At 38.6% G+C, this 72,089-nt stretch overlaps 3 protein-coding genes across 3 annotated transcripts in view; 1 reads left to right on the top strand and 2 right to left on the bottom strand.

The window, feature by feature from the left end:
• Positions 1-8,739: 8,739 nt before the first annotated feature.
• On the bottom strand, positions 8,740-9,847 carry LOC104595681 (glycine-rich RNA-binding protein 7-like). Its single transcript, XM_010256524.3, has 2 exons — positions 9,588-9,847; positions 8,740-9,279 (listed from the first exon to the last, which is right to left on the bottom strand). The coding sequence occupies exons 1-2, from the start codon at positions 9,699-9,701 to the stop codon at positions 8,953-8,955; spliced, it is 441 nt and encodes a 146-aa protein (XP_010254826.1). The 5' UTR covers positions 9,702-9,847; the 3' UTR covers positions 8,740-8,952.
• Positions 9,848-18,557: 8,710 nt separating this feature from the next.
• LOC104595682 (glycine-rich RNA-binding protein GRP1A-like) lies at positions 18,558-19,625 on the bottom strand. The gene is made up of 2 exons (XM_010256525.3): positions 19,421-19,625; positions 18,558-19,113 (listed from the first exon to the last, which is right to left on the bottom strand). The coding sequence occupies exons 1-2, from the start codon at positions 19,532-19,534 to the stop codon at positions 18,766-18,768; spliced, it is 462 nt and encodes a 153-aa protein (XP_010254827.1). The 5' UTR covers positions 19,535-19,625; the 3' UTR covers positions 18,558-18,765.
• A 43,474-nt stretch (positions 19,626-63,099) lies between these two features.
• The window catches only part of LOC104595683 (putative LRR receptor-like serine/threonine-protein kinase At2g16250), a 9,367-nt gene continuing 377 nt past the window's right edge, over positions 63,100-72,089 (top strand). Inside the window, exons 1-5 of the mRNA XM_010256528.3 lie at positions 63,100-63,887; positions 64,002-66,045; positions 68,852-68,980; positions 70,525-70,547; positions 71,385-72,089. The exon at positions 71,385-72,089 is cut by the window's right edge and continues 377 nt beyond it. Of these exons, the coding sequence (XP_010254830.1) occupies positions 64,109-66,045; positions 68,852-68,980; positions 70,525-70,547; positions 71,385-71,995 (2,700 nt within the window). The 5' untranslated portion in view covers positions 63,100-63,887; positions 64,002-64,108 and the 3' untranslated portion in view covers positions 71,996-72,089. The remainder of the gene's footprint in view (positions 63,888-64,001; positions 66,046-68,851; positions 68,981-70,524; positions 70,548-71,384) is intronic.

Below are 72,089 nucleotides of genomic sequence, written 5' to 3' on the forward strand. Positions count from 1 at the left end.
GGGTTTGAGCAAAGTCCCCTCTGGCCATTCCACCTCGATGAGGTCAACCACCGACATGGCTTTGACTACACTCTATCTAGCGGGCACAGAAGTTATGACCTAAGGAGCTTCTTGGGGAGTCACAATTCTCTTCTTCCTCCTCATAGCCTAGAATAGCGCGGAAGTTGGCATGCCTGACATGTTTCTTTCACGAGAAGTCCAAAAATAAGTCAAGACCAAAGAGAAAAAGAAATATACCCAAACTTGAAATGACAACCTACCTGGAAGACTTAGCCCGGCTTGGATCAGTTTCTCACTGGCCAAGAATTCACTCAACTCCAACCTCCTATCCACTAAGAGATGCACCCTAATCTTCATCCGTTCACTCAACGTATCCTACCCGAAGTCCCTAATCCCCACTCTCCAGGATATTGAGAACAGCCATCCACCACTTCAGTCAAGAAACAAGTACCTCCTCTTCCAGTTCGATACCTTGGAAGGGAAGTCATGTAGCAATTTACACCTAGACCGATAAGACAAGTAGTAGCTATACATCCTGGGAGTACTGGAGGGATTTCGCTTTATGTGGCATATGTCGGCGAAGATCTTGAGATATAGGGGGAAGCTGACGTAGTGACTGAAAGAGATGGTGTTGACTAGAGTCCTAATAGAATTAGGGTGAAGCTGATCTAGGCTAACAATGTAGTAGTTCAGCACCTCTAGAATAAGGGGGTGAAGGTGAACCAAAGACCCGCTTTCATGGCCTCCTCGAAGATAGCGACCTTGTCATCATTATGCTCTCACAGGAACTGCCCAAGGGGAAGGAAACATATGAGCTGGTATGATATCCTATACCAGTCTATGAGCTCGTAAACTCAGTTTTATTTTTGGGTTAACAATGGGAGGATGAGGCTTTCTTATGGGAAGCTCGTCGTTCTTGAGCCGAGGACCCCTCCTCAGCCCGGAAAGACGAACACCTTTCTTCCTCGGACTCGACACCAGACATGATAAATACATAGAACGGATCAAGGGGAGACAACTCACCTAAAATGAATAGATCGACCTCATCGATTACACCAATGACTTCGACAACACCGAACTCTGCGACCTCACTATGCACCAAAACTCCAAGGTTAGGGACGAGTGAAATAAGACCCTGAGGGTCCTATTTATAGATAGTTAAACCAAACTATGGGCGATTGAGATCAGTTGGATACAACAGTTTGCAAGGACATGGCGGTTTCTATTTTGAGACGAAATTAGTTAAGTGAGTTTTTGACGTCCGCACGACCTAATGATTGTGTATCATCTGCACGTCCCCAAAATGCTACTTCGTGCCTAGGCTGGACAAATTGAACCAACACGATCCCAAGGCATTGGTCGAATCACGATTGAGGACTGAACTTGGACCAAATCACCTCATGTTAATACTACTCCCTCATCGGACATCTCACGCTGGACTTGGGTGTGGGGGCAATTTATGAGGAGTAATTTGGTACACCAATGATATCACGACATGTGGCATTACAGAACAATAGAGTGACATCTCAGTGCCATATAAGCAAACCCCAGGAGCACTTCGGATAGCTCACAACCACCTCGACGACCTCGGCACCACTCCAGTAGGCCAAACAACGAACCTAGCAAGACCACATGTTGGCGTAAGAGGCGACCTCCCCCTTAAGCGGGCAATCACCTCTGAATTCCACGGGATCATGATACCACATTGGAAGAGTCGGTTATCACCTCGCCCGCTTTGGGTGGGATTGTTTAAACGTTACCTGCTTACGTGGACTCTGCCTCCATGCGTGAAACCACCTCTGAACCAGATGGGCCGGAGATCCTAGATGTATTTTGTGAGGCTCACGGAAGCTCGCTTATATAAAGGCCTCATCTCTAACCTCACATGGTACACACAATTCAACTCTCACAATTTCTAACTCTCTTGCTTTCTTGCAAACAATCACCAATTCACTAACTTAAGCATCGTAGTGCCCATCCCGAATCATGTTATCCGGACATTCTGATAATCACTTTCTTGCAGCTTGGCTTGGCGATCTACTTAGTCCAACACCTGAACTATCTACCAAGAGGGAGCACCAGATCGTGCATCATCAATAATATCACTATTCTGAACAAAAATAGAACTATGATTGATCGATACACGACTACTTGCATTGCATTGTTATGGAGCTTGCTTATATTTTTGGTTACCTTGATTATCACTCAAAGATTTCTTTCCTTGTTCCTTTGCCACATTTTATGAACTTGATAATTTCCTTCCAACAATCATTGGGGTGCAATTTGCTAAAAGAAACAAATGAAATCTTATCCATCTCTATGAACAAATAGATTAAAAAGACTACTCAATCTCATCTATGAGTAAATATAGGGAAAACATTTTAATCCTATTCGAATCTTGAAGAAGATGCATGTGCAATCCATGTTGGAACTGTTCCGCCAGTTAACAGTTTTCGTCCAATTGTAATGTTCCGTGTAGAGAATGAGACAAACAGTTTTGAGTTTTCACTTCTAGTGCAGTACTCCAGTATTGGAATTTTATGGATTGAACTTCTAATGCCAAGTGACAGGTAAATGATAATGGAAGAAAACCTCAGAGTGGCAACCTCATTTAATACCAACTGCACGTGTCCAGATCTAGTTACAGGGATCACAAATGGGTGGGTTGGGAGTCGGTTGAGTAACAACTAGGGGTGGCAACAAGTCGAGCTTTTCACGAGCTCTTTGAGTTCAGTTCATGAAAAGTTCGATTCGGCTTGGTTTCAATTGAGTTCGAGCTCGAGCCCAATTCACTGGCTCGATTATGAAACAAGACGAGTTCGAGCCTACTAGAGTTCGGCTCGTAAGGCTCGCGAGTTGACTCGAATATATATATAATAAAATAAATTATTATAATTCTTAAATTTTTAAATATCAAATAAAAATATTTTTATATATAATTTTTTATTTTTATAAAATATTTTTTCTCAAAATCGAGCTCAAGCGAAGCCGAGCTCAAGCTTATTAATTTTTTACTCGAGCCGAGCTCGAGCTCAAGGTTATAGCTCGAACCAAGCTCAAGCCTTGTTAGAACAATCTCGAGCCTAGGTCGAGCCTTGTACTATTAAGCTCGGCTCGGCTCGAATCCACCCCTAGTACCAACCCACCCATATTGACCCACTAACCCATTTGCCACCCATGTCACCCTAACCCGCCCTAATCCACCCATACGACCCACTAACCCAATGCAAATATAAAAAGCACAAAAATTGTAGAAAATATAAAATACAGAAAAGGCAAAAAAAAAATAATAATAACACAAAATTTGACATAGATTTGCAAAAAAAATACATTGATAAGAATTGTAGAAAAAACAAGGAAATGATTGTAGAAGAGAGGGCTGCTGACATGGTGTGTGTGTGTGTATAACAAAATGCACAAAACAACAAAAATTATAAAAATACTGGAATTATAGAAAAATGCAGAAAGTGCAAATATATAACAAAAATATAAAAAATGTATAGATTATAGAAAATAAAAATTGCAAAAAAACAAAAAATTATAAAAAGTACTAGAAATTATAGAAAATAAGCAAAACACTAAAATTGAAAAAATATACAAGAAAATCCAAAAATACAAAAGACTCATAAAAATATAAAAATTGGATAAAATACAAAACATTGCAAAAATACATAAAATATAAAAAAATTCTGAAAAAATATACATTATAGAAAAAAGTAAAAATGCAGGAAAACATGAAAATGATAAAATTTTCAAAAAAAAAATATGTCTGACAAAATCATAAACTGCAAAAAAATACGTAAAATGATAAAAATTTGAAACGACTAAAAATCAGAAATTTCTGAAAAATAAATTATAAAATTTTCAAAAATAATATATTCTATAAATATAAAAATTGGAGACAAACTAATAAAATGACAATTATTCAAAAACAAAATCAAACAATAATCATACATTGCATCCAACGAAGATAGCAGCAAATTTTCAAAATAAAATTCAAACAACAATCAAACTATGCATCCAACGAAGATTGCAGCAAATTTTCAAAAAAAAAAATCTAACATATTCAGATAAAAAGAAATAATATTATTTTTGTGTATATTGTAGAGCCCTTGATGGGGATATAAAATTTACATTTTAAATTCAAATTGCAAAAATTTACAATACATTGCAAATATTTAAAAACACTAAAAATTGCTGAAATTTCTAATCATAGCCTTCGTTCATTAAAATTTTCAAACAAGAGTGGTGGTGCGGTTGTCATATTCAAATTGGATATCTGAGTGAAAGGGGGAGTGGTGGTGCAGCGGGGAACTTCAAAGTTCAAACTATGGATCTGAATAAGAGAATGTGATAGTGTGACGGACTCAAATTAGAGGTCTGAGTGAAAGAAGAAGAGCATTGATGCAACGGACTAATTTGAGAGAGAGAGAGCTTCAAATGGAGATTTGAGCAATAGGGGCGTAGAGAGAAATTTACATCTGTGCCCCACAATGTCCTGCAGCACATCCCAACCTTGTATTGGGAACATTTTAACATTATCTCTGTACTTGTCATCGAGAGATGTTCTCAATACAAAATGGGGCACCCCTTGTGAGGCACAGATCTGAACTCGATAGACAGGGGTAATCAGGGTCATGAGAGAGAATTTTGAATTTTGAAGAATAAATCCCCGATGGATAACCCTGACCCTGACCTTATTGATCATTAGACCCATATTGACACGTAGTTATTAGTTAATGTGCTCAACATAGTGGCCTACCTAATCCAGACTGCTTCATGCGCGCGTCACTCCACACTGAATCTAGTTCTTCCTCGGAATTTTATTTGTATCAATACTTCTTTAATTCATAATGGGTCTGCTACATCGTAAAATGATTGAATTACTATTAGAACTATTTTCATAAAAATGAGTTAAATTACGATTATTGAAGCATGTCTAATATCTGCCATGACAGATTTCTTGTTTTACGACGTCTACGATCTGAGTTATCGAATGTTTCAGATAATTCGACGAGCATTGTTGACACATACAATGAATCATTCGATCATTGTCATTGAGGGGGTGTTCTTTTTTCGGATTCTAAGAGGGGGAAAAGTTGGTTAATGGGATTTTGATTCTCATTGATCAAGAATCCCATATTCTTTTTTCAGATTTATGTAAGGATCAAAGAAAGTTTATTTTCCTAAGTATCACTTATTTGGGTAAGTGATACATATCTCCTAGGTGAGTAAATAATTTTTCCACCTTGGGAGAAAGTGGTTAACACTTTAATGGGATAAAAATGCCTTTTTATAATAATAGATTTTCATAGCTAAAATGGTCATTGCCTTATTTACATGAAAAATAAATGAACATGAGTAAATGCACTTACCCGAGTAAGTGTTTCTCAAGAAAAACTTACTTAGGTAACTGAATTTACCCAGGTAAATAACTTACCAAAAAACAAACGGGGCCTGAAGATATCGATTTATTTCCCACCAACATGGGTGTGTGTGTCTAGAACCAATAAACTAAATAATTTTAACAAGTTCCAATAAAATCATTTAGAAAGACTAATTATTGGGATTTTTGCACTGTACTCCACTTCAGAACTCTGATTTGAACTGCATTCCTACAACAATTCAAATTTATAAATAATTTCATCTATAACACTCATACCTACCCGTGAATTGGCATCAATTCCGAGCTGGCACCTACCCTTAACTTTACGGTGGAGCTAGTATTTCAAAGGTGGATTGAACGGTAAAAACCCCAAAAGATAATGTCCCCACAATTGTTGCTTTTATATTTTGAGACAATTTTCGACAAATACCTTGGACAACTTGGTGCCACTTTGGTCCTCAAATTTTAAAATGCGACAATTTAGCATCCAAACTTTCAAAATGTGTTAATTTAGTATCTGTTGTTAATCAATCTATTAACCAACTATTGAGTGGCATTTGAAAAAATACAAATACCCTTTTGAGTGTCATCTAATTCTCTTTATCAACCATTCAAACGTTGAAAAAAAATGAACAATCTCAAATCTTTGCCTCTTCTATTCAAGAAAGTAGGTGTCACATCTAAGTGGGAAATAACATTAATAATGATGCAACCATGGGTTTGAAAAATCTCAATGGTTTTGAGATTTTGAAAGCAAAAGTAGACTCAAAAGTTAAATATTTTGTATGGAAATATTGTTTAAATGATATTGCAACGAAAGAAAACCTATATAAAAGAAAGTTTGCCACAGATGATATTTGTCATCGGGTGATTGAGGGTTATGCAATTATACAACTTTACGAGAAAAATGGTTGTCTGTTTCCTCTTATCTCTTATCTCTTAAAGTGCAATCATACAATTTTTTTGTTTTCAAATGATACCCCTAAAAAGATAAACAAAAACTCTCATATATGAGATCAAAATGAATATTTGATAATTTTCAAAATTCAGAATAACATTCTCTGCATTCGGAATTTAGAGGAAAGAAAAGTTCACCAATACCAATATACATCTTTAATGTAATTATTGCACTTTCAGATGTCAGACTTCAAAGCAAACGAGCAGGCCCTGAGTTTCTAATGTTGTGTTATTTTAGTCTGGTTGTCATCTCACTACTAAGTAGAGGAACCCACGTTTCTTCTTTCAAGCAGTGGATTTCAACATGACCAGACTTCAGTGTGCAAGAGAAAGATAGAAAGGTTCACTTGATCATTTTTTGTTTCTAATTCAATGGCATCTTTTGGTTAAACTATAGGAGCATTTAGCACATCTTTCCATGTGGTCTTTTAGCTGTTTACAAGCCGAGAAGACCGAAAATCAGTATATTTCTATTTGACACACCAAAGATCTAGCCACCAAAAGACGGGATGCCGAAAAGACGCAAAAAGCCCATTTTAGACTGATTTCGAAAAACTCCAAATGAAACTCCCGTCTTTCATCTTTCAATCTCGAAAAGACTCAAAAGCTCAACGAGTCTTTTAACTATCAAAGCTACAATAAGATACTCTCAAAAACACTTGCCAACGAGTCTTTCCATGTGGTCTTTTAGCTATTTACAAGCCGAGAAGACCGAAAATCAGTATATTTCTATTTGACACACCAAAGATCTAGCCACCAAAAGACGGGATGCCGAAAAGACGCAAAAAGCCCATTTTAGACTGATTTCGAAAAACTCCAAATAAAACTCCCATCTTTCATCTTTCAATCTCGAAAAGACTCAAAAGCTCAACGAGTCTTTTAACTATCAAAGCTACAATAAGATACTCTCAAAAACACTTGCCAAACGGGCCCGTCAGCTTCCTCTCCCATCCAATAAGCTATGGCTTTGACTGGTTGGATGCCCGTAAGCTTCCTCTCCCATCCAATAAGCTATGGCTTTGACTTGGATGCTCTGTATAAGTCCGCGTTCTGGCACCGTGGGTTCACTAGATGCGTGAACCCACCAACCACAATCGACCACGCATCCAAGATCAAGATTCATAACGTTAAAGAGCTTTGCACCATTAACATGGGATAACCGGTTCAACCGGCCACAAAAACACAAAAATATTCGATTGTCTGAAAACCGCTCCACCGAACCATACCCACACATCGGCAACCATACAGTAGCGGACGGTGACCCAAACCAGAAACCATCAACGGCAAGAATTCCGGCGGAAAGTTTTTTTACCTCCTCTCTTCTTCTTACAATGACTTCATATTTTCTCTCTTCAACAGATTGAAGCCTTACACCGGGTTTCTTCAGGCGAACTAAGGTGGTCAACACCGGCCACCGGTGGGCTTCCTGTTGTGGCCAATTGCAGCGGCCGATCAGAATAAGGCACGGCCACCGGCGGTGAGAACTCCGGCAGTACATTTTTTGGCCGCCTTTACTTCTTACAAGGGCTTCCTGTTTTCTCTTTACAAACAGATCGAAGCCTTACACCTACGGGTTTCTTCAGAGGAACAAAGGTGGGTCAACAACGGCGGGCGGGCTTCTTCAGGCTAACGAAGGATGGTCGACACCGGTGGGCTTCCTATTGTGGCCGATTAAAGCAGCCGATCTGAATTCAACGCAACCCATTCCATCTCTCCCCCCCTTTCTTCTACCGGAGTTTATTTGGAGTTGGTTGTAAATTCCTCGCTGGTGAGAGCGATCAAGGCGGCCATCAGAGTTCTCGTCACCCGTTCAAGGCGGGGACGGCGAATTTTTTCCCGCTGCCTGTGGCTTATGCGTTAATAACGCCTACTTGCAGTAAATCGCCGGTGAATGCTTGAATTCGGTACAGGAGTAAAAAATGATAGAATAAAAAATGGCCGGTTGGGGAGAAAATTTCCATTAATTCGTAATTAACACGAATGAAATGACGTGTTCGCCTCTCATTCGAGGGTGCACAGAACGCGGCCTCCTCTGTTTCGGAGCAAGTTGTCCATGTACAGACTACTTTTTGTTTTATGTAAACAGACGTTGCCCACCTGTTGGCTAGACGGAGTAAAACAGTCTGGGTTGTTTGTACCGACTGGTCAAATAAGACAAAATAAGTTGATCTGTATCGTTCGATCTAATCACCCTTGCTGTTTCAACTAAAAGAAAAGCCGGCAGGCGTATCAAGCCCGACTTAGGAGAGACCGGGCAAACACGTCGGACTAAGTGACTAACAGGCTCCAAGCCATACTTTTCTTATGTATACAACGAAAGTTCAATACCATTTCCAACGTCTGAAACCAAATAACAAGAAACGCACTAATAACTGAAGTGTTTAAGCGGAAAGAAATTTTGGAACGAAACGATACAACTTTCTATTCTACTTTTTTTTTCTAAGATTTATCAGAACAACCATAACAACGAGTAACATAACGACAAGAACCAGCGGTCAAAAACGGGAGCTCCCGTTGAAGAACCTAGAACATTAAGAGCTCCAAAAACATCTACGGAAACCAAAGTACCACACAACAACCCAAGCCCAGACCTAAACATATTCGGCACATCAATTCCTCCAGTTTCCGTCAGAAGACCCATCACCCCTCGAGTAGCGAGATCCACGCTCTCCGTACCCGCGATCACGGCCGCCTAAACTGCGGTTGTAACCACCACCATCACGGCGACCATAACCGCCATAGCCACCTCCACCTCCACCGCTGCGGAATCCACCGCCGCCACCGCTAGACCTTGACTGCGCTTGGTTGACCGTTATGTTCCTACCGTCGAGGTTCTGCCCGTTCATCCCTTCGATAGCGTCCCTCATGGACTGCTCATCACGGAAGGTGACGAAACCAAACCCTCTCGATCTACCAGTCTCGCGGTCGCTGATGATCTGCACATAATCAAACAAGGGGTCACGTCAGAACAAGATCAAGCCTAACCAAAACAAAAACATGAAATCAACAAAAGAGAAACATAAGATCTGAACCCAAACCGATCGATCTACGCCTCTGGAAAGACGGAGACACATACCGTTTCCGGTGATCAATTAGAGTAACAGAGATAACAGGAACAGAATACAGATGAACATAGCCACCGATATCAGAGAGCACAAAACAGATCAACAAAGCCGAATCGATTCATCGGGATCTGATCCGATCTCTGCATCGGGCAAAGTTCTGAAGCCTCGCTAAAACGGACCTTTGATTCCTGGATCTCGCCGTAAGCACTGAAAGCCCTCTCGAGGGATTGGTCGTCGGTGGACCATGCAAGCCCACCGACAAAGCAACGATACTCAAATTCAGCAGAAGCCATGGCAGAAACCCTGCGAAATTGAACCAAGAAAAGGGAAAATAGCAAGAGATGACGGAACAGGGATCGAAAGAGGGGGATAGAGAACCCGCCTCCAAGAGCACGAGTAAACCCTGAACCCCCCACACCCTACCTTTATAGTTAAGTTTCCCCTCTATCTTTCGGTCTAACCAGGGTTAGTTAGGGTTTACCGGTATGCCGCACCCAAAGCACGTGTTTACGTGCGGTCTACTTCACAGCCGTGCATTGCGTTTGCAAAGTTGGAACCGCTCTGCTTGGGGGGTGTTTGGACACTGCTCTATCTCTGACCAGTATTAGTAATCCGTCCGGTTTGCCTTATTGCCTACGTGTCTAGACTCTAGGATGTAGCGTAAGCGTAGACTCGTAATAATTCAAAAACTAGCGCCAAGTTGTGTAGGAGTAAGTTTACATTGAGAACCAAACACTTTCTTAAGAGTCAGAAAAGGAAAAGACAGATATTGCATGACGAACGTCTTCAGACTTCAGCTTTGATTCCGCATGGTCCCACGCTGACGTGTTGGATAAGCTACGAAGAAAGATAAAAAGAATATATTTATAGATAGGTAGTTGAAATTCAAAAATATCTTCGTGGCGTAATGACTATAACAGCCATATGTCGTCGACAAAATAAAAAAATATCTTTGGGAACATGGATCACTATCACCAACCCGACCCAGAAATTCCGAATTGGGCATAGTTTTTTGTGTTCTCACTTCTCACCCAACCCGGGAGACCGGAGTCCTTCAAAGCTAAAATAGTGGCATCTGGGGTGCAAATGGATTCGATCCGATTTGAGATCCGATCTTATTTCGATCGCATCTGTGGATTGGATTCAGATGACCTTCTATCCAAAGCGATAAGATTCTATATGTGATATATGTATTTATACAAATATATATTACATATATACATGTTATTTATTTATTTATATTGTATTTTTGTAATTATTATATTATTTATTTTGTTATAATATATATATGAAAATAATTAAAAAATATTTGGATTTTTTTGTTTTTTTTATTTAAATTGGTATATTTTAATTTTCTTTTAATACTTTATTAATTATTAAATAAAATAAATCGGATTGGATTCCTAAGATTCAACTTCTCGATCGGATTCAAATTCAAATCCTAGTCTATCAAATCCAATTAGATCTACCATGACCAGTGTCAGATTGGATTCAGATATACCCTAATTCATCTAGCTGCACATCCCAACACAAGCCTAAATCAATTTATGCATATTTTGAAATATATATATACATATGTAATTTAATGTTACATTTTATATTATATATAATATAAAAATTAAAATAAATACTATATATACAATTTTATATTATATAGCATATAAAATAAATATTGTATACATATTATATGATATATGCATTGTTTTCAACCCATCGTTGACCTAGTCAATTCAACCACTCGAGCTGTCATTCAACAAGGATTCTAGGTCAAGTCCAGTAAAAAACCATTGACTTGGTCAAGAACCATCCGGTCTGACCGATTCAACAATTGACCCGTTCAACGTGATCATCGGGTCGCAGGTTGCACACTTAATGCATGCGAACTTTTGGAGATCATAACTTTGCACTCCAATGTCTAACTGGGGTGATATTTTTTCTTTTGGGCAACTTTTCGAGATCTATGCATCCCAATGAACCATAGGCGCCTTGCCTAGCTATTTTCGTGAAAAATCCCTTTTTTGGCCTCAAATTGCTATTTTTAATATTTTTATAAATAAAAAATTAAATTGAATTAAAAAACATAAACTAAATATAACATATCTAAAACATAATTATACACTATTTATTGATAAATATATATTTATACATACATATATACCTTAAATACATATGGGATGATCTGACTTATTCGACTCAAACAATTGAACCAGTGACCTACGACCCAAAAGCAACAATAGTTTGGCCTCTGGTCAGTTTTTAAAACATTAGATATATGATATATAATATAAATTACATTTAATATTTCACATATAAAAATCATATATCTAAACGACCACATATAATGTTATGCATATGTTCAAATAAGTATTAATGATACATGAAATATGGTATTTGGATTTAATTTTGTATGAGATACAAAATCCAAAGCAAGTATTCACTTTATATAGTATAAGTTTTATTGTTTTACATATTTTAATACCATGATACTTGGTTCTTAATTGAGTGAGCTGAATCTAAATCCGATGCAAGTGGGGTTTAATCAAACCAAATTTCAAATCCGCTTCAAGATAAGCAAGTATGGTTGACAAATCTAAAGCTCTATTCTCCAATATGTTGCATCTATGGATTGTGATTTTAGGAGTGTAGACCATTAACACTTTGAGATGCTACAATACTCACAACATTCCAGATGTGTCGTGTAGATCCATTTAGTGGGACCATTTTGCTTCCTTTTACTCATTGCCTTTGCCCCTCTTTGACTCTAGGCGTGGAAAGTTAAAAGAGATTCAAACAAAAAAAGAAACTCTTAGATTTTCATTCATTTCCTTAACCAATTTCTTTACACTACGTCTATAGCATTAGCATCAAGTTTTGGGTCCTGCCAAGGGTGTTCAAATTCAGATGATAAATTGAAAATCGAATTGAACCAAACAAAATAAGCTAGTATGGTTCGGTTGATTCAGATGTCGATTCGTTTCAGTTTTTGTTTATTTAAAAAACCAGTTTTTAGTTTCGATTCGATTTGGTTGAGATTTTCAACCAAACTGAACCAAAAACCAAACTAGTGGTTGTATCTAATTAAGTCTATTAAATATATAATATTTTATTTAATAATTTATACTTATTAATTAATAATTATCATCTTTTCCAATGGTCAATTCTCAATTCCCCATTGTGTATTAGGCCTGTTCTAACTTTTAATTAATAATAGTTAATTAAATTGTTCATGGACTATAAACAACTAAAGTATATATTAATACCAATACTAATTATTTATTCATTAATTATTTGTGGAAAATGGGTGTAGTTGTTTTAATAATTAATCATTAAATTATTCAATAAATGAGTATAGTTGTATCAATTGTTCATTAAAGCCTACATTAATTATTAAAACCTAGATTAAAGAGTAACAATTAATTGTTCATTAATTATTAAAACCGAACCGACTTAAATTCAATTAGGGTCAATTTGATTCTAAACTGTAGTTCAGTTCTGTTTGATTGAGAGAAATAGTTAAACCAAATAATCAGTTAGGTCATCGATTCTAACCGAAACATCTCTCAATGATAATCCTAGAAATTATGACATTGGAAGATGTTTTCAATACACAGGGAGGATGTGATGTGGGATGCTATGGGGGGGCCAATCTTGTGGGGACTTGATTTGAACTCTTAGAATTCCTAATGCGATCGTACAATTCAAGTCAGGGGGAAATTCTTAATTCATGGGGGTGATGATGTATATAGGAGGGGTGGGTGTAAATACATTCGACTAATAAGTGATTTTCATGCGGCCAATCAAATATGTCAATCGTATACTTTCTCTGGTACTCTATCAATTACAAGATAAATAAAATTTTTCATTAATTCAACAAACTTTTATCGCTGCATTTGGAATTTGAAGAGTTGATGAAAGAGCGGTATTGATAAATAAGATTTGAGCTAGGAATTGTGTTTACTCTTGTTCCCAAAATCCCAACTCGGTATTTGGGATCAATGTGTTTCACATCTCACCTATTTACAAGTTACTATTTAGGGAGAGATGTTCCCAATGTATACCATAATGTCTTGTGGGTAGGATTCTATAGGCAGGAGATCTCAATTGATTTGTTTCACCAAGTGATTTTTTGTTTTCCTCTAAAATTGGAGTAAAGTAACCATTTCGTATCCTTGACTGGAATTTGTTAAAAAGACCCTTTTTTCATATGACTTTATTTGAATAAATATTACTGCATGCATAGGAAGGACTAGGTGAAGATAAATCCGTAAAACAAGTTATCCATGTACTAAACCCATATTAGATGCACTAATAGAGGTGCAACAAAGATTACCACATGACTCCACCTTCAGACCGACAGAGATTATGACTTGGAATCAAATCCTGCTGCCACCAAAAGGTTGGGACTTGGGAGGTTAAGGAAATGGGCCAAATGGGCTTTTTACTGTCAGAGTATTTACATCCAGGCTCAGTTTCAATTAGCAAAACTTGACATAGTTGACAAGTGATTGGGGTCCATGGTGGAGAGTTACGGCAGCCCAGACCCAAAAGGCCAAAATATTCTTGTGTATCACAAATAGATATGCAAATGAACTGGCTAAATTGCCACGGATATTTTGTCGCAACCTCGAAAAGTCATTAAGGCATATCTTCCCCCAGGCCACAACGAAGGTTGCTGAGTTCTATGAAAAAGCAGGTTAATAATTCTACACCATGGGCAGTGGGGTCGTGTGAAGCACTGACCACTGGCTTTTGTCCACCCCAGTAATAACCAACTACAATATGTTTCCCTTTACTAAAATCAATGGACTGAATATGGTGGGCTCCGAGCCTTGCTTTTCAAAGTATTTTACTTTCGCCACTTTTTTGGTTCCAGGTTTATGATTTTGGACCCATTGCTTCCAAGGATCACTCATAGTACCTTCGTCGTTTCTGAACTCTTGTTGATCAAGACGGTGGGACCGTTTGGCCTAGAAACCGTTTAGTCAACTAGTTCTATTTCATCCTTTAATCGGAATCTTATGAAAAACTGTTGATTTGGTCCGCATCTTATTGATTCAGCCATAGTTTTTAAAACCGGATCGGACCGGACTGTTGGATCGGAAAAATTGGGAATTAGTCAGGTGATTGGTTCCGTTTTACCTTAAAACTGTTTATTTGGTCAGACAATTGCTGACCTGGGCGGTTAAACCGTTCGAACAGTTCAACGGTTTGGCCAATTTTTTTATTTTTCTTTAATTAGAACGGGCCATCCAATCAATACGAAAGGTTGGACCGATCGACCGCCTGAGAACCGGACCCCTAACCAGTTCGCTGTTCGATTCAGTTTTAAAAACCTTGACTCGGGCAATTAAATTATTACCCATGTTTTGGCCATTTTTTATTTTAATTAATTTTTAATTTTTTAAAATTACAATGGATCATCCATTTGAACCGGATGATCAAACCATTTATCCAAAAACCAGTGGTCAAAACAGTTCCAGTTCTCGACTGGTTTTTAAAACACTGGTACCGGTACCATAAATAAGGATGGAGAAAAACAAAACATGGTTTCCAAATCATAGCCCAGACTTCTGTAAATACGTTTCATTTCAAATTTCTATTTGGAGTGATGGAGCACAGGGTGTAAGCTTTCCTTGGAATGGGAAAGCTTTCGCTGTTTAGAAAAATAGTTCAGGCTGTTTTGAACCTTCATGTGCATTATACCTTGCCCATTTAGGGACATACTACAACATGAATGTTTTTGTTTTCATTTATTTTTGGAATCGTCACATAAAAAAAAAAACAAAAACAAAAACATCTTATTGAACTCTGTTTTTGTTTGCAAAGAGAAAAATAAGTTGGTTTTGTATAAAAAAAACAACACATGTTTTTAAAACCAACATAATACTGGTTTTTAAAACAAAAACAATTTTGTAATATAGAAATTATATGAAGAATAATATGAAAACATGTTTTTGTGTTTTTGTTTAAGAAACAATTTTCTAAAAAACAATCTAGGTAAATGCAGTTACCTGTGTAAGTTTTTCCTGGGAAACATGTTCTTTTATTTTTCATGTAAATAAGGTAATGATCATTTTATCCATAAAAATCTATTATTAAAAGGGGCATTTTTGTCGAATTCAAGTGTTGGCAACTTTCCTCTAGGTGGGAAAATTATTTACCCACCTAGGAGATGGGTACCACTTATCCGGGTAAGTGGTACTCAGGAAAATAAACTTTTTCTTTTCCCCACATAAATCTGAAAAAAGAACATGTGATTCTTGATCAATGGGAACCAAAATCTCATTGACCAACTTTCCCCCTCTCAAAATCTGAAAAAAGAACACTCCCATATTGCCAATTTGGGAGAGCTATTACAAGTGGCCTCTACTTTGTGAAATGGATATTATATAGATGGCCTTATAAGCTTTGTTAGGTGAAAAAACTGGAAAGCCCAAATATACTTCAGGAAAAAAAGGCTCAATCAAAGTTTCAGCCATCACAAAAGAGTTCATAATAAATATAAAGCAAGATGTCCACTAGTGTGATTATTTCTGGAAATTAGATGACCGAGAATCTTTTATGTGGCAATGTTTTATGATCAATGGGGATGTAAAATATAAATTCCAGATTCAAGTTGCAAAAATTTATAGTACGTAAATTGCAAATATTTCAAAACAATAGAAATTGCTAAAATTTCTGATTGTAGTATTTGTTCATTAAAATCTTCAAACTGGAGTGGTGGTGCGGTGGTCATATTCAGAATGGAGATCTGAGTGAGAGGGGGAGTGGTGGTGAGAGAGTATGGCATCTAGTTTCAAATGGAGATCGGCGACATGAGAGAGAGCTTTGGAGAATAAATCCCTAATGGGTAATCGGCGACTGAATCTAGTTAAATAATTTTAACTAGCTCCAGTAAAATTAATTAGGAAGACAAAAATAGTACCCCACAATGTTTCTATATTTCTGTTATTGAGAGTGGGGAGGGGCTTCTGAGTGTGCCTCACACCGATCTCACAGTCACATCCCACCGTATGTGGGTGTCCTTTGGTTCCATTTACAGACAGCTGCAGTGTTGGTGCTAGACCAAATAATACCACTTCTCTTTGGCTCTTCAGGGTCTTTTTTTTTTTGGAGGGGGGGTGGGATTTTCAGGGAGAAATAGTTAATGGGATTTGATTCTCATTGATAAAGATATTAATGTTTTTTTTTTTCAAAATTATTTGAGTTCACGGAAAAATTATTTTCCATGGGTATCATTTATCTTACTAAGTGATGCCTTTCTCACAGATGGATAATTTTTCTTTTTGATGAAAAAATTGTCAACACTTGAATGAGATAAAACATTCCCTTTTTATAGCTAAAATAGTTATTTTATTATTTATCTGGATAATAAAAGAACATAGATAAGAAAATAGAGCCTAAGAGTCTTGTGTGGAATAGCAACCAGAATTATTAACATGTTCGAGTTCAAGATTAGAAAACATCCTGTGCATGGCAGAAATTCAAGATTAGAAAACAATAAGAACGAGGCAAAAGAAGACAAGAAACATCCATGACCATGCCATTAGCAAATTAGTCTACCGTGAGGTGAATTTCGTGAAAGTTAAAACACGTGTGAACATTTAACTTAAGATCCAACAACAGCTTCAAACGCAAGCACTCAATGTAAATTTCATTCTCCATGTAGATGAAGGACCTGTTTTTCCTCTAAGTTTTATAAACCTATCTTTGAAATTGAGCATAAGGTTGTGGGCCTTTTAGGAAAGGCAGCCCAACCTTCAGCCACGTTGATGGACCCGACCGATCCCAAGATTGAAAGCTTACCGAACCAACGTGGTTAAGACTTAAGAGCAATGCAAGCCATTAATTAGTTTTAATGGATTCATGTGATGCATCTGGGTTTCCAACTCAAACCCATCAAAGATAACATAGTATAGTCCAAGTCAGTGGAAGCATTGAGCTCTAGGAAAAAGTTTAGGACCCCCGTTCAACTTAATTGGGAGGGAGGAAATCATTTCCATTTTTTCCAAAGAAACAAAGAACACTTTCACATTTTTTCTTTAAGAAGGAATCTCCTTTCAAATTGTCAATTCTCATCCACCAGTCAGAGAGCTATTATTAGTCATTGGGACATTCCGAGGCAAATTGTAAAGCCTCCCTAGATTTTCTAACAATCTTATAGACCTCCCTTGTATTGACTCGGTTTAATTTTTAAAATACCATATTTACCCTTAACAAATTACACGACCGAATGCAGTCATTGCCCCCTACCCACAACCTCTCACTCATCCCCCTCCCTGTTTACATGATCACTCATTCCTTCACACAAACATGCGCACTTTATTCTGAGTTCGGCTTCGGTCAGTCCAACAGAGTTTACAGCCTTTCTGTTCGCACTTCCAACAGTATACTCGTGCATTTATAAAATTTTTATAATTATTATCGATTATAATAATAACTAGGGATATGAATACCCTAAGATCGTTCATATACATTTATAAAATATTTATCTTTATTTAATAATAAAATTTTTATAGGAAAAATCTTGATGCGGCCTACACGTAAGGGTATCCTTGGTTTGGTTAAACTGAACCGATTTCTTTGGTAATACCAAAACCAATTCGCTTCTTTGATTTTTTATATTTTGAATATATTACATAAATATATATATAATACTATATAACGAGGACTCTACATCAGTACATTGTTTCAAGAAAGTGCAAACATTTTGCAATAAGAAAAATAAAAAAACAAAAAAGAAAATTTTGAAGGGGATTGAACAATAAAAAATTTAGACCCACTTGAGAACACCGCCAAGCGCAAAACCTCCCATGTGAATCGAAGGCAGCCTTCGACAGAAGGCAGATCAGAGGGGTCACATGGCGACGCTCCAATCCAGAGTGTTGTCGCATTAAGCAACTTATCCACTCATGTAACCGACCCCTTTCTCCCAGACTCAAAGCCTTGCTTTTCTTCTCGTATACGATTAAAGTTCAACAATACCACTTCCTTCTTACGAGACGTAATAATATTTTTTGTGATGGAAAGAAAAAATCGCACCAATTAATAGAAAAAATTAGATCCACTTGTGCGTTTCATATTTTTGAAACCAAATAATATGAATCGCACCAATGCACCACTAACAAAAGATATTAAACAAAAGGAAATTTGCGCCGAAACCATAACTTTCTATTCTACTTTTTTTCTAAGATTTATCAGAACAACCATAACAACGAGTAACACAAGGACAAGAACCAGCGGTCAAAAACGGGAGCTCTCGTTGAAGAACCTAGAACATTAAGAGCTCCAAAAACATCTACGGAAACCCAAGGAACACACAACAACCCAAACCCAGACGTAAACATATTCGGCACATCAGTTCCTCCAGTTTCCGTCAGAAGACCCATCGCCCCTCGAGTAGCGAGATCCACGATCTCCGTACCCGCGATCACGGCCGCCTAAACTGCGGTTGTAACCACCACCACCACCATCACGGCGACCATAACCGCCATAGCCACCTCCACCTCCACCTCCACCGCTGCGGAATCCTCCGCCACCGCCACCGCCACCACTACCCCTTGACTGCGCCTGGTTGACCGTAATGTTTCTCCCGTCGAGGTTCTGCCCATTCATCCCTTCGATAGCGTCCCTCATGGACTGCTCATCACGGAAGGTGACGAAACCAAACCCTCTCGATCTACCAGTCTCGCGGTCATTGATGATCTGTACATAAACAAACAAAAGACGCGTCAGAACAAGATCAAAGCAATCAAAACACAAAAACATGAAACCAACAAAAGAGAAACATAAGATCTGAACCCAAATCGATCGATCTACGCCTCTGAAAAGACGGAGACACATACCGTTTCCGGTGATCAATTAGAGTAACAGAGATAACAGGAACAGAATACAGATGAACAAAGTCACAGATATCAGAGAACACAAAACAGATCAACAAAGCCGAATCGATTCATCGGGATAGATCCGATCTCTGCATCGGGCAAAGTTCTGACGCCTCGTTAAAACGGACCTTTGATTCCAGGATCTCGCCGTAAGGACTGAAAGCCCTCTCGAGGGATTGGTCGTCGGTGGCCCATGCGAGCCCACCGACGAAGCATCGATACTCAACATCAGCAGAAGCCATTACGGAAACCCTGCGAAAATGAACAGAGAAAGGGGGAAACAGCAAAGAAAGAGGGGGATAGATAACCCACCTCCAGAGAACGATAAAACCCTCAATCCCCCGCACCCTATCTTTATAGTTAAGTCTCTCCTCGATCTTTCAGTCTAACCAGGGTTAGTTAGGGTTTACCAGTATGCCGCACCAAAAGCACGTGTTTACGTGCGGTCTACTTTACAGCCGTGCATTGCGTTTGCAAAATTGTCGGATAAATTATTTGGATTCCAATCCAAAGGTTGGACGTTCATTCCTCAGGGACGCACTTTCTTTTCCTGCATTGGAACCGCTCTGCTAGGGAGGGTGTTTGGACACTGCTCTAACTCTGGCCAATATTAGTAATCCATCCGGTTTGCTTACGTGTCTACACTGTCTAGATTCTAGCATGTACGGTAGACTCGTAGTAATTCAAAATCCAGCGCTAAGTGGTGTAGGGGTATGTTTACATTCATAACCAAACAGCTTTCTTGAGAGTCAGAAAAAGGGAAAAGACAGATATTGCATGACGCACGTCTTCGCCTTTGATTCCGCATGGGTCCACACTCACGTGTCGGATAAGCCAGGAAGAAAAAAGGAAAAGGAATATTTTTATACATAGGTAGTTGAAATTTAAAAAAAAAATATCTTCGGGCGAAGGGCTGCAACGGGTGATTATGGGCCGGGCCGCGCCGCGCTGGGCTTTGCAGTTATGATAAGAGTGATAGTTTAGGCGCCGAACTCCGGGCTTGAAACATAAGTCCTAGCTTAAGTATATACGAGCCCAGGTCGGGTCGGGTCGGGTCTGATTCTGTGCTAATATCACTTATATATAAAAACATTATATATTTATATATTAAATAACATAACATGTATATAAACTTATTTTATATATTATATAATATAAAATATTATATATAATATAAATTATATGTTATAATATTTATATATAAAATATATAATATAATGTAAAATAACATATATATGTATATATTATATACCAAAATGTGTAAATTTAAATATATGCGAGTCGGGTCGGGCTAGAAATATTAAGCCCAAACCTGGCCCTAAAATTTACGGGCCTGATGTGGGCTTAGGCCCAGGCCGGCCCTGAACACAAAACCTAGGCCCAAGCCCGAAATTTCTGGGCTAGGATGAAATGATCACCCTAGGTGCAAGTTGGGATGGAACTAATTTGTTTGTTCAAGTCAAGATGGAATTAGTTTTCTCCTTTTTTTGAATTTTTTATTTTTTCAATTTTATGTCATTTTTGAAACAACTAATGAGATGTACTTTCTCAATAACTTAAATAATATCTTCTCCTAAACTATTTCCCCCACTATCCCTCACTTTCTCTAAAATTATCTATAATTCCTACTTATCTTCAAAATTATCTCTAATTCTATTTATCTCCAAAATTATCTCTAATTCCTATTTATCCTCGGTCAATAAATTTTCTCCTTCTTTTTAATTTTTTATATTTTTATTCCATGTCATTTTTTAAACAACCATTGAGATGTGCTTTCCCAGTAACCTAAATAATCTCTTCTCTAAAAATTTCTCCTAAACTACCTCCCCCACTTTCTCCAAAATTATCTCTAATTCCTATTTATCTTTTAAATTATCTCTAATTCCTATTTATCCTCTCCCCAACTTTTTATCTATATCTATCTAAAGAAAGTTAGGATTAAAAAATTTAAGAATAATAAAATTAAAATATTTATTAAAAACACAAAAAAATAATTTTATATTTTTACAAAATATATCACAAAATTATGTACTAACAATTTAAATTCTGTTTTTCCGGATTATCAATTTAAATTTTATTATTTCAATAAATAAATATCAGAAATAACAAATATTATAAATATATAATTAACTATATAACAAAATATTTAGTAATATGTAATAGCATTAAATAAATAAAATTCAAATAACAAAAAAATTAAATATTTTACATATTATAAAAATATTTAACATAACTAGATTTTAAATAGTTAAAATAAAGAAAATACGTAATAAATTTAAAAAATTTCATAAAAGTAGAAAAATAATAATAACATAATATTGAAATTAATAATAATTTAATGTCTTACAAAATTAACAATGAAATTATGTATTAATAGTATAAATTACAATTTACTGGATTATTAAATTCAGTAAATAACAAAAAAATTTAAATATTTTACATATTATTTAAATATTTAACATAACTAGATTTTAAATAGTTAAAATAACAAAATTAAGTAATAAATATAAAAAACTTCTTAAAAGTAGAAAAATAATTAAAGCATAATATTGAAATTAATAATAATTCAATATCTTACAAAATTAATAATAAAATTATGTAATAATAGTATAAATTATAATTTTATGGAATATTAAATCCAATAAAAATTAATATTTTAAAATTAAATTTTTACAAATTATTTTAGTTGTTAAGTAACTAAATATTTTAAATAACAAAATATTTAACATAACTAGATTTAAAATTTGTTAAAATAAAGAAGTTATGAAATAAATTTAAAAAAATATGAAAAGTAGAAAAATAATTATAACATAATATTGAAAATAATAATATCTTAATATTTTACAAAATTAATAATTAAATTACTTTAATAATAATTTTACATAATATTGTAAGTAACTAATTTCACTTATATCAATTAATAATTCGAAAAAATAACTTTCATAAAAATTAATATTTATTAATAATAATTTTAAACTCTTAATATATATTTATTATATAATTATATATTCTAATATTAATATTTATTGTATTCTAGTAATTATTTATAGTTTTTTGTGATAAATGCATTTTCAATATAATTATGTATAAATTTATTTTTGTTATGTTATTTATCAAAAAACTTTCAATAATTATTGGACATTAAAATACTATTATTGAAATTTTTAAATTTTGTTTATTTTACTTATTGTATTTATTGTATTTTTATATGACTTATTCATTAATATTTGCTATAGATTATACTATTTGTTGACTAATTTAATATATTTTTAGTACCTATGTATTTTTGCAATTATTGTATCTTTTTCATTATCAATATATTTTTCAATAATTGTGTATTTTCACTATAAATTTTCAACAATTATTGGAGATTAAAATATTGTTATTTATTAAAGATGAGACTATTAATTTATCTAAAATTAGTGCTCATGAGTTGGTTCAGTTCAGTTGTAGGTTGTTTTGCCAACCAGATTGACTTGGTCAGTTGAAACCGACTGACCATTTGTGAAACCGACCCACTCAAGTTGTATCAGTTTGGGTCAATTTTTTGGTTTGGTCAATTGGTTCAAAAGATTTAAATTTCAAAATTAAATTTAAATTTTAAAAATTATAGTGCAATTGTTAAAAATGAAATTTATTATATAAAACATTTTAGACTAAGAAATATGGGAAATTTCCCACTTTTTCATATTAAAAATTATGTTTAAAATATAAAATATTAATATATATCAATGGTCAAGTCATCCGATTTTGGTTGATTTACAAATGGCCAAAGCAAAATTGATCCAATATGGTCATGTCAAGTTGATCGGGTTGGTCAATTTCATCAATTTAATGAATAAACCTAAGTGAAAATTGTAATTGTTATTTTTGTATTATAAAAAATTTTATTAAAAGTGGTATATAAAATATGAATATTTATTAATTATTTATAAATTTGAAATATAAAATAGTTGTATACTCTTATGTAGGGTTGTCAATTGGACTAGATTTGGTCCAATCCAATGTGAGTCCATTACAAATGGACCTGGTCCAATCTAGTCCAATGAGTATTTTAGACCATTTTGGACCAATCCAAAGACTGTCCAATCTGTTAAAATTCCTGTTCATTTAGATTGATTTCAACTCAAACATGGTCCATTGATACATATGTTCTTATTTTCTATTAATGGACCAGATATTGGCTCAATCCAATAAAAATTCATTATGGACGGACCAAGTCCAATCCAATATGTCATATTAGTTCGTCCAGTCTGTCCAAATTCAATATGTCTTGTTGGTCCATCCAACCCATCCAAATGGATTTTGATTTGGACGGAGTCCAGCCCAAAACCGGTCCATTGACACCCATACCCTTATGTGTTTCTATTAGGGTCATTTAGTAGAACACACCTTAGAGTTTTACATATTTATTTAAACCTACATTATAGTTTTCATTTTAATAAAATATCTCATATATTTTACAACTTATTCACTTAATCAACATTTCATTAAGGAGTGTTTGTTTTGTCATTTGGGCCATGGTTTTTTATTCCAAAATACCCTTACCACTTTTTTTGTACCGAAAAACAAAATTTACCAAATATAGTCAATAGAGTGGTTTGCCTGTGTCTTATTAGGGGAAAAAATGGTATTTTCGTTTTTATTTTCTTTTGATAAAATTTATTTAAATGAACATTAGGGTCGACATTGTCATTTTCCACTATCATCTAATGGAAGATTGATTAAATCCATAGTAAATTATAAGTGGTGTTTTAGTAAAATACAAACTACAGGATAAATTTTAGTAAATCCATGAAACTATAAGGGGTGTTTTAGTAAATGACCTTTTCTATTATTTAGCTTTCGCTTAACAAATCCCGTGCATCGCACGGGTCCCCGCTTGTTCATTATTTAAAATATATAGTTATTTAACTAAATATTTAAAATCTTAACCTTTTTATCATAATTGAAAGTTATCCAGTAATTATTTAAAATATAATATTAATTGATTTAAAATATTAATTTGAATATTTTGTTATTTAAGACATTTAGTTATTGAAATACTTAAATAATATTTCATTTTTAATGTTAGATTTTTATTATTTGAATAACATTTAGATTGGATAATCCAAAAAATCATAATTTATATTGTTTGTACATAATTTTGTAAAAATATATAACTATTAATAAAATTAATAATATGAATACTATTAAATCAATTATAATTAATTTTTGTCTATTCAATAAATATCTTAAAGTTATTATATACTTTTGTTAGAATACTTAAATAATTCTTAATTTTTTTAATTCAAACTTTCTTTAGATAGATGTAGATAAAATGTGGGAAAGAAGATAAATAAGAATTAGAGATAATTTAGGAGAGAAACTCTCTACTATAATTTTATTGAATTTAATAATCCATAAAATTATAATTTATACAATTATTACATAATTTTGTTATTAATTTTGTAATATATTGAGTTATTATTAATTTCAATATTATGATATAATTTTTTTATACTTTTAAGAAGTTTTTAAAATTTATTACATAATTTTATTATTTTAACTATTTAAAATCTAGTTATGTTAAATATTTAAATAATATGTAAAATATTTAAAATTTGTTGTTATTTACTGAATTTAATAATCCACTAAATTATAATTTATACTATTAGTACATAATTTCATTGTTAATTTTGTAAGATACTAAATTATTATTAATTTCAATATTATGTTATTATTATTTTTCTACTTTTATGAATTTTTTTAAGTTTATTACATATTTTCTTTATTTTAACAATTTAAAATCTAGTTATATTAAATATTTTTTTAAATATTTATATAATATGTAAATATTTATTTTTTTGTTATTTGAATTTTATTTATTTAGCGCTATTACATATTACTAAATATTTTGTTATATAGTTATTTATATATTTATTATTTACGACATTTATTTATTGAAATAATAAAATTTAAATTGATAATCCGTAAAAACAGAATTTAAATTGTTAGTACATAATTTCGTGATATATTTTGTAAGAATATAAAATTATATTTTTGTGTTTTTAATAACTATTTTAAAGTTATTATATATTTTTATTAGAATATGTAAATAATTCTTAAATTTTTTAATTCATACTTTCTTTAGATAGATATAGATAAAAAGTTGGGGAGAGGATAAATAGGAATTAGAAACAATTTTGGAGAAAGTGGGGGAGGTAGTTTAGGAGAAATTTTAGGAGAATAGATTATTTAGGTTACTGGGAAAGCGCATCTCATTGGTTGTTTAAACAATGACATGGAATAAAAGAATAATAAATTCAAAAAAAGGAGAGATATTATTTAACATAAGTATATTTTAAATAATTAAAATAACAAAATTAAGTATTAAGAGTATTATGATTTTATGGATTATTAAATTCAATAAGTAATTAATATTTTAAAATTTAAACAATGATATTATTTCAATGAATAAATAATATTGTAAATAAATATTTTCATCTATACCAATTAATAATTCTAAAAAACAACTTAAAAATATTGTTTATTAATAATAATTTTAAAAACTTAATCTTTATTTATTATATATTTATCTATACTAAAATTAATATTTGTTGTATTTTAGTAATTATTTATTGTTTTTTATAAATATATTTTCAATGATTATGTATAAATCTATTTTTATTTTTTATTTAATAAAAAATTTTCATTAATTGATGGAGTTTAAACTACTGCTATTTAGTTTTACAAATTTAATTTTTTATAACTTTTTAATAATTATTGGATATTAGACAATTGTTCACGGGTTGGTTCGGTTCCGTTATAGGTTGTTTGGCCAACCAAATTGACATGGTCAGGTTGTGGGGTTGGTCACTCGGGTTATATCAATTTGGGTAAATTTTCGGTTTGGTTGGTCGGTCAAATTAAATTTAAAAATTAAGTTTAAATTCTAAAAAAATTACAATGGCATTATTAAAAACATAAACTTAAAAATTAAATTTATGATATAAACAATTTTAGCCTAAGAAATATTAGAATTTTCCCACTTTCTTGTATTAAAAAAGCATATATATATATATATATATGTAGCTCGGGACATTCGATTTTAGTCAGTTTACAAATGGCCAAAGCAAAACTAATCCAACCCAATCGGGTAAGATTTTCATTCATTTATAACCAATTTCTTTACACTAAGGCAACATGTTTTGGATCCTTTTGTTAGGGGTGTTCAAATTCGGATGACAAACTGAAAACTGAACCAAACCAAATTAAATAAGCTAGTTCGGTTTAGTTATTTTGACTGTCAGTTCTGTTCAGTTTGGTTAAGATTTCCAATTGAACCAAATTGGAAACTGAACTGGTGGTTCTATTTGTTAATGGGTGATATAGCCTTCCAATCACATAGTACCATGTGTCATGTCCGAACCATTTGACATATCAACATCACGTGGAGGTAGGTCACGCTTGGCCAGATCAGCCCAAGCCCACCAACCCGACCTATATCTCTGCTGATGGAAGACCAGTAGGATGCTCCACATCATAACGGAGCACCTCACCTTGGGAGAACAAGCCAAATAACTTAAGTAGCAAATCAACCTCCGCGGTAACAACCTACGTGGAAGGCTGCCCTTATTCGGTAAGTGCACCAATCGATTCTGAAAAAAATGATGACACGTCCTCCACCTATCAAGGATGAGCCCAGTCCCATACGCTTCAAAGGGATTGGATGAGGATCATCACCAACACAAGTAGAACATACCCTAAAGAAAACAAATCGATATGGCCTACCACTCCCTGATATCGGCTCTTGGACCTTGTGGCCTATAAAAAGGCACCTCCACACCTTCACAAGGTATACGTGATTTAGTACATACTATCTCTCTAGCTCTTAGAATCTCCCTTAGCTTTCTTCCTCGCTAAGTTTGACAAACTTAAGCATCGTAGTGCCTAGCATGGGTCCAAAACCTTGAGTACTTTGATCTCTTGCCTTTTTCATATTGATTTGTTGACTCCAGCACCACTCGTTCGAGCTGTCCTCCAGCAGGAAAGTTGGGCAATTCGACCTCCATCAATTGACACCGTATATGGGAAAGTGAACAAAAAGCCAGTTCAAGCTCTCACTGCTTTAGTCACAATGTCGACATATCTTCCCCAAATAACAACTAGAACAAAGGAACCTCTACCGGAGGCAAACACAGGTAGTCATGCCCTCGGTGGTTCCTACCGGTGTGGATCATCGACTATTTCAGGAGCTAATGCAGTATGCCCAAAGCATGGGCATACACATGTAGTCCTGGGAGCAACATTCTCGCCACTCCCGGGCCAATGTAGCCCTAGGTAGACCTATTCATGGGCCGGTCTTTCACATGTTATCAACATAATTTACCCAGGCCCGAGCCCGAAGCCCAAGTTGTTGTCAACGAATTAGAGGGGAGACTAGGGGAGAGGAAGAGAGGGAGAGAGACCGTTGTTGGGAAATGGGGAGGCGTCACTAGAGAGATGATGGGAAGCCTCTGCATTAATTAACGTGTATTTAAAGATCAGAGAGAATAAGAGAACGAAACGTCTTGCCGGTCGCAGCCTGTGGAAAGTAATAAGAGAATGGGATGCCTCACCGATCGCCAATCGCCATCTGTGGAAGGAGATAAGAGAATGGGACACCTTGTTGGAGAAATTATACCGTTCACTGCCTCATCAATCGCCGGTCACCACTTGTGGAAGGAGATTATATGATACTACTGTTAGGTTGCTAGTCTGCTATCACTGGTTTTTGATTTGGAAGGGAAGTTCCAAGCTCTTCCAGGTTTGAACAGAAAAACAGGTTGAGGTGAGAGAGGGGAGACTATCAAGTATCAAATGAAAAATTAAGGTTAGGAAGTTAAGAAAATAATATGTATGTTATTATACTTTTAATAATGTATATTCTTATTATTATTGTTGTTGTTGTGGTTGTTGTTGTATATTAATATATAATATTGTCGGGTCAAACCAGGATTTTATGTGAAATCCCAAGCCTGGCCTGAAATTAAGTCGAGCTTTTATGTGAAATCTCGAGACTAGGCCTACAAATCGAGCCGAGCTGTTGGGTTACTCGGTCCATGAACAAGCCTAGCCCAGGTGTCGTTGCAGACGTAGCTACCGTCCCAAAATCATAATGTCAACAAGTTGGTGATCCCACTAGAGGATAGATCTCGACCTCTCACTAGGACTCAGACTTCCAAGGCATGGTACACCACTTACGTCCTGGACGAGGGGATTAGCAAGGCAACCACCTCGATCATGTCAGACAATAGGGCCTCGGAGTTGAGATCCAGGTGGAACATGAGTAGGAGGCGCCTCAGGCGTGAGCCCGTCAAGAATCGACTCAGTCCTAAGGTGGCGAATTGTGAAATGAGCCCAACTAAAAACTAGGAGGTAAGTCGGTCAAACTCCTCGATCGTGCCTCAATTCACCCAGGCTTTGCCCCCTATTGGCTGAGATCCTTGTTGAGCCCCGACCCAAGGACTTTAAGGTCCTGAACGTAGGAACTTGTGACAAAATAACTAACCCGGTCAACCACATCAACAACTTCTTGGCTATGATGGAGCTACACGGAGCAAACGTGGCAAGCTTGTGCCTCGCCTTCCCAACCACATTCCAATAGGCTGCTCTTATGTGGTACTCATGCCTAGCCCTAGGCTCCACTTAAACCTGGGACTAGTTTGTTAAACTATTTACAACCCACTTCGCCACCAGATGGTGTCGCCCAAAAACTGCCAACCACCTCATGACGGTCTATCAACGCTCTGGCAAGGACCTACGGGACCATGTGCATAGGTTTACTTTGGAGTCCTTACAAATCTAGAACCTTGACCCTGCTATACAGATGACTGTGGCGATCCACAACGTCCAAAACCCCTACTTAAGAAGGTCGCCTGCGAAGAACCTCCCAGAGGACATCCTCAAGCATGCCCAGAAAATACATGAACGCCAAGAAGACGCTTCTCACGCATGAGGAGCTTTCCGGGCTGCTTAATAATTACTTAATTATAAGTTTTCATGCTAATTACTTAATTTACACTAATTTTTTAATACTTTAAACCTTTAGTTTATTAGGTTGCTTAATAAAATTTAGTTAGGTTGTTTAATTAACAAAATTACCTAGGAATGGAAACTTTCCCCATCTTTGTCGGGTACTCAACCTCCTCGGTCTAATGGGGATGAATAGGGATCCCTAATCAGGGATGGGGATGGGGGTGGAGAATGAAGCCCTGCCCTGCCCCAACCCCGATTATATATGTTAAATATTATTTACATTATATATATATATGCGTCAAAACATATTAAAAATATTATTTATTTCTAAAATTTTCCTCTATTTTAAGTAAATTTATTTTCAAAAAAATACTTTTAATTAAAAAAAAATGGTGATCAAAGTCCCCATAAGGAACTTGTCTTCGTCAGGGATTAGGGATGGAGGGTAACATTTATCCCTAGTAGTGGTCAAGGTTGGAGATGGGGAATATGGTCCTTTCCCCTAACCCTCCCCATTGCCATTCAATTACTTATCATAAACAATAATTTGCTTATTTTACTATTAACTAAAAACAATTATTTAAATTTAAGTACAAATTAATAATAACAATAATTTATTAAGAACAATTATGGTTTAATTAACCTTAAATTAATAGTATTTATGCATATTTTACTATGAATTACTTCCCTTTGATCTTATTATTTGGTTTTCAAATTTTACCAGCCATCACACAGGGCCTTTCTAGTTCGACATATATTGCCAGTTTGGGAGAGCTTTTACAAGTGACTTCTGACTTACATAGATGGCCTTGTAAGCTTTGTTTGGTGAAAAAACTGGAAAGCCCAAATATACAGTCATTTATAAAAAAAAGGATCAATCAAAGCTTCAACCTTCACAAAAGAGTCCATAATAAATATAACATAATATGTCCACTGGTGTTATTATTTCTGGAAATTAGATGACCAAGAATCTTCTATATGGCAAGTTTTGTGATCAATATACTTTTATCATGACCAATAATCTTCTATGTGGCCACCGTCGAAGAGAAGAAGAAGAAGGAGAAGGAGGAGGAGGAGGGATGCGGTGAACAGAGTCCAGTGGCGGGAAGAAGAAGAAGAAGAAGAAGAAGAAGAAGAAGAAGAAAGAGGAGGAGGAGAGAGAGTACCTTGTGTCGGTAGCTACCACTTTTGGCAGTCAGTGATGAATCGACGAAACTGGAGGCTTCAATGGTGGCTGGACTCTAGGTTCAAACGAAACAAAAGAGAAAGAAGATCAATCGAACGAGGGTTTTGGGTTGGGATTGGGATTTTTATTTGGACCTTAGGGTCTTTTTGGTCCAATTTATGGGTTTTTTTTTGTCTTTTTGTATTAAAAGTTAGATGTAATAAAACTGGATGGTTATGTAAAATTGGGACCCATTCACCAGTTCTCTGGTTAAACCGGTTGGGTGGACAATTTTTTAACAAAGCGATTTTGGGGGTATATTTGGACCGGTTAGGGGGTGAGTCATGGTTCAACTGGTTCAGTTGGCCGGTCTGGTCCGATTTTTAGAACATTACAGTTTAGGATTGGCATACCTGGTCAAGCCCAAGGCAGCTTGTTTTTAGTCTAGGCCATATCTTTCAAACTAGCAAATAATGAAGTTAGTCGTGCAATTTGGAAGGGCTTAGGTTGAGCATTAGTTAAAATTTAGGAGGCACTCTTTTTTTTTTTTTGGATTTTGAGTGGGGGGAATGTTGGTCAATGGGATTTTGGTTTCTATTGACCAAGAATCATGTGTTCTTTTTTTTTTTCAGATTTATTTAGGGGCTAGGGAAAGCTTATTTTCCTAGGTATCACATACCCCACATAGGGGGAAAGTTGTCAATACTTGAACGGGATAAAAATGCCCCTTTTAATAATGAATTTTTATGGTTAAAATGGTTATTGCTTTATTTACCTTGGAAATAAAAGAATATGGGTACATGCACTTACCCAGGCAAGTGTTTTCCACGAAAAGCTTACCCAGGTAATTGCATTTATCCGAGTAAGTAACTTATTGAAAAGCAAACAAGGCCTTAAAATGAGTCTAGCCCTCTTACACAAGACCTAATGATTTGCACCTCAAGACAAACCATAACATGGTCTAGGTTGACTACCTCACCTTAAGGGGGTGCTTGTTTTTTTGGATTTTGAGAGGGGGGAAAGTTGGTCAATGTGATTTTGATTCCCATTGACCAAGAAACCCATGTTCTTTTTTTAGATTTATGTGGGATTAGGGAAAGTTTATTTTCCTAGGTATCACTTAAGGCTATGTTTGGTTTGAATGAAAAAGTAAGGAAAGGAAACCTTTACAAAGCTTGTATAGGTTTCCTTACCTTTCATTTCTTTTTCCTACATTTTCCTTCAAACCAAACACAGTTTAAGTGATACCTATCTCCTAGGTGGATAAATAAATTTTTCACCTAGGGGGAAAATTGCCAACACTTGAATGAGATAAAAATGCCCCTTTTAATAATAGATTTTTATGACTAAAATAATCATTATATTTACCTGAAAAAAATGGATAAATACACTTACCAAAATAAATCTTTTTTATAAAATACTTATCTAGATAAATATATTTATCCGAATAAATAACAAAAAACGAACAGGACCTAAATCTTCTAACCAGTCCTTATTGGAAAAATTTATATTAATCAATCGACATTATAAAAGGGATAGTCAATCAACTGAATTTTTATCGAAATTCATGTGATTTTGATCGGTCAAAACCTTTTCAGTGTCATATCTTTCCGGCATCATAAATTTTCCCCTTCGTCATATGTATCAAGCCCCACTCCAACAATTAAAATGGGCTTTGGCCTTTGGGTAATGAATAAGGCTATAATGGCGATGGAGTTAGATGATGGCTTAGTTGGGGCCAGCCGGCCAGCGTTAGTGCGTTACCCTTACGACTCACGGGACTTGCGATGTACAAAGGATGTCTACATGAGTGGGTTTAGGTTGAGCATTTGTTAAAATTTAAATAGGCCCGAGGCCAATGCAATGTAATTTTTGTAAGTCGTATATTGTATTGGCTTTGTGCCCAATTTAATTTTATGTAATATTACATAAAAGGGTAAAAAAACTAAATCATACCCCAAGATTAATTGCAAACTATACCCATTAATCTGACGTGGATCACCCTTTTATGTAATATCATTAAAATGCCTTTGCAATTGATCATGGGGTATGAGTTTCACAGCCCAATACGTGTTGACCTGATTCACCCGATTTATTAAGAATTGGAGCTAACAATTTGTCTTCAGTTGGTCACTTGGTTGTAAGGTTTTTAAAATTGGATTGGATAGGGAATCGTTATGGAACTGGATTTTGGGTCAAATGGTCCGATCACCTGGTTTGAACAGACAGCCTGTTTTGATTAAAAAAAAAGGGTTAAAAACCACTGCCTGGGTCAACAGTTTGACCATCCAAGTCTGTAGTTTACCGACCAAATCAATATTTTTTTTTAATCAAAAAGTAATTTTAAGGTAAAATTGAAGTAGTTAGGTGACCGGTTTCCAATTTTTCCAGTCCAACTGTCTAGTCAGATATGGTTTTGAAAATCATGCTTGATTGTCTATCGATCAGTGGCAAACAATTATTGGCCCATAAAGCCTCACCAGCATCTTTTAGATTAGGTTGTGTTTAATTTGAAAGAAAAGATAGAGAAACGGTTCTTTGTAAATGGCCCCAACAACCTAGCCCTGTATCTAGCTCCTCACAGAAGTCAACATGATCCCAAGCAAACATTCTCCAAGTTGGAACTTGAAAGTACAACCAAATCCTAGTTATTGGTTTATTTGAATTAAGCCCAGAATTCACCTCGAGCGCGGGATAAATGGCATCTTAGGCCCAGATATCCGTGGGCTGGGGCGTTTAAGTAGAAGTATTAAATAAAGTTTGTTAAATTCTTTATTTGATGAATGGAACCTAGAAATTGAAAAAGTGTGCCCATTGTTCATTTTGCGTGCAAATACAAATGTGGAGGTGGTTTAATTGGTATATTAGCTGATTTATTCTAGCAGATACATGGATTCAATTCCTACAACCACTGACCTTGGGATTTTATTAGTGTGATAGAACGGTGCAAATTTACCGATGATGGATTTCCCAACAACCTGAACAAAATTGCTATTGTAAGTTTCAGTATACAAATAAAATAATCACAGCATATACTAAAGAACAAATTTTCATTTCTTTTATCATTTTCAACAAACCTGTCAATCCGATTCCCTTATTTTAATGAATAGTCGAGATTGCCACATGGGCAATCCAACTGTGAAGCGTCTGATTTGCTTAAAGAAGTATCTGTAACTAATGCCACGAGTACTGCTAAATCCATTAAAAAAATATTAAAAAAAAAGAAGCAAGAAAAAGAAAAAGCTGAAAGTTGGTCCATCCCGAATAATTAATTGAAGAAAGTCAAATTTAATTATCAGATAACATGGTTGTCCCTGCTACACTATTTATATACTGCAAAAATTGGCTGTAAACACTGTATCTGGATACCAGTATCACATGCTGCCATGCTGGGGATAGGGACTTTGTCCTAATACTTGATCATTTGTCAAGTGTCAACTGTCAACCCCAGCCAAGATTTCTCGGCTCGAAATTAAATTTCATGATGATGTCAAGACCATACTTTCTATATTACATTAACTGATCTTTTTGGATTACTGAGCCAAAAGAAAATTGATCTCTGAGGGGTATATATGTGAAGTTTACAGACTAGACAGTATGGTCTTGTCTGCGACTCACATTTCCTGCTCTTCTCCTTATAGATAAAACGAAATCTCCTGTGAAATTGAGCACCCAAGAGTTGCAGAGAAAGAAACCCATTTGTATTAGCATTCATTATCGTCACATGATTTGATGTTCCTATATGTTTGTCTTTTTTTTAGGCTGTGTTTGATTTAGAGAAATAAAATTTTATTGAGACCCTTCTCTCCATTTTCTGTTTCTATGTTACTTTCTATCACACCAAATATAGCCTTAAAAGGACCAGATCTAGGTGCACTTTTGCCTCCACTTTATTATCGAAGTGGACTCTATATTTTCATGAAATAAATCTCATTACGAAATAGGAATTCCTCCTAAATTTGCCGACGAGCAGTAGCCGAGATGGGCACTCGGCTTCACTCCAATTACAGAGGTGCAAGATTGAATCCACATAACTGTAAGCTCTCCGTAGTAAGGTCGGTGGATCTCGTGTTCCTTGGATTTCTTGTAATGTAATTTATATTACTGAAAAATAAATAAATAAAAAAGAATTCCTTCCAAATTTTAATACTATCCTATTCGCACAGTTAATTTTGTATGTATTTGAAATTGTGGACGTTTTATTGATTAAACATTTTGTATTTGATTTGTTTAAAAAGTTGAGAAAAATAATGATGAACCCGTTTATTCACATTTAGACGCCATTAAACGTCACATCAGTAAAACAGTGAATAAACCTACTCGTTGAGGAAAGCACTAAATTGAAGCTTCTCCTAACGGTAAGTGTGCATATAAACCGGAATCTACTTTTGCAAGTCCCTATGGGTACGGATCCACATAATGGACGAAAATACTGAAATCACTTATATGATAGTGTTTATTCAATAAACGCCCATGGTACCAAATACACAGCTTTATTTTCTTACTTTACCCCTTTCTCCTTTCCACTCCTTTGCTCCAATTCCAAAATGCAAATAAATCATTTTGGTTTGAAACCTCAATGGTGACATGCAAGGCTTAAAATTTTCTTTCCTATTAATTTATCTTCTTATTTTATTTTCCAGATTGAGCTTCTAAAATATCATTAACTCACCAATTCCTACTCAACTTTATTCTGGAGTATTAAAGAAAGCCATTAGACTCCACATAAAAGGTTGAGAAGAGAAGAAAATAAATTGGGAAAAACGGAATAGAGCAAGAGATTAGCTATTGGGAGAGAAAGAGCAACAACTATGCACTTTTTTTTTTCTTTGAAAGATAAAAAACTATATAAGATCCATTACATCTGGAAACTATGTACTTGGATCCTAGAAAAATATTTTGGCAGGTGAAATTAGTTATTTAAAAAATATTTTTATTATATTTTAGTATTTGATTGAAACTTGGAAACAAACTTTGAAAAGTGGGATCACAGTCGGTCTAAAACTGTTAGATTTTAAGCCTATGTAGAGTAGGGATACTTCAATGAAATCAAAAGTTTTATAGGATGAGAGTGATTTAAGGAGAGAATGTTGACTTGGTCAAGTGTACGTATCTCAAATAGGTGTGGTCAATACCTGTTATAAATTATATATTCTATTATTGTTTCAATCTTATTTTGATATAAAAATGTCTCTAAAAAGTTGGAATTATTTTATTTTATTTTTTATTTTTTGCATTGCTTTTATTTTACAGCATTGATTTTATCCCATTGTCACTCTAGTTTTGGATAATTTTTTGCTTCCCTCATTATTCCTGCCAAATATGATGAATAATCACCTAAGATATGGTTAAAAGTGTGAATAGGTGTCTCTAGCTTATTGGACAACAAATGCCCCTTCTCTAAATTATTTGTACTGATACAAAACCATGGTAGTGCAAATGATTTGAGTGTAAATTCTGACTTGTTTTTCTTTCAAAGTTTAGCTTATTTTATTTGATTGCAGTACAGATGAAATAAATTAAGACAAAAAGCAGAATAAAGTAAAATCCAAAACAAAATTAAACAAGAAATTGCATTTTTTTTTTACATTTGTACTAGTGCAAATAAATTTGCACTGCAACTAAATACAGCCTTAGGCACAGTTTGGAAGGAGTACAAATACAAATACGTAGAGTGCAAAACCTTGTATTTTGTATTGTACCGTATATATTTGTATTTGCACTCTTTCCAAACTGAGCCCTAATGCTTGTTTATACTATTATTAAAAGTGTGAATAATGGTGCAAAATTTTTGTTTGACTAAATTACCCCAATTATTGAATTTGGTCATTGTCTAATTTAAATGATGAAAATGTAATTTGAAAAATCACTTTTCTAATCATTCAAATCCCTCCCATCAATTCTAATATTTAAAGTATTAATTTTCACTAACATTCATTGAATCATTTTCTTGACTAGAATATCCCTATTTTTGAATTTGGTCCCTCTCTAATTATGATGACACAAAATGTAATTTGACCTACTACATTTCTTCTCATTCAATTCCCTCTCATTAAGTCTATCTTAGGGTATTAATTTTCATTCTTTTATCGAATCTTATATTTAAGATGTTATTTTACAAAACAAAAACACAAATAAATTATATTAATTAGATCTACATCCAATACTTTTAACAATATAAAATATGTGTTTTTTAAAATTTACCCAAAAGTGGAATTATTTTTCCATCATGGTGGCAAATAAGCAATTCGACCATCTGGGATAAATGGGCTAATCCATAATGTCATAATTATAAAATATAAAGAAATAACAAATATAGAAAAATTGGGCACATATATAAACTAATCCAAAAATAAAAATTATTATTGTAGTGGTGGGCCAACAATTCAACCTTCTGAATTAAATATGTTAACTCTCGATATTATAATTAAATAAAAAATATAAAAAAACAAAAATATTAGGTTGGCCCAACCCAAGCTGCACCCCTAAAAGAATTTGAACTATTCAATAATCCACCAAGTGCACCAGCCTGGTCCTGGATGGCTATCGTCTCGAGATTATTTCGATTTTGAACCCCTTGGTCAGTCCTTTGACAAAGTTAACACACTTAAATAAAGTTATTACTTGGTTAATTTATTCTTTTCAGGTGTATCAGATTTTTTTTTGAGAGGCGTTTATGAGAGGCGTTTTTCCAGAAATTGGTCTTACATTGGCATGCTGTTTTCCGTTCTCTTAGAAAATGTCTTATTTCTCTCTTTTTAGTTGCTAATGGATTTCAAACGTGGTGCTGATACGACACAAAAACGATATTAATTCCAAACACTGGTTGATTTTATTTTTTGAAAACAAAAACAACTGTTACATCCCCAAAGGCAATATGATTTTTCTGATGTACCAATTAGTTTTATTTTTAAAATCAAAACCAATATGACCAACCATGTTGTCAAATACCGCTTTAGTTTTCTTTCTTTCTTTTTTTTTTTTTCAAAGCTGTTTAGGGAATCGGTCTAAGCCAGTATAAATAGGGCAAAATCCCAGAGTATCAGAATTTCAAGTGTAAATCCATAACGTTGCGAAATTTTAATTCTTTGTGTACAATTTGTCCAAATTAACTATGGGCCGGACATAGCTTAACACTTTCTGCCCATAAGCCTTAACCAGCAACCTTTTCGACCATTTCATGCTCTCCGACGTTGTACACTGTTAGAGTGCTAGTAACTAGTCTCCTTTTCATCCAGCAGTTATGCTTACACCATTGTCTGTTTTCAAAGAAAACCTTAAGTAGAATTCTGATCCTATTCAGCTGCATCAATGCATGTTTTATTCGACTAACAAATCCACTATGCAAAATTTGATTAGTGGACCTAGGCACTATTGGATAGAATTCGGATTCAGATCTGATGTGAGTCCAATTAATGGACCATCTTAAAAAGAGGGAAATCTTAATTTTAAAAAAAATTCTTATTTAATACAAGAAAGAAAATAATAAATATATATAATTCATCTCTTTGACTTGTACGCTTAAAATAAGTTTATTTGAATGTTAGTTTTAACCTCTAAATAATGTATGTATATACAATTGTTTTTCTCGGTATATACAGATTCAGACATTCGTTGACAACACAACTTTACTTAAAAATAATACTAAACGCCAACTTAATATTTCTTGCCTCACATTCTCTCTCTCTGTTCCTCACTCAAATAATACTATACTAAACGCTCTTCAAAAGAGGGATTGTTCCAACCTAGTTGTAATGACATGAACCAACCTCACTCATCGATCGGCTCCATCCCCACCTGCAAGCAAACTCCACCACCTCTTACGGTCTAACTGCCGGGTAAGGGTGTCAGTGGACCGGTTTTGGATTCAACTCCATCCAGTCCAAAATCAATTTAGACAGATTAACAAGACATTGGATTGGATAAATTCATTCCAAAATATTTATTTGATTGGATTGGACCTGATTTATTCGTAATAAATTTGTATTGGATTGGGTTGGATTAATCCAATATCTGGTCCATTTATATAAGATAAGAATATGAGTGTGTCAATGAACCAGGTTTGAATTGACACCAATCTAAATCAAAATGAATTTGAGCAGATTGAATGATCCAGACATTGAATTGGACTGATTCAAAATGGTCAAAAATATTTATTGGAATGGATTGGATTGGACCTAATTCATTTATAATGGACTCACATGGGACTGAATAGGATTGGACCAAATCCAGTCCAATTGACACCCCTTTCCAGGAGATCAACATATGAGTAATCATATCTGCCCTGGCCCCAATAAGGGACATCACCAAACCCCTTTAATTAGCCCAGTACCTGTAGATAACCACATTAGAGTTGAAGAGGCCGGAGAGTTTCAAGAATCGAACTCAGATTCAATCCTCACAAAATGGTGTTCACGTCATACTCACAGCCACTTGCAATCGTATATTGAAAATATTTTCATACTTATACATTTTTATTCATGGGAAATATTTTCAATTCAGACCTACAATTGTCTGTGAATACAGTGTGAGCACCATTTTGTGAGGACCGAGTTGGATCTAAAAAGAATCAAGACAACTGCATACTAACATGTAGGATACATTTGTATTTGTAAGAGGTTTTCTTTCATTTCTCTTAGGCTGTGTTTGAATGCGGTGTAAAAGTGCAATTACACTGATGGAGTTGTACACCGATCCTTTAAAGTTATGGACCGTTGTAAATGAAAAGTGAGATTATCGATGTAAATGTTTACATTGTTTTTAACAAAGTTATACTTTACATCATAAAACTCGATGTGAATGAAGTTTTACATCAGTTTTCGGTGTTTAATTATACTCCATCCAAATGGCTACAAAACCATACTGGAGTGTTTAATTACACCGGCCGGTCCAATATCTACAACCATCAGCACATCATTGTGCAAAACAATTAAAAAAAATCAGTGCTAAGTGAGGTGATTTTCTAGGTCAGAAACCTTAAACAAAATACAGACACCGGGGAATGGATCTACCCCACTCATCCCCTAGGCAGCAAATAAGACTACTAAACTCATGAAGAGGAAGAAAGTTATCCGATACTATGACCCACGTTTCACTAGCCAGTCAATTACATGATTTGCTTCTCTGCAATCTGAATATACATGCACAAAGGTGACTGTTCTTACAAATTTCGTAGCATTTGTCCAATATATATGAGCTTAACATTAATCCAGGGTGGGCCTTTCTTGTCCTCTTAATCCTTTAATAGTAATGCTTGAATCTCCTTCTAAGATAATTCTTTTCTTTGCAAATCTTGTTGCTACATGTATCGCTTCTAATGCCGTTCATCCTTCAGCCATATTTATCAAGCATCTTCCAATATTCCTACTAACCACATACTACAGTACTTGACCATCCGCATCTCGAGTTACAGCTCCTATCGCACATCTGCCATCTATCCTTTCTCATAATGTTGAAGTTGATCTTGACTTCTCCAACTCTAAGAGGCACCAATAAATATAGACTACTCTTGTTGGGTTTTGGGGACTCCGGGTGTAGGTGGGGTGGTAAGGGAAGAGAGGCTGGTCTCCCTGAAAGATAGAGGATGACCAGGGTGTACAGGAAGGAAGAAAAATCGTATAAGTTAGGGGTGTTCATAAAAAACCGAAAAACCGAATAATTGAACTAAATTGAGAAAATTGAATTAATTAGAAAATCTGATTAATTTAACCAATCGGTTCGGTATTTTTGAAAAACTGAAAGACTGATTTGGTTTTTGGTTAACCTAGAAAAAATAGGTGGTTAACTGAATCGACTGGTATATATATTTATATGTATATTTTATATATATCACATATTATCTATATATTATATATAAATATATGATATATATTATATATTATATATCATTTATTATTTATAATATAATATATATTATAAATATAAATAAACCAAAGAACCAAATCGGTCAGAAACTAAAATCGATCAACTAGTTAACTAGTGGTACTAATTTGGTTTCGGTTTAGAGAAATGGAAAAACCAATAGGACCAATTCGATTTCAAAAATTGCCCATGGTTAGGTGACACCCCTAGTATAAATAGCATGGGGAGCAGAAAGGTAGGGGTTATCTTTCAGTGTTCTTGATACAATTGTGTCCTAGAGGACTTAGGACTACCTCATTTTATAGTTGAATTAAGGAGGCTAAAGAGAGTGACATTAAGGAGGCACTTTCCTATTTTGGGAAGGTGTCATGATCTATTGGGTACCTATCGGGCAAGCTTTGTCAAAGATCTTTTGAGATTGGGGTTTCCTATCCTTTAAGACTCTCATGTAGGCACTCTTCTAACTACAGCCCCCTTTAATTTTGCTCGAGATCCCATGTCGAGAGTGAAGTCCTTTTGTCATTTGCAAATAGCAAGTTGTTATCACAGCTATCTATGTGGCATATTTGTTAGGCTTGTATGGACTTCTACTAACAATTGTGGCCTTCCTCTCATTGTGGCAACATTGTTGGCGCCATCACAATCCTTATGCGATTTTGGGCGATCGCAAAGCTCCACAATCACTCCTTGTGGTTGTGGTGATTTTAACGGCAAGTATAATATTCATCGCAAGTCGTATCGTGATTACCTTTATGATATCAAGGTCCTAATTACGATCAGTGCAACAGTGAAGTATATGTACTTACACCGGGCGACATCTAAAGAGAGGTGGAGTAACTCTAAACAATAAGAGGTTGCTCTTTCCACTAAAAACATAGGGGGTAATTTTATTGTTAAAATCTTTATCATTTCTATTTTTCCAAACAAACCATAAGGTTATGCTTTCTTATTCCATAATGTTTTTGTTTTGATTTTCCTCTACTTTTCCCAACTTTCTCCTTCACTCATTCAACCTCTTCTATGGATCCCACATCAGGAATTAGTGGGCTCAAAAATCTCTAGATTTATTTGTGCCATTCGGAAAGCTAAGAAAATATGGTTAATTGTTTCTTCCCTATAGAATGGACAATTAGTAAGGATCTCTAACCCTTTTCTTCTTAGGTTTGATCTATTTAAAAGTTTTTTATTATTTAGTCATAAATACAAGAAAAATTTTATTTTTAGTGGGCATTCTGACTTCCACATTTCTCCAGAATTGTGTTGTCTTGGTTCATATCAACTTCATCACCTATAAGGTTATAATAAGTTGATTTAATCGTGAAAGTGATTTTTCCCCCATACTAGTTCATCGTGCTTTGAATCTGATGGGATAGGAAATGTTTTAATTTTTCTCATGGTCAATAAAATTTTTAAGAGATTCCCTACTTTTATTAGTTGGTGGGTTGATTATCTCACTTATGGGTTTCTTGCCAAGACATTGACTTTTTCACCATTTTCCTATCCTCCATGTTATTCCTTTCTGTAATAGCTCCCTTTGTTCAAGAGTTCCTCACCAAGCCTATGAAATGCTAATTTTCTTTATTTGGGCCTCTCAAAAACTTTTATTTTTTTTAATATTTGTCTTTCACAACCTAAACCCATAAGTTATTTGGGTGTGTTAATATTTTCCATCTTAGTTTTTCCACACTAGCCACATTCATACCCTGGATGCTTTTGATTCCACATCCACCATTTGCCTTACTTTTGCATATCATATCCCAACCTACTAAGTGGAATGCTTTTCTCTCTGTTTTTTCCCATAAAAATTCTCTTCAGAGTTTATCAATATTTTTAAGAGTAGTTTTTTACAAAATTTTCCATAACTTTCTTTATTTTGTTTTATTTTCTAGATTTGCCTTAGCAAAAATTAGGTAATCATTTGCAAACTGGAGAATAAGAATGAAGGATCATATCCTTAAAGCTTTGCAACCAAGTTTTTCATATTGTTAGGGGGATTTGAACATAGGTTGTTTAATTGAAACATAATTATTCCAACTACTAAACCATTCCACAATATCTTGTTGAACTAGCATTGATAAGCAGCCATATTATATCCATGTGTATTAATTAAACCAGCTCCAAATGGTTTTGCCTTTATAAACTCAACTATCCATTTAAGAGATTGTTTGGATGACGAATTTCATAAGAGAACTTTACTATGACATATCACCAATTTACTATTATTTATTAAACTTTGTTTATGTCAAAATTTGTAACCTTTTACATGATCATTTATGAGATTTATACTACTTGTTTGATAAGCTATGCATATATGTCTGTCAACGTTTCCTGATATTCCAATAGTTTAAACTTCCCATTGGTCAAATTACACTTCGCGCAAAGTCATAAACGAGTAAAATACATATTGCTTACATATAAAGTTATTAGAGCTATAGGTTATATATAATTCACAAATATTTTTTTTTTTTTATCCGCAAAGGAATTGCATTAATAAATTAAAACAAAGTTTAGTATAGTTGTTAGAAAATTCTACCAGCCTTTGTTACACCAGATTGCATCTTTGCCAAGAATAAAGTAGGCCTATCAATTCCCTATTTTACTAATATATAATTCATATATTTTTTACAATTTCCATGACTTATTCATGTGTATTTTCATTGTTCGGTCGTATTTATGCATATCCTAAGTGTATACAAAATCCGGATACATTTCTTTAAATTACCTTTTCAATATTTTTTGCATTTTTCAATACTTTAAATCTTGCACCCAATTTTATATTACATAAGTAAACTATGATGCCCCTCTTAAGTAAGGGGGATGTTTAGAATCGTGGTCGTTTTTTGAAAAAGCGATGCCACATTAGATCCACATAGGCGTTTTAATAAACGCCCAGTATCTCATTGTTTGGTTTAGCTGATTATTAAAAAATCGGACATGTCTCGAAAATTGAGACCCCACCGATGCATGAAATGCCAACCGTTTCCCCCAACAGTTGACTGATGTGTATCCTATGTGGTGCTTACCTGGCAGCATATATATGAAAAACGGTGATGGAAATCACGTTACCAAATAACATAGTGTTACTCAATGCCTACATGACAGAAGTGTTTTCTTGTGAAAAACAGATCTTGGAAGCATGAACGTTTTTTTTTTTTTTAATCGATCCCAAAAAGTGCCCAGGCTTCCCAACACCTTGAAGAATGACATGATAGGCCCATGCTAGAAATGCCTATAATAAGATACAAGGGTACCTCGAAGTTAAAACCCTAACCTTATAGAGTTTTGATAAACGAATACTATCAACTTTGGAATGGGTCAGATGCCCTAAAATTCCTGTAAAATTGCCATTCCTATTTCGGGATGAAGAGAGAGAATAACCATCAAGCCTAACTTTCTACAAAATCAGCAGTCTCCTTACCAACCTTTATCCTTATTTTAAGGACCTAACTAGTCGAAAAAATAAAAAAATGGCATTTCATAAGGAACTAATTAATCGAATAAAATAAATTGATACAGCAGACAGACGTCAACATGACCCCATGAATAACTTCACTCCGACAACTGGTAACCCAAATTGATGTAACTGTAATCTAGCAACTGGAAGCAGAGAGGATATAAATCAAACCCATTACCTACCCAATATATATAATTTGTCTATTAACAATTCTTGCTGACAAAATGGTTTCACCAACCTAGTTCATTTAATTCTCTAGATCTGTTGCACTGGAGTAATGCTCAGAGCCACCGTGTCTGATATACAACTGCCCCCTCCTTGATAAAGCTTACCGTTTCAAAGCCAAATTGAATTGGAAATGTAGACAAATCACCCGCCAATAGGATATTAATCTTCTCTCTCCTTCCTTTGGCAGGATTTAATATGTTAATCTATTTCTGGTGGTAAAACTAAACAAAAGTCTTCTCTTTAGCCTTTACCCACTGTTCATAGATGATAATGCACAATCTGGCCGGTCTTAGCTGTAGATGATCTTGCCTCTGAACTGAGTAACAGGGACCTGAAACGGAAGGAGAAGAGAAGCTCCGGGGAGAACCCGGCGTAAGGGCTCCGAAGCTCAAGTTAGAATCCTTCAAAGGCAAGATAAACCAGATAGCGCGAAAGTTAGCATACCTCGTTCCCGGGGGGTAGAAGCCTTTTATAACCACCTCGCGCACTCACTTCCAGGCTTCCGTCAGGTCGGGCATGATTACTTCTGAACTCCTGCCAGTTCGGATGTCATTTCCTCTAGCCGGGCAGAACCGCCACTGTTCCTTTTGTCAGAGCCGTCTTTGCGGCTAGTGACGACGGTTGCAGGTGGCGGTAGCAGGAAGCCGTTTGAAATGCGGCTGTCAGGCGTCAGATCCCAAATCAGTCAGGTACGTCGCCCTTGGATACGGACGTCTTTGGTGTCGGGTACGTTTGGCTGGCCTGGTGCTTTGGGAGTGAAGTGTTGGAGTGGCGAGCGAGGTGTCTTGAGTTCGGTTTGGAGTGTTCCGAGCTGCCATGGGCCAGCTCGGGTCAGCTTTGTGAGGCTTGGGGCCCAGTATAGTTCGTGCTCCTTGCAGGGAGCTCGGGTTCTCAGTAGGGAGCTCGCTCTTAATAGGGAGCTCGGACTCCCAGTAGGGAGCTCGGACTTGGGGAGTTTGGGTTCTTAGGGAGCTCGGACCCTTAACAGGGAGCTCGCTCTTAATAGGGAGCTCAGACTCCTAGTAGGGAGCTCGGACTTGGGGAGTTTGGGTTCTTAGGGAGCTCGGACCCTTAACAGGGAGCTCGCTCTTAATAGGGAGCTCAGACTCCCAGTAGGGAGCTCGGACTTAGGGATTTGGGTTCTTAGGGAGCTCGGACCCTTAACAGGGAGCTCGCTCTTAATAGGGAGCTCGGACTTAGGGAGTTTGGGTTCTTAGGGAGCTCGGACCCTTAACAGGGAGCTCGCTCTTAACAGGGAGCTCGGACTCCCAGTAGGGAGCTCGGACTTAGGGAGCTCGGACCCTTAATAGGGAGCTCGCTCTTAACAAGGAGGTCGGACTAAGTACAGCGGTCTGGAGTTTAGCTCGGTAGTGAGCTTGGACTTGCTTCCGATGTTTGCTTTGGGCGCTCTACTGCCCCGAGCCGCTTGCCTTAGCCACGTGTCGAGCGATCGCGAGGTCGGGCCAAATTTCCCTTCATCAATTGCCCCCCACTCCTTGCGACAACGGTCCCGTCTTGGCACGGGGAGTTTGCAAGGTAGCAGGAGGGTTTTGGTCCGTGCTGAGCGCGCTTGCTCAAATTTGATTTTCAAAAAAGGGCTCGCGTTTGGGAGTCGTGACGGCAGTTGTCGGGAGTTGCGCTACAAACGCTTTTATTGCGAGGAGACGTGCGCCGATACCCCTTCAGTTTCGGGAAGACGCGTGCCGACACCTGTCCTCTGACAAGACGTGCGCGACGCTCCGTTAGTTTCGGAAAGACGTGCGCTGATTGGTCTTGGAAGACGTGCGGCTGTGGGCCGTTGGATTGGCTTCGATTTGGGCCATCGCTTTCCGGCCGCTGTGGATATAAATAGCGCGCCGGGGGGGGGCGTCCTTGCTACTATTGTACATCTTGAGCTCGCGCCTAAGTTTTAGCTCGCGTCCAGGCTTTTCAGCTCGCGTCCCAGGCTTCCTTGCTTGTTCGAGTTTTCGTGGTCTGCTTCAGTCTTCTTCCCGGGTGAGTTTTCTGGAATCCCGTTCCGTTTCCCGATGTCTGGTTTGGAGGGTTCAGACTGTTCAAGCGGGTCTGATGTAGGTTCTATGAACCAGTTTGCGTCCCCCGGTAGTTCAAGTGAGCCCGATGTAGGTCCTGAGGAAGGGGTCGGGCCTACCACCCGAGGTGCTTCGGGTAGGTCAGCGTCCACCTCCCGTCGTGGTCGGGTTGTAGACCAGTTCGGCCCTTCGACTATGACGCCTGAGGAACTTCAAACCCTCGTAGACTACTACGACTTGCCCAGTGAGTACGGTTACTTTATCCCTACGGGCAGCTTCCCTTGGGAACACGGTCCTGATGAGATCGTGATTTTCTAGGAACAGCTTGCCGCGGGGCTGCGACTGCCCTTCCACCCTCTTCTTGTTGATGTCCTAAACCACTTTGGTGTGTCGGTCGGCCAGCTTCACCCGAACTCCATTAGGAACTTAGTGGGAACGATCTCTTTATTTTGCGACGAGAACTTTCCTCTGGATCTGGAGATTTTCTCTTCCATTTTAATGTTGAAAAAGCAAGTGGGTCCCCTTCCTGGGCGTAGGCGGGCATACTACCTGTCCCCTCGCCCGGGCTTCAAGCTCTTACACGGACTCCCCAATAAGGTCCCGGCGTGGAAGCGGGACTATTTCGGGGTGCGAAGTGCGCTGGGGTGGCCGTTTCAGACCGGCTGGGGGATGGCCGCTCCTGATTCCGGCATCACACTTGATGAGGAGACGGCGAAGGGCCTCCGGCAATGGGCGCGGCTTGGGCTGGATTGCCAATGGTATCTGACGGAGGCCAAGCTTATTGCTGCGGGCTTGAGTTCGGGTAGGTTCTTTCCCTAGTGATCCTGTCTTGCTCTTCTTTTACGTCTTACTGATGCCGAACTCCTTTTCGCAGGTACAATGGATTCTCGAGAGACCCGAGGTGGGCACTTGTTCGAGGGCATGAAGAGGAGAAAGTGGGTGGCTAAGCGAGCTCGTGCCGAGCCATCCCGAGCTACGGAGCCCGAGGTGTCGGATTATCCGTTAGAGGAGCCCGAGATGGTTCCTCCTTTCCAGGAGCCGGCGGGGGCTCCTTATGCCGAAACCACACACATGGGGGCTCTCGCCTATTCCGAGTCCGCTCATATGCGAGCTGGGCCGTCGGGCTCGGAGGCCCCGGGGGACTTCAGGAGCGTGCTGTCGCCTTTTCATGCTCTTCAATGGAGTAAGGAGGCGATGTTTCCCGAGGAAGTTGTGGCGTGGACCGAGCTCCCTCTGCACCAAGTGGCCTGCCGTGCCGTTACTCATGCCATGGTGGTAAGTGATCCCTTCTTTAGAGCTCGGCTTTTATTCTTTTATTCGTTTCTTTGATCCCGTTTTCCTTTGATAGGTGAACTCTTCCATTCACGCCTTGGCGAACCAGGTGGAGAAATGCTCGAGGCAGGCACGAGCTGCCGAGGAGAATGCTCGTGCTGCAGATGCTGCTGCTCGCCTTGCGCGGTCTAGGCAGGCGAGGTCTCAGAGGGATGCCGAGGCCATGGGAGTGGTGGTGCAGCGTATGGCGGAAATGAAGCTGGACCTGGAGCACCAGGTTGAGTATCTTCAGGAGGATACCAGGGAGAGGACTCAGATCTTCTCTCAAGGCATCCAAGACGCGAAGAAGAAGGTTGTCAGCGATTACATAGCTTCGCCGGATTTCGATGACCTGATGGTAGACTCCTACAGGAGGGGTTTCAAGCTAAGTCGGTGGATGATCCGGAATACGTACCCCGACCTCGATACCAGCGCCATATCCACTTCGCGCATCACTCGAGAGTTGGCTAATGCTGCGGATGCCGAACCGGACTCCGAGGGGGAGGCCGGTCCTTCGGGCGCTGTCGAAGTGGCTTCTGATAATGATGAAGTGGCCCCTGGCTTGTGAAATGAAATGTACACTTCATTTTTTTTTGAATGTACACATCTATTCTGAAATGAAATGGCTTTTTGTTCATGTACTGGTTGTCCTGTCATCGAGCTATATTTTTTGCCGAACTGACCATTTCGGTCCTTCAGTTCGTTTTCTGATATGAAATGTCTTCGGGGTACTTGGTGGCTTATAGGTAGTACCTTCTCAAGTTTACAACGTTCCATGCTCGGGGTACTTGTTTTCCTTCTAGGGTTCCGAGCTCGTATGCTCCCCCACTGAGTGCTTTCTTTACTCTGTAGGGACCTTCCCAGTTCGGTCCAAGTTTTCCTACATCGGGTTCGGGCACCATGACCTTACGGAGAACCAGGTCGCCGACGCGGAAGTTCCTCTTTTTTACTCGTGCGTTATAATACCAAGCTACCTTTTGTTGGTAGGCCGCAGTTCGGATGTGTGCGAGGTCTCTCACTTCGTCCAGTAGTTCGAGGTTGGTGCGTAACTCGCCCTCGTTTGTTTGTTGGTCGTACGCTTCTAGTCGCAACGTAGGTACTTCGATTTCCTCCGGGATTACTGCCTCGGTGCCGTATGTGAGGTTAAAGGGGGTCTCACCTGTGGCGGTTTTTTCCGTGGTTCGGTGTGCCCATAGAACACTTGGTAGTTCGTCTGCCCACAAACCTTTGGCTCGGTCCAATCGCGCTTTCAGTCCGCGGAGGATGGCTCTATTCATTACTTCTGTTTGGCCATTTGCCTGTGGGTGTGCGACCGATGTGAAGTTCTGACTAATTCCCATACTTCGGCACCATTCTTGGAATTTGATATCTTCGAACTGTTTGCCGTTGTCGGAGATCAGTACCCGAGGTAGCCCGAAGCGACATACGATGTTCTTCCAGAAGAAGTTTTGTATGTTTCGGGCTATAACTATTGCCAAGGGTTCAGTTTCTATCCACTTAGTGAAATAATCTACTGCCACCACTAGGAATTTTCTTCCGCCTGTCGCTGGTGGGAATGGCCCCAGGAGGTCGATCCCCCATTGGGCGAAGGGCCATGGGCTGGTGAGGTATTTGAGGTCGGCGGCGGGCTGATGGTGGATGCTGGCGTGCTTCTGACACTTATCGCATTTTCTGACGAGCTCGATTGCCTCTGTCTTCATCGTTGGCCAGTAGTATCCTTGTCGAAGTGCCTTTTGGGCGAGGGCTCTGCCCCCCAGGTGTCCGCCGCACAAGCCTTCATGGATGTCGCGAAGTACCAGCTCGGCTTCGGCTGGGCACAAGCATCGCAGATAGGGGAACGTGTAGGATCGTCGGTACAACCGTTCGTCTATCATGACGTATTTGGCTGCCTGGCGCTGCACCCTCTTGGCTGCGTTGCGGTCCGCAGGGAGGGTTCCGTTTAACAGGAAGCTCGCGAGTGGGTCGATCCAGCTCGGCTCTGCTTCGGTGACGGGAGCGACCTCTTCTGTCCCACCGAGAATGCTGGGCCGAGGTAAGTCCTCTACGTACACGGTTCTCCTGGCGTTGTGGCTCGTGCTAGCCAGCCGGGACAGGGCGTCGGCCTCAGTGTTCTCTAACCTCGGGATTTGCTTGATGAAGTGTGACTGAAAGTTGAGCAGAGCTTCCTTTACTTTTGCCAAGTACGCAATCATAGTGAGCTCGCGTGCTTCGTACTCGCCTGTAACTTGGTTGACTACGAGCTGGGAATCACTGCAGATAACCATGTGCTTTGCTCCGACCTCGTGCGCTAGGTTTAGCCCGGCAATCAGTGCCTCGTACTCCGCCTCGTTGTTGGATGCCGCGAACTCAAAGCATAGTGCGTATTCCAGTTTTGTTCCGCTCGGGCCGCGTAGCACTATTCCAGCCCCGCTGCCTTGTTGGTTCGAGGGGCCATCTACGTGAAGGATCTAGGGCTCCTCCTCCCAGTTCGCGCTTGGTCTAACCAGGAGGGATGCCACACTAGCTGCTACTTCACGGGGTTCGGACTCGTTTGGCTTGGGAGCTCCGAGTTCGCCCTAACTGGGGATCGCGGGCTCGACCGGCTCAGGGGCTTCGAGGCTAAACGTGCATTCTGCAATAAAATCTGCCAAGGCTTGGGCCTTGATGGCAGTTCTTGGCTTGTACTGGAGATCGTACTCGCTGAGTTCGATGGCCCACTTCGTCAGCCGACCGGAAACCTCGGGTTTGAGTAAAACTTGTCTCAGAGGTTTGTCGGTCAGGACGATGACGGTGTGGGCCTGGAAGTACGGACGGAGTTTCCGTGCTGCTACCACCAGGGCATACGCTAGCTTTTCTATCTGCGGGTACCTTGTCTCTGCTCCCTGCAAGATTTTACTAACATAATATATGGGTCGTTGGACCCGGTCTGCCTCCTTTACTAGTACCGAACTGACCACCTCGTCGCTAGCCGAGAGGTACAGTTCTAAGACTTCGCCCTCCTCGGGCCGAGCTAAGGTTGGCACACTGGCGAGGTAGCCTTTTAGCTCGTCAAACGCGAGCTGGCAGTCTTGGGTCCATTCGAACCCCTTGCCTTTGATTGCTTTGAAGAAGGGTAGGCAGCGATCTGCCGATTTGGACATGAAGCGGCTTAGAGCGGCTATGCGGCCGTTTAGCCTTTGGACTTCTTTTATTTTCCGAGGTGGTCTCATATCTAGGATGGCTTTTATTTTGTCTGGGTTGGCCTCGATGCCGCGTTGATTGACAACGTAGCCCAGGAACTTGCCCGAGGTGACGCCAAAGACACATTTGTTGGGGTTCAATTTCATGTTATACTGACGTAGGATTTGGAAGACAGAATCCAAGTCTTGTATTAATTCTTGTGAAAACTGTGTTTTGACGACCATGTCGTCTACATAGCACTCTATCTTTGTGCCGATCAGGGGCCGAAAGAGCCTATTTACAAGTCTTTGGAAGGTCGCCCCGGCGTTTTTTAACCCGAAGGGCATGACCTTGTAACAGTATAGACCGAACTCGGTTATGAAGGTGGTTTTTTCCTCGTCGGATTGGTCCATCCGGATTTGGTTGTAGCTTGAGTAGGCATCCAAGAAGCTTAGCAATTCATGTCCCGAGGTCGCGTCCACTAGGCGGTCGATCCTAGGAAGGGGGAAGCAGTCTTTCGGGCAAGCTCGGTTCAGGTCGGTGTAGTCGACGCACATGCGCCACTTGCCGTTCGCCTTTTTCACCAGCACAGGGTTGGCCGCCCAGCTCGGGTAATGGACTTCCCTTATGAAGTCTGCCGCGAGGAGCTTTTCGACTTCCTCGTCGACCGCTTTCCAGCGCTCCGGGGCTAAGTTCCGTTTCTTTTGTCTAACGGGTCTGACTAAAGGGTCAGTGTTAAGTTTGTGAGTTATAAGACTAGGGTCAATACCGGGCATATCGGCCGCGGACCATGCAAAAATATCTAAATTTTGGAGTAAAAAACTTACCAGTTCGGTCCGTAGAGGTTCCTTGACAGAAGCACCAATCTGGAGTGCGCGAGTTGGGTCCGTAGGTGAGGTCGGGATCGCGACTGTTTCTTCTGTTGGCGAGGCTCGTTCTTCGCCTTGCTCCGTAGGCCGCTCCAGATCGAGGTCGCCGGCCGGCTTGGACTTGCCCTTTAGGGCGGCAACGTAGCACTTGCGGGACTCGAGCTGGTCGCCCCGCACTACCCCCACACCGAAGTCCGTAGGGAACTTCATGGCCAAATAGTAGGTGGAGACCACCGCCCGCAGGATATGCGTGATTGGCCGTCCTATTATGGCATTGTATGGGGAGGGGGTCGCGACCACCAGTAAGTCGTGGTTGAGTCTGACCGCACAAGGCCACGTGCCGACTTCCACGGGCACCGTTATTTTCCCAAGGGGTCTGACTTCCTCCCCGCTGAAGCCCACCAGGGGAGTGCTTGCAGGTTTTAGTTCGCTCCTTGGCAGCTGTAGCCGATCAAACGCCGACTTGAAGAGAATGTCCGCCGAGCTGCCTGAATCTACGAGCATGCGCCTAACCTCGAAGTCGCTGATCCTGAGTTTAATGACAAGTGCGTCGTCGTGAGGGTAGCGAACTCCCCGCGCGTCGTCTTCTGTGAAGAGGATCGGCTCCTCGGTCTTCGGCCTTTTCGGGGGGTTCCGCTCCTCAAGGAGCGCTTCGCGAACTAAGGTCCGGGCTGCCGCTGATGTGCATCCCGCCACCACCGAACCTCCCACAATTACATGGATGGTTCCCCGAACAGGCCTTTCTGCCGGAGGCTGTCGCTGCATCGGTTCGGCAGGCTTGCTGCTAGTCTCCGGGGCGTCTTTTAAGTGTTCGCCCGGCTGATCCGCTTTATTGCTATTATTGTTGTGCTGTACAAAGTTTCTTAAGTATCCGCGACGGATGAACCCCTCTATCTCGTCTCGGAGGTTATTGCACTGCTCGGTACTGTGACCGTGGTCCCTATGGAAACTACAATACAAATTCTTGTTTCTTTCGTTCGGATTTCCCTTTAGGCGAGGTGGCCATTTGACGTATGGGGCGTCCATGATCGTCATTAGGATCTCGGTCCGCCTCGTGTTCAGGGGCGTGTAATCCGTCCGAATTGGCAGGGTAGCTCGGAACGACTGGTTCGGTTTTGGGTCCCGAGCCGAGTTTCTTCGGTCGGCCGAGCTAGAGGGCTCGTCGTCCCTCTTTCTTTTCTCGTTTCCGCCCTTGGTTCGCTGGTTGATTTCCTCCTCCGTTCTCATGAACTTGTCCGCGAGCTTTAGGAACTCGGCCACGGTCGCGGGCTGGTTGGCTACCATGTGCCATTTGAACTCCTTGTGCGTCACCCCTCTTTTTGTTGCGGCAAGCTGCACCGCGGGGTCTAACCGTGGTATCTGTAAGCATGCCTCATTGAATCGCTTGATGTAGCCCCGTATGGGTTCTCCTTCCTTCTGGACTACTGCGAAGATGCTTTCCTCTGCTTTGGGGCACCGTTTGCTGGTGACAAAGTGTGCAGTGAAGACCTGCACGAACTGAGCCCAACACTTTATCAATCCGGGGGCCAAGTTCCTGTACCAAGTGCGGGCTACCCCCTTGAGGGTGGTGGTGAAGACTACGCACATGCATGATTCGCTGGCTCTGGCGAGGTGCATCTGGGACTGGAAAGCGTCCACGTGGTCGTTGGGGTCGAAGGACCCGTCATACTTGTCTAGGGGCGGGAGCTTGAAATCTCTGGGCAAGGGGACTGCCAGGAGTTCTGAGGCGAGGGGGAAGGAACTGAGAGAATCGGGGCGACTCCTACCTCGTCCGAGCTCGTCTCGCCTTTGCCTCTGTGCTCGGATAAGACGCGGGTGGCGGTTCGTCGACTTCGACGGCGCCTTCGCTGCTGAGTGGGCCTTGTACTGGCGCTGCTGGCCTCCGTGTTGCCGAGCTCGATGGGCTCGGAGTGCTGGTAGTCCGCTGCGGCCAGTGCGCCGAATCGGTTTTCCACCAGTGGGGACTCCGGTTTGGAGACCCGAGGTGCCGACCTTGCGGGCGAGGTTCCTGATCCGCCTGCGAGCCGCGAGGCGGGGATGACTTTCCTTTCTCTCCGGCCTGGGGACGAGGCCTGGCTGTTTGGGGGATTCTGGGGCCTAGCGGCCTTTCCTCGGTGGAGGCGCCCATCCTGCGGAGAGGCCTTGACTGGCTTCGGGGCAGGGTGGCGAGGTGGAAGTAGTGGTTGGTTCGGTGTCAATTGGGGGAACTGCTGTTGATAGTGGTATTGGGAGAGGTTGTGCAACACTTGGTGCTGGTGAAGCTGGTGTTGCTGGAACTGCTGCATCTGGGCTTGCATTGCCCGCATGCACTGCATCAAGTTGTCCAACCGATTTTGGCTAGCTGCCAGGGGGACGGCGGTTGGTTCGGTGAAGGTAGTCTTGATGGGAAGAGGGAAGGGGATGTTTGCGGAAGGTAGGCTTACAGGCGCCACTGCTTGTGGCGTAGTCAGATTGGGGGTTCCATCCACCGAGAGGGGGATAGTGAACTGCTCGACACACACCACGGGAACTTGGGGCTGTTCCCCGGTGGTGTTTGTCTCTGTGCCGCGTCCGGCGTTGCTGGATGAGGCCATGAGTATTGAGTTTCTCAGAGAAGAAGAAAAGGGTATGAAAGTTTTGGAGGGAGGCCTTTTGAAGCGTTCCCACAGACGGCGCCAATTGATGATGCACAATCTGGCCGGTCTTAGCTGTAGATGATTTTGCCTCTGAACTGAGTAACAGGGACCTGAAACGGAAGGAGAAGAGAAGCTCCGGGGAGAACCCGGCGTAAGGGCTCCGAAGCTCAAGTTAGAATCCTTCAAAGGCAAGATAAACCAGATAGCGCGAAAGTTAGCATACCTCGTTCCCGGGGGGTAGAAGCCTTTTATAACCACCTCGCGCACTCACTTCCAGGCTTCCGTCAAGTCGGGCATGATTACTTCTGAACTCCTGCCAGTTCGGATGTCATTTCCTCTGGCCGGGCAAAACCGCAACTGTTCCTTTTGTCAGAGCCGTCTCTGCGGCTAGTGACGACGGTTGCAGGAAGCCGTTTGAAATGCGGCTGTCTGGCGTCAGATCCCAAATCAGTCAGGTACGTCGCCCTTGGATACGGACGTCTTTGGTGTCGGGTACGTTTGGCTGGCCTGGTGCTTTGGGAGTGAAGTGCTGGAGTGGCGAGCGAGGTGTCTTGAGTTCGGTTTGGAGTGTTCCGAGCTGCCATGGGCCAGCTCGGGTCAGCTTTGTGAGGCTTGGGGCCTAGTATAGTTCATGCTCCTTGCAGGGAGCTTGGGTTCTCAGTAGGGAGCTCGCTCTTAATAGGGAGCTCGGACTCCTAGTAGGGAGCTCGGACTTGGGGAGTTTGGGTTCTTAGGGAGCTCGGACCCTTAACAGGGAGCTCGCTCTTAATAGGGAGCTCGGAGTCCCAGTAGGGAGCTCGGACTTAGGGAGTTTGGGTTCTTAGGGAGCTCGGACTCCTAGTAGGGAGCTCGGATTTAGGGAGTTTGGGTTCTTAGGGAGCTCGGACCCTTAACAGGGAGCTCGCTCTTAACAGGGAGCTCAGACTTAGGGAGCTCGGACCCTTAACAGGGAGCTCGCTCTTAACAAGGAGCTCGGACTAAGTACAGCGGTCTGGAGTTCAGCTCGGTAGAGAGCTTGGACTTGCTTCCGATGTTTGCTTTGGGCGCTCTACTGCCCCGAGCCGCTTGCCTTTGCCACATGTCGGACGATCGCGAGGTCGGGCCAAATTTCCTTTCATCAATAGATATGACCAGGAGGATCCATTGCACATGTTCATTATTCTTCTATACCAACAGAAAGGATGGGGCCTCCTTAATTAGTCGAAAAGGCCAACCTTTCAAGAGAGTATAAGATCAGATCAGTACTGTTAGGTTCCTTGCATGTGTTTTCTTCTTAATATTTTTTAGTTATTGTTATCATCATTCATAATACATGGTACCACGTGTCTGCAGTAGTTCCATTCAACTTTCAAATTTCTACAAACTTTTCCTGTCTGAAATATGCATATATGAATGGCCAAACAAGGAGGAAAAGAAGTCATCGTTGCACCAATATAATTTATCATTTTATAAGTAGTAGTCGCTATAGTTGGCCAGAGAAGAGTTCGCCTATGTACTAGTTAGCAAGTAGAGATGCTTCCCATTATTGTCTTGCAATTTGATCCATCCATACAGACAACATGACTACATTAAAATAGATAATAATATTTGAGGAGTCAGATTCACCCTTATTCTATATATTCAGAAGGGGCCTCACAACTAGCAGTTGTTTGGTTGGTGGGCGAAAATCCCAGCAAGCTTAAGGACACTCGATCATCGTCATTAATTCATCATCTAAGCCTTATCCCAACTATATGGGTCGGTTACATCTTACATGTATGAGTCCTGTTATCGTTTTTTATTCTGTTTAGGCCCCGTTCACTTTTAGGGAGTTATTTATGTGGGAAGTTTATTATTATTAAAACAGATAATAATACATGAGTCCTGTTATTTCAAATAAATAAGATAATGATTGTTTTAGTCATAAAAAGTTATTATTAGGAAGGGCAATTTTGTCTCATCCAAGTATAAACAACTTTTTCCCAGGTGGAAAAGATGGACTAGGTAAGTGATACCTAGAAAAAAAAATTATTTCTCATAAATCCCACATTAATCTGAAAAGAAAAACATAGGTATCTTGGTCAATGGGAACCAAATTCCAATTGACTAAGTCCCCCGCTCCTCTCAAAATTTAAAAAAGCGAATGGACCCTTAATATTATATTCATATTGTTAAATTATGGACACTTCAATAATTTCTTACTTAGACCTGACAAAAAGTTAACCCAATCCAACTCAACTCGAAAAGGCAGGGTTAATTAGGGTCTCATGTTTAGCTACCTGTATTTGAGAATAACATGATCCGACCCAACCCGAAAAAACAAGGTTAGGGTCTCATATTTAACTACCTGAATTTAAGAATGACCTGACCCAACCTGAAAAAATTGGGTTGAATCATGGGTCAACTTGTTGACCTGATTGTTAGATCTAATAGGGACTATTTATGCATTGTTAGAAGTTTCCACTCTTTAATTTTTACTATTTAGTCATTACTCTTTATTGTTTTAATTTTGAAATTGTTAAATGCTTAAGTTTTTTTATTTTATTTTTGGAATTTTAAGGTTAATTCCTTTATTTTGGCATTTTTCATATATTTTTTCTTTATTTTTTGAAATGACTCGAATTAACCCATGAATCAACCCTAATAATCCAAACATTTAGGGATATGGTTTAGAATTTACCAACCCGATCCGAAGTGTCTTACCCCATCCCAATCGCCACGTCTATCTTACTAGTTTAATTCATGTTATTTTTGTATATCCTAAACCTTTTTAGGCCCTTTAACTTGCACTTGATCACTTCCTCCTACAGCTCAAGGCACTACCAGAAATCATCTCAATTCTTTGTTTGAACTAATGTAGAGAATAGAGAAAAGTTATATGAGTTGAAATGGAGCCAAATCATGTTGGAAAGTGTCATATTTTCGCCACTAACCAGCAGTCAAACGGATCCCATTGTTTTAGGCTTCTAACCCCTGCACTAGCTCTGTTTTGGCTTCTAGGTGGATGAAGAAACGCCCGTGAGTTTTGAATGCATAACTTCTGTCAAGTGTCAACGCCTCCTCGCCCAAGTGGTGGCTACGGGGAGGCATAGAGCTTTGACTTTTGGAAGCAATGAAAGGTAAAGACTTCCGCGGGGCGGATATGTGATTGTGCTTGTGCAGGTGCAGTCACGCAATGGCCACGCGTTGAAGTCTGCTCTTTCCGCGTCGTGTTACATCCGGCCGACCGACCCTACTACGATCTCGATATGTGTGGGTTCCCCGAATTCCTGTGTGGCCTGCCGTGCCTCGAGAATATGATGGTCGATCTTCTTTGGACCCATTTGGCTTCACGAATGACTTGATTTGGATGTTTACTCTGAATTGCACAAGGGTATCTGACTTCACACGTAATCCCCCCTTTGGAAATGAAGAAAAGTAAAAGTTCACGCTGCACAGAAGACAGAACATGTACACCTTCATTAAAGTAATTTCCTCTCAAATGACTATTCAAAAATCAAAACTTGTAAATAGGCCCTGAAACCTCGTTCTTATATGTTATTATCTCAATAATGAAATTTTGGATGACCCGTCCTAAGTCGCAACACGTCTTCGATAGACTAAAATCATTCCCAATTGCACCAGAGACAAAAACAAAATTGATCCGTGCTGCTTCTCCGCGGCATATTTGTAACCTTGTTTACAATAATTAAGCGCTCGGATCGGGTCAAACGATATTCCCAAAACCATCCTCGCACCTTCCTTACAGAGACACGAATTGGGAATATCTCTGTATGTGTAAAGATATTTTTAATGCACAACTGCAACTGCAAGGAGCTGTAAGAACGATGACGAAATAAATTATCTGGAGTTGCATCTGAGATGTATTACTATATCTCCTAATAGCCATTCCGATGAGATGAAAAAGGTGCATTCAAAGTCTTACAATGCTTGTTTAGCCTAGGTAAAATTTTGTATATTTTTATCAAAATGTTGGAGCAAATTTCTAATTTGGATATAGGGGTTTTCAATGCAAGAAAATCATAAATAATATGTTTTATCCAAAAGGGAACAGAGTAGACAATTAGGATTTTGAGTTTCATTTCATTTCGTTACCATTCATTTAAGTAGAATTATTCTTCTGAGGAATTCTCTCATGAGTAACAAATCAATTACAATGCGATAGAAATTTGAAAATGTACAACAATAAAAGTGAAGAATGGTAGAACATTGAGAATCTCGCTTTTGGCCACTGTCAAAATGGGGTGTCTACAATTATAAACAATATGTGTACAACAGGCTACAAAACCCAATTAAGAGCAAATAGAATTGCCGGTACACCTGGTACAATATGGATCGCTTACGTGTTTACTTTAAATTGCCAATCGGGTTTTATGGTCCACTATTGGTTCATAGTCAGAATCAGAATTGAAATCCTTCGAAATCAGAATCATAATGATTTATTGTTAGTCTCTTTGGTTCAAACAGGAATGAGAATAAAAATTGGAATCAGTAGGAATGAGATTTCATTCCCAAAAGAAGGGCAGGGACTGGCCATTCCCTCAAATAGAGGAATGTCATTCCAAAACGAATGGAAATGGGATTTCGATTCCGTTCAACCAAACAATTGGAATTAGAATAGCCCTTCTGATTCTGATTCCGAGCCCCTATTCCTACAAACCAAACAAGGTCTTATTTTTTTAACCCTTATATTTACACTATACATATTTGCATTTACACTCTTCTCAAATTGAAACTAAAAAAATACAAATACAAATATATACAATACAAATACATATAAAATAATACATAAATATGAGATTTTACATTACATATTTATATTTGTATTCCTTCCAAACTTCCAAACTGAGCATGATACAATAAGGTCAGTTTTTCTTCATTTAACTTTACAACCACACATTTTAGAATTGGAGTTTTTTAAGTTTTTCTATAAGCCTGAAATAACTCATAGTATACAAGGCATGCATCCATCTGAAATCTGCCTATAGTGACATTAAAATATATTTAGTTGGATATGAGTCTCAACATGTAAGATTACAATATGGTGTCAATCACTAGAATTAGAAGTGACCATATTTTTATTATAACTCATTATTAGTAATAAACAACATAATAATTTCAACAATGTAGACCCGAAGTAGTAGTAATTGAATCTGATAAACTGAATTTCCCTTTTATTTAGTTGATTAACTAAATTATCTTTATATTGGGTGTTTAAAAGAATTGAATGTGGGCTTGTAGTATTAAAAGCATAAAGGCTGTCTTGATCCAACATTTCTGCTTGACTACTTGAAATTCAGACCCACCAGAATATCCAAGTGGTCAATTATCAATTTCTTTTTTTTTTTCCCCTAATTTTCTTCTGCAAGCATACTTTGATTAGACACAAACCATAAAATACAACCTAACCTCTCCTCTGATCCTCTCTTTATTCTAACCCTTGATTGCAGTGTAAGTTGGATTGTGGCTGTCAGATTAGTATATTGATTCCCTCATTGAACTGGTGCGACCACATTGGTTATTGGGTTAAACACTTAAACTTACCACAAGGTAAAGTCAGATTATGGAGCAAAACTGCTTGCTTTGGTCGGATTTAGCAAATTTTATTCGTAGAATGAGTTAGAGAGTCCCTCCCCACCACCAAATAAATAAATAAATTCTTTAAATGAAAAAACAGTCTTAATATAAACTAAGGGGTACTCGTTAATGTGTATGATTTCGCCTTTTCAAATAGCTGCTGCATCATCAAAAAGCAATACAATTTAGGAAAACAAAATTTTGCTTTTTGGCCACCACCCAAAAGTAGGTGAGAAATATCTCAACTGGGTGACTGGACAAATGAACAATGAGAAAATGGTAGGTGAGAAATAAGGCCTCTCCTGGATATGATTTTCCCACATAGGGAAGAACTCATCACTCAGGGCAAATACAATTTCTTGCTCTGAATTCAGCGTCATTGAACCAATTTCCCAAAAAGAAAACAGAAATCTCTATCTACCATCACTTGGCTCTGTGAGACAAACAACGTAACCATGGATGCTACAGACATTAACAAGCCTACAACCGCGTTTCATGCATCGCATCATTAGCCATCACAGTCTTCAAACCAGTATTAGTCTTACCAGACCGATAGCTTGAGTTTGAAATATCAAACCTTACCGGTCGGCAAGCTAGGTTTTGGAAAAGTTTTCTCTTCTTTTTCCATGTTGAGAACTACATGAAAACGACCCTACTTCATGGAGTTGATTACACTATAATAAGCCTTGAGTTTATGCTGTTGTTTGGATCAGTGTTTTAAGACTAGGACCGGAGTAAAATCGGAATGCTCTCTAGGTTCTCGTTTTACGAAAGAACTTTGGCTCCTTAGGTACGATCATTATTTAAAGCCAAAAATTTTGACAAAAATAAGAAGACATGGATTCATCATCCACTGTCAAAAGTGATTGTACATACAATACGATTATGGTTTTTGAATCGCCGTTGAGTCAGATGGTCGAATCATTTGGCCCGGGAACTGTCCAGATAATCGGTTTTGTTTTACTTCAAACCGGGTTTCTGGTAAAAAACCATTGAATCAGTCAATAACTTGTTGGCTCAGACAGTCAAATCATCAATTTATTGATCCGTTCAATGATTTTTGACCGTTTTTATATTATATTATTTTTTAATTTTTATTATCAGAACAAGCCGTCCATTCGAACAGGATGATTGAACCGTTGATCCGAAAACTAATTACCAGAACAACTCGATTTTTAAGTCAAATTTTCAAACCATGCATACAATTTAAAAGGACCGAATTTTTTTTTCCCAGTTTTACTGATTAAATGGGTGATTTGCCCGTCCGATCTGCCGAAACAGTCATTTAACCAGAACCCGGAAAGGTCACCGGTTTCCGATCGGGCCGAGTCTTAAAACATTGGTTTTGATGAAAAACAACGAAATCAACACACCATGAAAAATAAAGTGGTATTTGGTGAAAATGGGGTCTAATTCATCTACCCATGGACATTAGTCATTTGGTAGTTAGTCTCTAATTCATCTACCCCTGGATTTTAGTTAATTACATATGAAGGTATGGATTTAAGGACCTCTTTAATCTTTCCTCTCTCTTTTTTTTTTAATTATTTTTCTTTTTGGAGAAGGAACACCTTGCTTTTTGGACATATCCTTGATACAGAGATATGATCTTGACTACCCTTTGCTTGTAGATTCGTAACACGAAAAATCTTTATAAATAAAAAAATATTGTAATTTTGTGTAAGGGTGACGGCACTCTGCACGTAAGACAGGTTTGAAAACCATAGGAATATCAGATTGGTAATATTTATTTACTCCAAAGAAGGAATAAAATAAAAATAAATAATAAAAAAAACTCTTTCACTATAGTATATCCATACGAAGGCATAATAGTAAAAGACAATGAGGCCCAGTTAAGTACATCTTTGGCCCACAAAACCCTGGTGGGGCACCCATTCAACTGTGGGCCTCAATCTTCTGACCACTTGTACAAGTCCTTCAGTAATCAGTCTTAGTCTGAAACAAAAACAAGCTTGGAATTCTGTTGGTACAGACTTCTGTCGCACCGTGTAGTATGTACAAGCTATAACATTATGTGCCGAATAACCCTATTTCTGCCCTGAGTAGAGAACTAGAGATGATGGTGGCCGATGTAAACCGTTCATTGAATGAGGCCCCATTTCATCTCCAATCCCCAACCAATCTGTCCTATACCCGGCCTTGGAAAGATATATATCACTGATGCAATCATAGGGATCAGCAGTTCTAATCCAACGGTTCTATCTTAGTGGGCCAACCCCTACATATTTTAATTTAATGGCACGATGGATATTAAGTACGTAATATGGGCTTAAACTTTTTGAGCCCATTATGGTTCACGGATGCGGGTACCTTGTTTAAACTTTTCAAAGACGAACGTTGAGCGGATATACCAATCGCAGACTATGTGGAAGAGTGGGAAGCTGTAGTGACGTCTACACTAGAGAATGATGACCTTCCCAAAGAAAGACATCTGGAGAAGACAATCGATACACGTAAGCAGAAACTGGGGTGTTGTCAGACATGAAAAGCTCGACGCGGAGGCGGGCGTCCACGTCGGATTACGCGTTGGGTATTGCGCCACGCCATCCCAGTTATTATCGTTGTTGCTGCTACGTTGGCTTTGGAAGAAACGCTGATAGATAATTTGACCAAGTAATAAGGTTTGACTCGATTGAACCGAACACCTAAAAAAACACCTAACAAGTTCTACTCGCCTTTTTTAAGATAGACTAAGAGCGCGTTTGGCAAGTTTTTTTTGATAGTCAAAAGATATATTAAACTTTTGCATGAAGAGCTAAATATCTAAAGTTAATTTATCTATTACAGGTTTTTTTGTAAATCTTTTCGTATATTTTTGTATAAAATAATATGAAAAAACTATATTTAGAGCTTCCCAAAATCAATTCAAAATGAATTTATTGTGTATTTTTGACACACTGACTTTTGGTGTATAAATTTATCAAGAATCAAACTGAAAAAGACCATAGCATAATCTGCCCGATCACACGAAAAAATATGCCAAACGGGGCCTGTAATTCTTTGCCAAATTACTAAATTGCCGCTCAGAAATCCAAATCTCACTCCCAATAATTGTTTTATTAAATTTTCACTTAAAAAACTGCTATATAATTATATGCAGACTACCATTAAAAAAATATATAACAATAAATTAATGGGCCTCGTAGTTGATTCAGAAACCACAATGCACCTTCCAGTTACAGCCTTTACAGGCTATCCACATCACAATGACTGTGAAATAGAAGAAGAGTTGGGCCCACCAGCCCATTCACCGTAACAATTACTCTGGCCTAGTGGCCTGACCAGTGACCAGAACCAGAACACTATAATTATTGAGGGGTTGATTAATTAAAAAAAAAAAAAAAACTAATCACGATATGTCAGATCTGGATGACGGGGGGTCAGGTCAATTTTGTAATTTGAGCAGATGCGAGGAAATGACAAGGGCCTTTTAGTAACTTTCCGGAATAATTGGTTTTGTTGGAGTAGTACTTTTCACTTTATTGCAAAGAGAAAAGAAAGCTGTTAGCCTGTTACGATTCGAATCATCTGATTTCTGAGAAGGGGAGAGAGGTTTGGTTAATCGTTAGGTGTGTGATCTGATCTCTGATCTCCCTTCTTTTCTCTATTAATAGAAAAATTAAAACCACTGCAGAGTCTACAGAGTACACACACAAAAAAGAAAAGAATACTAGTAGTATTCAGTTTTAGTAAAGAGAGGCTCAACCTTTTTTCCTGGGCTAGCTAGCTGGTTCGAGCGGGACTAACGAAGGTCAACGCTGGTTAAAGAATCGGCGCCGGTCTCGCTTCCCTGTCAGCACCAACCACCGATCAAATCCTGTTCTTCTCTCGCTCCGCCGCTTCTCCAACCATCCGACCAGCAGGCAGCAGCTCGCAAGTCGCACCACGGCAGATTTTACATCTCCGGCAACAGTAGAAAGTAGAAAGAGTGGGAACAAAGCGGTTGGGAATAGTTTTGTCATTAATGTCAGCGCTTAAATGAGATGAGGCCATTCTCCGTCTTAATTCTTATCCTGGGAGCAGGAAAAGCGGTTGCGCTAGAGAGCCAAGAGCGATAGATAAACCAGTTCAATCCTCCTCTTCAGTTGTTATTATATATTGTTATTACCATTTTGAGGTTGCTATTATTTGTTTTATGGTTGATACTCTTTCTTTCTCTTTCGTCAACCAAACAAAGAAAGAGAGAGCGAGAGAGACAGATAGATTAGGTAGGGTGACGGGCATAATTCGAGAAATGAAAAGAGAGAATCAAAGATAGAGGATTGAGTTTCCTCTAATTCATTATGTGTATTCTGGATCGGCGTTTAATGAGGAGTGACAAATTCGGCATCAACTCTCGTGCTTTAAGGTAAGAAAGATTTTAGTGGGGATACAGATATAGATAAACAACTGCATTCCTGGTTAGCAAGAGTCCCCAAATCCCTAAAACCTTACACAGATTCACTGGTACATGTACTTGTAGCTTGTAATGGGACGCACAAGGAAGAGATAAAGATGAAGAACACAGAGATGCAGAATTGTTATTCACCATCATCATCGTTGTTGGCAATCTCTTGATCATATGTAAAAATGGCGGATCAGCGAAGTATACTAGAGTTTGCTATCCTTTTCTTACTATTTCAGTCAGCATTCGGGCAGCAGGTGCCGTTGAGTTCCGGCACCGAGCTGATTGCCCTATATAACCTACGCTCGTCATTAGGGTTGAGGAGCAAGGACTGGCCGAGGAAAGTCGACCCGTGCTCACAGTGGGCAGGTGTTCAATGCCAGAACGGCCGGGTCGTTGGTATCAATATCTCGGGGTTTAAACGAACCCGCCTTGGTCGTCAGAATCCCCAGTTCTCCGTCGATGCCCTCGCCAACTTAACCCTCTTGGCCACTTTTAATGCCTCCGGTTTCTTACTTCCCGGCTCCATTCCCGACTGGTTCGGGCAACGTCTCGGAGCACTCCAAGTGCTTGATCTCCGGTCTTGTTCCGTTATTGGCTCTATTCCTTCGTCACTGGGAAATTTAACCACCCTCAGTTCTCTCTATCTGTCCGATAATAGGCTTGCCGGCATTATACCCACAACCCTAGTTCAGTTATCGCGCCTTTCGGTTCTTGAGCTCTCGCAAAATTCGCTCACTGGACCCATCCCTTCGTCGTTCTCCTCTCTCGTCAATCTTACCTTCCTTGACCTTTCTTCAAATTTCCTGTCTGGGCCAATTCCCCCCGCCCTTGGCACCCTCTCCAACCTTCAAATTTTGAATCTTTCCAGCAATAGCCTTTCTTCTCCTATTCCCGTCCAGCTCGGCGACCTTTCTCAACTGGTTGACCTTGATCTGAGCTCGAATTCTCTGTCTGGGTCGTTTCCATCGGATTTGAAAGGACTGAAGAGACTGAAGAAAGTGGTGGTTGGGAACAATTTTCTAGTAGGCACGTTGCCGGAAAATTTATTCTCCAGTCTAACTCAGCTGCAATATTTAGCCCTGAATGGCAACAATTTCTCTGGTTCTCTTCCTGATTTTTTGTGGTCAAGGCCAGAATTGCGTTTCCTCGATATCTCCAATAATAACTTCACGGGTATTATTCCCAGCCTCAGTTCAAATGCTAATGCAACAACCGCAGTGTTCAATATTTCGCAGAATCAGTTCTATGGAACTCTGACTTCTCTTATCGGGAGATTCAGTTCTATTGACTTGTCCTCTAATTATTTCCAAGGCCAAGTTCCAGCTACTCTGCGTAATGTTTCTCTTCGTGACAATTGCCTTCAAAATGTAGAGAAGCAGAGGAGTTTGGAGGACTGTCGATCATTCTATGCAAGAAGGGGCTTGAGTTTTGATAACTTTGGGGTCCCAAATCTAGCCCAACCTCCTCTGTCAGGACAATCGCAGAAGAGCAACAAACAGTTGAAATACATATTGGCGGGAGTGTTTGGTGGACTTGGTTTTATTGTGCTCTTGGTGTTTGTGATAATCATGATCCTACGAACATGTCAGAGGACTGTTGTGGCTCAAAGAGGGATTGGTGTAGGGCCTGTTCCTGCGGGAGGAAGCACACCACCTGCTGGGGTCTCTATTAACTTTTCAAATCTAGGGGAAAAATTTACATATGAGCAACTGCTCCGGGCCACAGGTGATTTTAGTGATTCAAACATGATCAAACATGGTCACTCAGGCAATCTCTTCCGTGGTATGCTAGAAGGTGGAATTCCTATAGTCATCAAGAGGATTGATGTGCGCTCACTCAAAAAGGATTCTTACATGGTTGAGTTGGATTTGTTTAGTAGGGTTTCACATACCAGGTTGGTCCCCCTCTTGGGGCATTGCTTGGAGCATGAGAATGAGAAGCTTCTGGTTTACAAGTATATGCCAAATGGGGACTTGTCCAGTTCTCTGTTCAGGAAAACCAATTCTGAAGATGACAGCTTACAATCTTTGGATTGGATAACAAGACTGAAAATTGCAACCGGAGCTGCAGAGGGTCTATCTTATCTGCATCACGAATGCACTCCACCTATTGTTCACAGGTATTTCAGAACTTGTTTTTCAATTCTTTTGTCATCCTTGCCTCTTTTTCTACCCTTATGATTCTCTATCTTCTGCCTTGGTGAGTCGGTGTATGTTACTATGCAATGGAAACCTTTTGCACTTGAGAGTGGCATTGTTTGTCTTTACAGAAAAAAGCAAAGGAATTGAAAATGGTTTTATTTTTATGCTGTTACTGTGTATCAAGTAAACTATGGTATGGCTTGCTTCTGTAGGCTATGTTTGGTTTGAAAGAAAAAGTAGGGAAAGGTAGGGAAACCTTCACAAACTTTATATATGTTTCCCTTCCTTTTCTTTCAAACCAAACACAGCTGTAAAGATACTTTAAGCATTCTAATGTTCTTAATTTCATGGTATCACAGGTGATTGTTTGTATCTTATAAATTGGGTTTTTGTTCTTTCTATGTGTGAAGGATCACAAGGGGAAGACCTTCTTGTTATCCTCAGGATGGTCATTGACTATGTACACAGTTCTAAAGCTGTATTTTATTCTCACCATTGTCTGAACTTTGTGCATGTCTTGAGGATTATTTTGTTGATTTGTTGTAGCACAAATTTGAGCTAGTTTTAATTATTCTAATTGAATGTGAGTATGCAACATTTTATAACAGTGATATGAAATCTCATTATTTTTATCTGAACTTTTCTTGTCCCTTAGAGGCGAATGAAAATTTGAGAAAAGAAGAATATTTGGAGGTCATAAGGGTCAGGATGGAACATATTATACACACATAAAAGGAAATGGTTTCTTAATTTGGTGAGTTAGGCTTCTTCTGTATAGAATATAACCCATTAATGCCACATTGAAGGGATGCTTTAGCTGGTCTGGATAGAATAGAAGAGCTGATACAAGCATTAAGTATCATAGCAAAAAAAAAAAAGCAGTAGTTTAATAGTTTTTGGTTTTATGGGAGACACTGCTAATACTAGTACATCTGAGCATTCTTAAATGACTAGTTGTAAACAGCCTTGGGGCTATAGAACAAAGGATCCACTAGATGGGGCCATGGGGGGCACTCCAGATTGGTTTCAAGTTCATCCTTCTTAAGTCCACATTAGCCCTATATTCCTCCATACTTTGGGGCTCTCATCACATAGTATTGACTGTTGATAAGTCTCAGGCTGACAAGTGTGAGAACACCCAATTTGAGTATGAGAAGAATGGCCAGTTTGTTCAAGGAAATGCTGAAGGGGTTAGGTCTGAATCTAATCCACCTCTCCATAGACCCTGGATAGCTTGGAACCAGCATTAGATGACAACCCCTTTTAGTTTATTTTTAATAGTCAGCCTTTTTTTTAGTTTTCACATAGTTTTTAAAGAAAGGAATTGATGATGTCAAGCATGAATTTGCAGATCGAGTATGAACTTCCATGCCCTTATGGTGATTATTGGAAATTTAAGCTAAAGTACATGTATGATCTTAAGAACAGGAATATAAAAGCTTGCAAACATTTCCGAAGCCAAAATTAGCAGTGAAAATTCTTGGAGGGTCAAAGTTAAGCATATGTAAGATCACTTTAACAAGAATTCAATTACATGCATGTATATCTAAGCTAAGCTAGGTCAGAAACTTGGATAAGAATAAAAATTTGACAGTTGCAGCCGAAGCTGGATGTTAGTACTCTTGAACAAGCTATGTTGAAGAGAAAAGGAATTTATTTAGAATTATGAGAATGCAATCCATGTTATACTAGTTATACTCTTAAAACTGAAGAATGTAATAGTTAGTTACTCTGGAATCGAAACCATTTCTAAGAATCCTAGAAGAGTTACAAAAGTTGAACTTGAACAGTAAACAAAAGAATCTTGTGTATAAAACCCAAAATTTATGAGGTAAATAGTTTGGGTAAATCATAGTTATGTGGAGCATAACATGTAGAATGGAGGTAATAGATTTTTTAAGTTTTCTTTTTGCTTAATAAAATTTTATAACCAAATCAGTTCCTACTATGTGGAGGGATAATATAACCAACCCAAACCAATTATTAGATAGATCAAACACCTTCCCAATCCCACTGTCCTATTGTCCACTATAACCCGACTTATAGTGATGTTTTCCTGTAGTATTAAAATTGGCTGTTCAAGTTTTGAATTGTTTTTTAACTGCCTGCATAAAAGGAGTTGGTTAGACACATGGATAGGAATTTTGATTTGAAAGTGTAAAACTTCTCCCATAAATATAGGTTGAAGAGATGAACAATAGGATCCTTTTGGACCCCCAAACAATATTGACATGTCTAAGAATCCTAGATCATCTAGATGATTGGACTAGCAGGTATCACCTGTAGTGAACATTTGAGAGTCTAAACTATTGAAAAGATGAGACATTGAGACCCCCACTTGAACATTGCTCAGTAATTCTTTTCAAGACGTTTCTTAATTCTGGTATGAGGTTAATTTATTTTTATTTATTTAGGGTCTGTTTGGTTCATGCGAATAACCTGTATACCTGTATAACCTTTCAAATTACCACTGCACATACATCTGCACTTGCATGAAAGGAGGTGCTCCCTCCATCTGGATGTTAGGCATTCCTCCACCCTACCTTTACAGTCCAAAATACTTGTGAAAGGACACCAGGGATATCCATGTGGATCTTGTAGGAAGTTTATATGAATTTGAATTTGTTTTGTTGATATCCCAAGTCTGGGTTTATGACCTGTATCCACTACTAACAGACTTGTATAAAATAATGGTGAGAAGTGTGTGCATTATCTTGCCTTGGAAAAATATTCCGGCTAGTTGATGCAAGTGCTAAGTTTTTTTCCCCTTTTTGGTGGTTGTAGAGATGTCCAAGCAAGCAGTATTCTTCTTGATGATAAATTTGAGGTGCGGCTTGGAAGCTTGAGTGAGGCTTGTAGTCAAGAAGGGGATACTCACCAAAATGTGATCACCCGGCTGCTTCGGTTGCCTCAGTAAGTACTCTATTAATAGTATTATTCGGTAAATCATTTACAGTTTATATTAAGCTCTTCTCTTTGACATTTCAATTAAGTTTGATTAGAGTTAGCTTTGACTACTTGCATTTGTTCGGATCCTTGGTATGAGGACTTATGGTTTTCAATTGTTCTGTCTATCTATAATCTGGTTTTGGGTTTTGATGAGTTTCCCTTTAACTAACTCCTAATACAGTGTTGTGGCTTTGCTACACAAGTACGGTTTGTGTCATATACTACACTCCATATCCAGAAAACAGCATTTCTTGTCCTTGGAACTTGGCTCCATGTCTCTCAACTCTGGATTCCATAAAATCCTATCGTAAACAGTTTGATAATGTAAAGTTTATATTTACCAAAAAATGAATAAATAAATAAATGAAGTTTACTTTTACCAGACGTGCAATAGAGCAGTGCATATCTCTGAACAGTGTATAGTTAGTATTTTATGCAGAACAAAAAAGAAACAAATTAAGCAATTATCTACTTCATCATTCTCTATATATCTAGGCCTAAAACTACATATTCCATCCTTTTAAGACACTTCAATGAATAGCCCATGGAAGTGAGGACTTAATTTCTGTCACACCAATAGAAAGCCACATTCTGCAGCTGCTGCTCCTAAGTTCTGCAGAAGTGAAACCTAAGCCATCCCAAATTTTCAGAACATTGACTTGGAGTGACTTACACAACCATGTTGAAGTTCTTCCATTGGATGAGAAATGCCACTATGATTTCACAAGTTGTTGGACACACTGCCAACCCCCTCCCCCCTCTTGTAATGACAAAAAGTCAACGGGCCAAACATTTTTATGGATAAAATCACCAGTATCATACACCCAAATGCTTTGGCTGATTTGGTTCTATGAAATGGTACTTCAGACCAGTGTTTTAAAAACTGACCTGGAGGCTGAACTGTTTTTGCCTTTGAGTCAAACAGGTCAGACCATGACATAACAATATATAATATGTGTGTATATGCAATACTTTATGTTTAGTTTATTTTTTATTTCAGTTTTTTATTTTTTACTTAAAAAAGTACTAAAAATTGTGATGTGAGGCCAAAAGGGGGGGTTGGCAAAAATAGTGGGGCAAGGCATCTTTGGTGGCCTTGGGATGCATAAATCTTGAAAAGTTGCCCCAAAATGATATAAAGATCACCCCAATTGGATAACCTGTGACCTAGAAGTTCTTAGTATGTAGTATGTAGCCCATGACCTTGTGGCCAGGTGGAGCAGGTCATCGGTTCAACCACTCAGATTGGATGGTCTTTGACCAAGTCAATGGTTTTTTGTCAAAATCCAGGGGTAAATTGGACCCAGAATCATGGCCAGGTGATGGTTTGAACATTTTGACCATCCGGGTCAATGGCGGGATGAAAACACTGCTTCAGGCTAATTATGGATTATGTTCTAAAGAAGTTTCAATTGCTTAGAAAATTATATCTTCTTGCTAATGTGGTGCTTACTGCTTTATATTTATAATGTTTTCTCTGACTGTGTTTTTCTATTCTTCATATGCAGGACATCTGAACAGAGCCCTTCAGGTATGTACAATTTAATTGCCTCTAAAAAATGCTCTGTGAATGTTTCATTTATTGTCTGGATATCTTTTACCATATCCAACACAAGAATCTATATGGTGAAGTCCATAAATCTTGACAAATTGTGGACTCTGGCCAATAGAAATGTAATTGGTTGAACATTTCCAAGATCTTCTAGAGTCTGGATGGGTACCTTAGCTGATTTAGTTACCTTGTGTACAACTATTGTAGGGATGCAAATGGATCAGACTGGATTCGAATCAGGGTATATCCGAATCCAATCCAATAACACATATCCTAGATCTGATACGATCTGATTTAATTTCTGAAAATTTAAATAAATTATTAAAAGAAAAAAAGCATAACAAATTAACAGTTTATATAAACAAAGACAAAAAATACAAGTATTTTTCAACTATTTTCATCATATACATTAATATATATATACATGTTTTTTAATTACAAAAAAATGCAATATAAACATATATATATATAGGTCAGACTCGGATTCTTTTGGATCAGATAAGGGTGATCCGAATTCGATCTGATTTTCAATTGGATCCCATTATTCGATCCAATCTGAAAATCTAATGGGGGTATCTGAATCCAACAAAAAAATAGGATTCAGGTTTGGATCTTGACCCGGTCCATTTGCACCCCTAAACGATTGGGATCTATACTCATTTTAATATCAACTGGGCTCTGGGCAGCAAATTTAGGGGGAGTGAGGATCTTGCAAATTTTTTAGTCCCATTTGCACCGGGTACTCTCCCTTGTAGTTGTACTTGCATCTACTAAAACTGGTGCCTAATCCCCTTTCTTTTGATTGGAAATGGTCAGGCTCACCGTTGGCAAGCTGTTCTTATGATGTCTACTGCTTTGGGAAGGTCTTACTTGAACTAGTAACGGGTAAGCTGGGCATCAGCGCTTCTGACGATGCCACTACAAAAGAGTGGTTAGATCAAACACTACATTACATCAGTATTTATGAGAAAGAACTCGTGACAAAGATTGTAGATCCATCTCTCATAGTAGATGAAGACCTGTTGGAGGAAGTCTGGGCTATGGCAATTGTTGCTAAGTCATGCTTGAATCCCAGGGCTTCCAAACGCCCACTCATGAGATACATCCTTAAAGCATTAGAGAACCCCTTGAAAGTAGTGAGAGATGAGAACTCCAGTTCAGCACGGTTGAGAACGACTTCATCCAGGGGATCATGGAATGCAGCTCTTTTTGGCAGTTGGCGTCACAGTTCATCAGATATTGCAGCCATTCCAAGCAGCAACAGCAAGGAAGGGGGCAGTGGTTTAAAACGGTCGGGAACAGCAGGTTCTCAGGGAAGCGGGCAAGGTAATGGGATTGACCGCTCATCTTCTCTCAAGAGGCAGTCGAAGGAGATCTTCCCTGAACCGGCTGCTGTGCATGACATAGAGAGACAAGACGAAGACTAATACAGATGGGTTTGTGATTCTTTGTTAATAATACTGCGGGCTTCCATTTGAGTCGAGTGCCTGCTCGTTGTATCCCCCGCAATTTTATGAGTTC

The sequence above is a fragment of the Nelumbo nucifera genome, chromosome 5 (genome assembly GCF_055504915.1).
Source record: "Nelumbo nucifera cultivar China Antique chromosome 5, China Antique-T2T, whole genome shotgun sequence".
NCBI classification, from domain to species: domain Eukaryota; kingdom Viridiplantae; phylum Streptophyta; class Magnoliopsida; order Proteales; family Nelumbonaceae; genus Nelumbo; species Nelumbo nucifera.

Coding starts and splice junctions, on each gene's coding strand:
- LOC104595681 (XM_010256524.3), bottom strand. CDS start 9,701: ATGGCTTCTGCTGAATTTGAGTATCGTTGCTTTGTCGGTGGGCTTGCA. Junction 9,280..9,587: donor GCGAGATCCAGGAATCAAAG/GTCCGTTTTAGC, acceptor GATTATGTGCAG/ATCATCAGCGACCGCGAGAC.
- LOC104595682 (XM_010256525.3), bottom strand. CDS start 19,534: ATGGCTTCTGCTGATGTTGAGTATCGATGCTTCGTCGGTGGGCTCGCA. Junction 19,114..19,420: donor GCGAGATCCTGGAATCAAAG/GTCCGTTTTAAC, acceptor GTTTATGTACAG/ATCATCAATGACCGCGAGAC.